The sequence below is a fragment of the Dermacentor albipictus genome, chromosome 4, assembly GCF_038994185.2.
Source record: "Dermacentor albipictus isolate Rhodes 1998 colony chromosome 4, USDA_Dalb.pri_finalv2, whole genome shotgun sequence".
Lineage (NCBI taxonomy): Eukaryota > Metazoa > Arthropoda > Arachnida > Ixodida > Ixodidae > Dermacentor > Dermacentor albipictus.
In genome coordinates this window covers 99,054,441-99,117,634 of record NC_091824.1, presented here as the reverse complement: position 1 = coordinate 99,117,634, position 63,194 = coordinate 99,054,441, and the positions used below count along the sequence as shown (strand labels likewise).

The 63,194-nt window shown below is 44.7% G+C and overlaps 1 protein-coding gene and 1 long non-coding RNA gene across 3 annotated transcripts; one reads left to right on the top strand and one right to left on the bottom strand.

Annotated features, from left to right (window-relative positions):
- Positions 1–10,820: 10,820 nt before the first annotated feature.
- On the top strand, positions 10,821–55,534 carry LOC135904608 (uncharacterized). The gene is made up of 5 exons (XM_065435461.2): positions 10,821–11,165; positions 47,669–48,046; positions 48,623–48,949; positions 54,526–54,635; positions 55,125–55,534. The coding sequence occupies exons 1-4, from the start codon at positions 11,069–11,071 to the stop codon at positions 54,609–54,611; spliced, it is 888 nt and encodes a 295-aa protein (XP_065291533.1). The 5' UTR covers positions 10,821–11,068; the 3' UTR covers positions 54,612–54,635; positions 55,125–55,534.
- Positions 29,817–34,575, bottom strand: LOC135904592 (uncharacterized). 2 transcript variants are annotated; one of them, XR_011514294.1, is made up of 3 exons: positions 34,327–34,575; positions 32,246–32,373; positions 29,817–30,199 (listed from the first exon to the last, which is right to left on the bottom strand). It is a non-coding gene; the product is annotated as an uncharacterized lncRNA (long non-coding RNA). The 2 variants fall into 2 exon arrangements; XR_010565160.2 differs by lacking the exon at positions 34,327–34,575 and adding an exon at positions 33,345–33,767.
- Positions 55,535–63,194: the final 7,660 nt, after the last annotated feature.

The following is a 63,194-nucleotide window of genomic DNA, read 5'->3' as shown; positions in this document are numbered from 1 at the left end:
GAGCTGCCAGAACGGTGGGTAATTCAGAAGCAGTGGCAAGGTTGGGGGCCGAATCAAGCCACGTGATTCTGGCGGCCCAAGCATACTTACAATAAGCAGCAGAGTGCCGCAAATCGTGTTACTTTGCTCCCCTTCGTTGTGGTTCACCTAAACCTGACGCATCATCTGTTTTGACTGATATTCGTTCGTCTTCTTTGATGCGGCGGCACAAAGAACGCCTGCCTTAGGTCGTGAACTGAAGCTGCAACAGATGTCGGCAGCGCGACAAGCTCATTCGAAATCGCTGACAAAGATGTGCGCTGCCGAAAAATTCCCCTTGCCATCAGCGGCATGACGCATTCTTTTTTTTCTTTTCTTTATGTTTTTTACTGAATTCATTTTTTTGCAGCAAACGTTTCCGCGCCGAAACAGGAAACGTTTTGCTGCATCGTTCCCGCTGGAGAAATAGCACGGGAGAGTCCGCCCTCATCTTTCGTATGGTCTTTCCGTCTCCGATATGCTTCACTATGCAGAGTAACATGTAGGTGATTACATATATGGAAGAATGCTCTGCATACCATTACAGAGTTTTCTCCCTTTACCTCTCTCTTTCACTGAACAGACTTCTAAACATTTGGGACTAAAGCTAAACCAAATTCTGGGATTTTACGCGCCAAATTGTTCTAGAGAAACTAGCCACCCTGTATACGCAATGCCTCATGACTTCGAGCGTACCGGAATCTTGGAAGAATGCTAACATAATCCTAATCCATAAGAAAGGGGATGCCAAAGACTTGAAAAATTATAGACCGATCAGCTTACTGTCCGTTGCGTACAAACTATTTACTAAGGTAATCGCAAATAGAATCAGGAGCACCTTAGACTTCTGTCAAGCAAAGGACCAGGCAGGATTCCGTAAAGGCTACTCAACAATAGATTATATTCACACTATCAATCAGGTGATAGAGAAATGTGCGGAATATAACCAACCCTTATATATAGCTTTCATTGATTACGAGAAAGCGTTTGATTCTGTCGAAACCTCAGCAGTCATGGAGGCATTACGGAATCAGGGTGTAGACGAGCCGTATGTAAAAATACTGAAAGATATCTATAGCGGCTCCACAGCCACCGTAGTCCTCGATAAAGCAAGCAACAAAATCCCAATAAAGAAAGGCGTCAGGCAGGGAGATATGATATCTCCAATGCTATTCACAGCGTGTTTACAGGAGGTATTCAGAGACCTGGATTGGGAAGAATTGGGGATAAAAGTTAATGGAGAATACCTTAGTAACTTGCGATTCGCTGATGATATTGCCTTGCTTAGTAACTCAGGGGACCAATTGCAATGCATTGCAGGCAGGGCATGGCCACAATTAGTACGTGACCGGGGTTGTTGGAGAAGTATGGGAGAGGCCTTTGCCCTGCAGTGGGCGTAACCAGGCTGCTGCTGCTGCTGCTGCTGCTGCTGCTGCTGCTGCTGCTGCTGCTGCTGCTGCTGCTGCTGCTGCTGCTGCTGCTGCTGCTGCTGCTGCTGCTGATGATGATGATGATGATGATGACGCGCCAAAACCACGATATGATTATGAGGTACACCGTGGTGGGGAACTCCGGAAATTTCCACCACCTGGAGATCACCTGGCGATCAATGCACGGGACAAGGGCATTTTCGCATTTATCGCCCACCTAAATGCGGTCGCCGCTGCCGGGATTCAATCCCGCGACCTCGTGCTGAGCGGCGCCACAGCATAGCCGCTAAGCCACCGCGGCAGGTCTAAATATTTAGAGAACTAAAAGGTTACAATAGTGGCTCTTAGCCCGACAGCCTTGAATGCTTACCAGTAATTTGCGCCTTGTAAGAAAAACGGGTATACGCGAAGATTGTTTCGCAATGCTTGTGCAGGACAATCAACTGGAACAGCATGAACTATGTCGTTAACGAATACGATATAACGAGTCTGAGTGGTCCACTTGATAGATGTCCCTGAAGAATTTGATCGCATCAATTTCAAAGAAGCATAGAGCGCTGCTTTCCTGTGCGCCTGCGCACGCGTTAATAAATTAAAGCTGTGAGCAGGTTGTGAGGAACAATCAAGGAAAGCGACAATCCAGAACGGCAGTACCTGTCTTGGTTACAACGACGCCCTTTATGGCACCGTAAGGAAGGGAAACGTCAGCACGATATCGAGCATGCGAATGCGCTTCAAAAAGACGAATCAAAATGAGGTGCTTAGTGGTAGACAACATAGATATCATGCCTGTGTTTCTACACAGCTTGTTGCTCAATAAACGGTGAATAGCGTGAAAAAATGATAGTCTAAGGACCAGGCATCCAAATCTTCAAAAATAACCTCAAGCCAATAAGGAATGCATGAAGTGATAAAATTAAATGAGAATAAAGAGAAGGAAGATAAGGAAGGAAAAATAGCGGAAAATATAGCATCACCTAAGTGCAACCTTCCATGTTAAATAATATTGAAGGTGCGCTGTATGAGCTATATGCGAGTGACCAGTCACAATTGAGCGTTACAAGGCAGTGCCCATCTGTACAGTCACATTATACTACGTGTTTCAGCAAACACTTAAAAAAAAAACTTTAAGATTGCCTGTGGCCGATAACACTATTCTAGTTCATGAGCTGATCTAATTGAAGAGGCAGACATTACTTGCAAATAACATTAAAGGGCATTTTCGACTAATTGCGAAAAAAAATTCTAATTAGACTTTTAAGTAAAAACTTAATGGTGCATATTGCAATTTGCAAATTCTAGCCGGGGAGTTCCCAAGCCGGTTACACTTGGAACGTATTCTCGGGATGACACCAATTTCGAAATAATTATTCCCCAACTTCGCGGAGAAATGCACTGGCGTCCCAGTTACTGTTGTGCTTCAATGCATAAAACGAAGTTTTGTTGAGAAAATAAGTGGAACAACAGTGCATTTTTACCGCAAGTATGACGGCACATGTCTCGTAACAGGTGTCATCCACATAATTATTTTGAAGTACATATGCCTCGTAGTCTCACCTGATAGAATTTGTAAATTGAAATATGTGCCTTCAGGTATAAGTTAAAAGCTTAATTAGATAATTATTGTTAATTTTGTATATTATGCATTTTAACTTATCGTGCTAGAAATGTTCCCCTCTTCGAGTAGACCAGTTCGTGGACGAAGATTTTGCTTCCTGCCACAGGCAACCTTTTTAAATTTTTTGAAGGTGCTCGCCGAAACACTATATATAGCAAAAAAATGAAGGATAAAGCCACATACAAACTGCATAAGTTCAAATAAACGCGTCCAATGTAAGATAGCGAGCCCGTTCACAGTTTATTGACTTTCAAGGAGATTGCTTAAAATCACTATCTGTCAAAAAATCACGAATAGCTGTGACAGCACGTCTTAGTTTTTCTGAGCAAGACCAGGGTCGAAGGACTTTCTTCACATAAAATACGACGCCTGTCTTGACGATTCAAGTGACTGCGCAGGGACTCTCGCTGTCGTTCGTATTGCGGTCACTCGATGAGCAGGTGTTTCAAAGGCGAGTCAGTGTGGTTGTAGTGAGGGCAAGCAGTGAAGATCCTCTTCTTCATCGCGTGTAAGAAGTAATTTGTGTGGGCCAACTCCAGACGCAGTCGATGTGAGTCCGCCAAATGTGCGATCGATGCGCTGGTATGTTGCGAAGCGCCAAACCGGGTCAATCCTATGTACGGGAGAAGACTTAGACTACTGTCCCTGTATATGCTCCCGCAGGGTGCACAGTTGTGCATAGATCTGCCGTTGTGTTCCAGCTCTGCAGTGAAGCAACTCCTCGCGTGCGCAGGAGAGAAATGCCGCGCGGTGTTCCATTTGGTTTTTTGTCTGCCGGTTGCGACCTACATGCGGCAATGGTTCGCAAGCGCTGAGCAAGGTGAAACTGCTTAATGCAGGCTGCGCTGGAACGTTTGCTGTTGCCCGAGGGGGTTGTATGTACATGTATGTAGTTTGTATGTACGTATATACACGCACATATACAAACACACGCACGAACGTTCATATAAGGAGTAGGACACCCCTCGATTCGTCGAAATAAAATTCTGACTACACCCGTGGCTAAAACAGCTCAAAAGTGCACGTGGAAACGCGCATTATTTTGCAAGAAAAAGTGGTGCAATGTTTTTCAGCATGCATACGAAGTTTTCTCACAGAGGCCGGAAGGAAAGAAATGTTTTAAAGGGTGTTTAAAGAAACCTTCGCACAAGTGTGGTGTACAATTATGTGAGCACAATGTGAGCACAAATTCGAAGAATAATAATCGTCGCAAGGAGAATTATCATGCCTGAAGTTATGTCAGTGATCGTTAACCCTGACCGTCGTTCACAGCTGCTGCACGTTTTCGACATATGCGGTACAGTCACGTAGATTTAAACGCACTTCAAATGTTCAAATGCGCAAATTTTATGCAAAGCTTACTTTTACGATTCATACCACAAACTTCACAGCTGCTTCGTAGCAAGAAATCTGCAAGTGGAATAAGATTCAAGGTGCACGAGCTTCTAGATCAAATTTATTTCCTACAAGGGAATGGATGAGCAATGGCTGGTGGCAGCAGGGGACGAGCGCAGGTTCTTGGAGCCTTGGGGGCAGAACTCAAAGCCACTGAAAATGCAACAAGTTATTAAGAGTAACATGTTATCTTTATGGCACTAATTATATAAGATGGCAAACTTGCAAATTATTTATTCACACATTACAGACCGTAATGTGACAACATATTTTTCTCCATCTCTTCATACATCTCAGGTTACTTTACTACAACACAGCGTTTATTAAAGTACAAAAAGAATTTTACATTCCTAACATCGACTAAGGCTGATCGAACAAGCAACATATTGCGGGTGGTAAATGCTGAAGCTAGCACAGTTGCCTCATCAGCGGGAGCGCACGATGTTTTCGCTTACTGCAAAACATTGAACAGCCGTACATCAATCGACCTTACATAAGAAATCAGAACGCCGACAAGAAATAAAAAAAGATAAACAGAGTAGAGAAAAGCCAGGGTGCAGCGGGCAAATGGTATCTTCTAGTATTCAATCTGTTTCGAACACACTGTTCTAGAGCCGCATAGTCAGAATAATTGTACAAGCGACACTGCGCATTGGGCGAGTTAGTAAGTGTACATTCTTGGCTTATATGTGCAGCGCGATATAGACGTCTCGTCCATTCTTTGTCCCGCGACTGTGTCGCGCTGCACATCTACACCAAAAATGGCACAAGTGAACAACCTCTCATGCCAGGCGTACGCATTTCAGTGTCTACAGGAGTGTTACTCTAGGTAAATTCTGCTTTAGTGTAAACAAACCGAACGCACCACTGTAAATAAGGTGAACGCACCTCGCATATCGTGGTCCCTCTCGGAGCTGGCCGTTCTCGTCCGTCCGCACAGCACCACGTAAAAAACTTTGCCACCTTCCGTGCGATTTTGTGCAGTATGGTGCGCTGCGCCCAGTCATACTGGAATGCAAGTGTCAAAATAATGAGTTTCTTACCACTTCACCAGAGTTATTAACTTAACATCGTCAAATACCATACCTGGAACCTGGAGCCGATCTGTGGTGCAACGCACGCTCGAAGGTCCACTCACTGCGAATTCGATGGCACTGACAGAAACGAGTCGGCGGCGCGCCCGCAAAGTGGGCTTCGCAGCAGCGCAGTTGAGCATTTGACGTCATTTTGCACCACGTGATAGCGCTCAGCGAATAGCGGTGCGAGTGGGGCCGGAAAAGTTACGCGCCACTCTGCTTCCCGCAGGAGCATATACAGAAACACTAACTTAGACTCCGCGTCAAACCAGGTGGTTTGACTACGTTTTTGTCTTAATCTAGATATTGACATTAAAATTCACTAGGGATAAAAGTGTCAAAAATTATTCACCGCTTTCACTAATCAGTCTGCCTCCTCAATTTCTTGATTACTAACATAGCCCGTAGTCTAGAGAAAAAGACTTGACGGCCCGAAGAAAGTGCAATCTCTGGGGATCTTGAGATTTTGCAGGGTAATAAACACACGTATATTTAAAAAAATTATTGAATCAATGTCTTCACCTTCATTTCTTCTGTAGTGTTACGTTTGGCCTACGACGCGCGGATGCAGCAACAGACGCCGGGGCTTCGTTCAAAGCGGCGGACATTTTGGCCCGTTCGGAGCGGCCGCGACGCATCCCCGCCGAGCGCGTCCCGGCATGTTCAGTGCCACGTGTCTTTGTGTGTGCGTGTGTGTGTGTGTGCCCACGCTTGTCAAAGCGCGGCAGCCGGGGAGAGGAGCTCCCCCAGTGTGAAGCGAGGAGGTCTGACCGGCGCCGGCCCGGCTGATGCGTCACCTCCTTGTCCCAACGTGTCTCTCAGTCCGTCCGTCGCCGCTGTCACGTGGTGTCGTCCCATGACCTTCCTTCTTGCCCGCGACGCCAAGAGTATAAGAGCAGCTGCCCCCGGACGCCAGGAGAGAGGCTCCGATTTCTTCTGTTGAGTAACGTGCTCTCCCGTCTCTCTACTTCGGTCGACCTGACCGCCCGCTCTTTGCGATGCTAGAATAAACAAGTTGTTCTGTTAGCAGTCGCCTCATGCTTTGCTGGGACCTTCGGATGCTTCCAGTGTGCCCCAGGCCGCCAGGCCAACGCTACCCTTGGGGCTTGCGACCCATTTGCAACAACGGGCGCCAACGGTCCGGTTGCAACAACGGGCGTCAGCACTGAGGTTCCAACAGCTGGTGGCAGCGCTGAGGTTCCAAACAGCCGGTGCGATCGGTGCGGATCAAATAGCTGGTGGCAGCGGTGGGATCGCGACAACGGAGGCCAGCAGCGAAGATATGCGGTTGACTGTATGCTGAGCAGCACAACGACCATCCGGGAGCAGTGCAACGAGCCCTGTGTGATGACTGGTTGCCTGCAGCGGAACGACTGCGCTGAATTCTTGGCTGCGAGGTTTGGTGAGTGCGGGACTTTCTTCTTCTGAGTTTTGCCAGGCTTTTGTTAGTGTCAGAAACAGAGCTGGTAATTGTGGTTGTCGTTGCTGCCGGGTTAGTTTGTGGCAAGACAATAGTAGGCAGTAGAGAAAGCAGCATTCAGAGCAGCCATGGATTTGAAGTCGTTGCGCAAACCGAAATTGTTGGAGCTTGCAAGAGAGTTGGGTCTGGATGTCTCAGACAAACTCAGAAAACCAGAACTGCTAAGGGCTATTCTTGAGTTAGAAGCTGAGGATGACGAGCTGTCGGAATGCCTTGAGACCATTGAGGAGAGGGAGACTGCAAAAAGACAGGAGCGCGAACTTAAAGAGCAAAAAGATGAGCGTGAACGTAAAGAACAGATAGAACGAGAGCAACAAGAGAAAAAAGAAGAGCGTGACCGTCAACACGCTTTGGAAATGAAGCGTCTCGAAGTAGAGATGGAACGCGCTCGTAATGGAAGTCAGGCACAGGGTGCAGGAGAACGAGTATTGTTCAAAATGACTGACCTGATGCGGTCGTTTAAGCTTGGAGAGGACATTGGTTTGTTCCTGGTTAACTTTGAGCGAACGTGCGAGAAGCAGGGGTTCTCTCGGGAAACGTGGCCACAGCACTTGCTCACTTTGTTACCCGGCGAGGCGGCCGACGTAGTCGCTCGCTTGAATAGAGAGGAGGCAGAGGATTTCGACCAAGTGAAATCGAGTCTGCTAAAAAAGTACAGGCTGTCCGCGGAGGCGTTCCGTCGGAAGTTTCGAGAAAATGAGAAAGGCAAAAGTGAGTCATATACAGAGTTTGCCTACAGGCTAATGTCAAACATGCAGGAGTGGCTCAAAGAAGAGAAAGCGTTTGGTGACCACGAGAAAGTTCTGCAGTGTTTCGGGCTAGAACAGTTTTATAGTCGGTTACCTGAGAACGTGCGGTACTGGGTCTTGGATAGGCCAGACGTTAGTACGGTGGCTAGAGCCGCTGAGCTAGCCGAAGAGTTTGTGACGCGTCGGGCTCGCGGAGCTAAGGACGGTCAAAAGGGTGAATTTGGCTCCAAGTTTGAGAGGCCGAAGTTCGCGCCCATGAGAGCAAAGGGGGACACACGTAGTGCGGATGCGAGTGAAAGCAGTCCGACCGAACGTAAGGAGACGGCGGCAACCGAAGCCGAACGCAGAAAGCGGTTCGAGACGAGGCAAGCGCGCGTTTGTTATACGTGTCAGAAGCCGGGTCACTTTTCGGCGCAGTGTCCAGAAACAAAAACAAAAGTCGTGTTTTTGTCATTATGCAGCACTGACGAGAACATGAAGCTTCTCGAGCCTTACATGCGCGACCTCCTCGGGAACGGGAAAGAGTGCCGAGTGCTTCGCGATTCCGCAGCTACGATGGATGTAGTTCACCCCTCTTACGTAGAACCCGATATGTTCACGGGCGAGTGCGCATGGATCAAACAAGCCGTGGAAGGACATAGCGTGTGTCTGCCCGTAGCAAAAGTGCTTATTGAAGGACCTTTCGGAGCACTTGAGACGGAGGCGGCAGTGTCATCTATGCTGCCCCCCCAGTACCCGCACCTATTTTCGAACAGGTCCGATCACCTCCTGCGCGAGAAGGGGCTTTTGTTTGGTGAGGCTAGCGTTCAGGCTTTAACCAGATCGAAGGTTCGGGAGCTCGCTGCAAAGGCGGTAGTTGCGGGGCCGACGTTCTCGAACGATGAGAAAGGGTCAGAGGCGCAGCAAGCTCATATTCAGAGCACGCCCGAACTGAATAAAATTGAGCCTTGTTACGTTTCGCCTATGACGCGCGCTGTAGCCGGCGCGGATTCAACGGACGCCGGGGCTTCGTTCCAAGCGGCGGACATTTTGGCCCGTTCGGAGCGGCCGCGACGCACCCCCGCCGAGCGCGTCCCGGCATGTTTCAGTGCCACGTGTCTTCGTGTGTGCGTGTGTGTGTGTGTGCCCACGCTTGTCAAAGCGCGGCAGCTGGGGAGAGGAGCTCCCCCAGTGTGAAGCGAGGAGGTCTGAACGGCGCCGGCCCGGCTGATACGTCACCTCCTTGTCTCTACATGTCTTTCAGTCCGTCCGTGCCTCGCTGTCACGTGGTGTCATCTCGTGACCTTCCTTCTTGCCCGCGACGCCAAGAGTATAAGAGCAGCTGCCCCCGGACGCCAGGAGAGAGGCTCCGATTTCTTCTGTTGAGTAACGTGCTCTCCTGTCTCTCTACTTCGGTCGACCTGACCGCCCGCTCTTTGCGATGCTAGAATAAACAAGTTGTTCTGTTAGCAGTCGCCTCATGCTTTGCTGGGACCTTCGGATGCTTCCAGTGTGCCCCAGGCCGCCAGGCCAACGCTACCCTTAGGGCTTGCGACCCATTTGCAACAACGGGCGCCAACGGTCCGGTTGCAACAACGGGTGTCAGCACTGAGGTTCCAACAGCTGGTGGCAGCGCTGAGGTTCCAACAGCCGGTGCCATCGGTGCGGATCAAATAGTAGTAAGACACATTTCCACTGAACATGGCTGTTTATTATGCGTGACTGTAAGCTCTTCAGCCACAACGTTGCTCATCAGGCTAATGATGGTCGCATTTTTCTGTATAAGTTAACCTATTGAGCATACTCTAAGCTCCTCAGCTTAGGGTTTCGAGCTGTGCCCAGAGCGCATCGAATATATTTAGCAGAATAAATGCGGGCGAAATTTGTAGTTCTTTTTATAATAATTTTAGATAAGTAGAATGTTGCCCCTCGTCCGCAAGATAAAACTTCCATCTGCTTTGAATTTAGCGCTGGCTTGGAACATAAATGCGTCCTTTTTCAGGAGTCGTGACGTCATGAACCAGCGCACGAAAGAATGTGTGTACTGCTGCAGACAGAGTAATGTATCTTGTTACCACCGTTTCTGACGCTACTAGCCGAAGAGAGAATGAAAATATCTTATTGGAAATGTTTTCCCCGTATAACTTGCCAAAAACTGTAATAAAAGATGTAATAGCCATTTTCGAATCGCAGATAACGTATGTAGCTTTGGTTTCTGTGAGAGCCAGTGCTATGGCTGCTTCTTCTGCCACTTCGGCATGTGCCGTGTTCATGGTGATGCTTGTGAACTGGGTGCCTCAGTGGCTAGTAACTGCCGCTACGAAACACTTCCTTTCTCGATAAGGCACAGGAAGTTAGTAGCAGTAGTAGCTCCGTTGGTGAAGTTCTCCTCGTCGTTGGAGTGACTTTGGTTCATGTGTTGTGCCATGGCTTTACATCTCCTCGTGTGGTATTGGGGGTGCACTCTGCGAGGCAATGGGGGTACGTATAGTTGCTCTCGTATGGTTCTTGGAATTTCGACTTTGATGCCGTGCCGCATGTGGTATGTGATGTCGAGCTTTTTGAGCACATGTCTGCCCGGGCGGGTCCTGGATACGCGCACCCTTCCGTCCCTTCCACCCCCTGCCTCCGCTCGTGCTTGAAGACCGCACTGCTCAGCTCGAACCTGCCAGCACAACTCTGGGCCGACCAGCGAGCCCAGGAAGCCGCTTCGAGACAAGGTCTCGGAACCGTGTCCGCGGCGGGTGCCCAGACTCACTCAAAAGACGCCGGACTCGAATCATTGATTTGAAAATGAAGTTTACGTTCTGCTTTTACTTCTACTAAGTTGGCTTTTCCCCATACGAATGCACAATGAGGCGAAGCCAATTGCGCCTGCCCGCCACCCGCAGGGCACCACGCGCACGCGAAATACTCGTACTGCTAGGGCGTCGCACTCGATGGCGACTTCTTCGTCGGCCACGGCTCCCCCTCGAGTGGGTCGATGGGCGCGTCTCGCCTAGCGGGGACTTCGGGAACCGAGCGCGGTCCAAACCCACCGCTGCTACGTTCCCTGGTTTTTGTTCGGCAGTCAACGGCGGCGGTCGCGACTGCTCCTCGCGGCCCCGCGTTCAGACGCGCGCGCGTGCCTAATATGCGGCTCCTAGGGATTGCCTGCGCCTCGCCGGCTCATTCCGGCCACGCTTACCTTCGTTGACTTCGGCATACGCGATCACCATTGACGGTGGCGAATGACGGTGACGACAACGGGTAGGGTGCCTTGAGTGCCCATAACATTGCACTGCATTCCGGTTCGGCCCCTCTCTCTCGCTGCCTACAAGTCTATGTTGTTCAGAATTGGAGCCATGCGACTGGAATACGCTGGCATCGTGCAGTCTTCTTCCGCCGTCACCGCTATTTTGATGCTCTTGTGCTTTGTCGGTGAGTGTCAACGTCGAGAATACTTTGCACGACTGTTGCATAAAAAGAGTTCTGCGTGTCATTTTTACACTAATGCCGGTGTCAAGACAATATATACAACTGGCGCGCAATGCAAATGCCTGCTCCTTACTTAAGAACCTGCACTTTGAAAGCTATTGAAGACACATTAACCCTTAGAAGACACGCTAACCCATCGCAGGTTTTCTATTCAAACGTGCGCTGCGCTCAAGTTCTTGTGTACTTAAGAAAAGGGGCAACTGGACGTGAGGTTCTTGATTCAATGCCCAGTCGTGTCGGCCATATTTCGTTAGTAGCGGAGTGAAACATGCGCATGGTGAAATTCAGGTCGCGTAATTCGGTTGCGCAGGAGAAAACTACAGGTGATTGTAATTCATCTATACGCATCCACGAAGGTTCATGGCCAAATTTCGATTTTGCAAATTACACAAGGACAAAGAATTAGTAAGTCGGTAATAGAACATGATATCGTTTGTTTAACATGTTGCAGTAGTTATACCTGCAATGTGAACGAGAAAACATATCACAGTTTCGCCGAAAGGACTAAGTAAGGAATGTGACAGCAACATGTTTGAATATTACACGAAGAATGAGACTCGTAGCTGCAGTAGGAATAATAATTGAAGTAAACATAAGCTGACTAGCAGAATCGAGTTGTGCTGAAGGGTTCTCTGAATGCTGTCATCGGATAATTTCATTTGAATTTTATAATTAAAGCCAACGTCCTTGCTAGCGACTTTCCTAAAATTTTTCCGTATCGGGTATATTTTAAACCTGTTGCTCGGCTGATCCCGGAGGTCATGCACAGCCGTACCATTAAAGTTATGTCATTTTCAGGTTTTTAGCTGTTATTGTTTTGTGCTTTTAATAATGAATTCAGAGGAGATTTAGGATAACAGGCATGCGATGTCGGTGTTTTGTTTCATGACATCCGTTTGTGGGCTGCTATTTTCATAATTCTGAGGAATGATGTTGTCAGGAATGTAAGACCTGGCGTGAGCAACTTTAGTGATAGAATCGTGTAGCAATGTAAATCGCATATACCACATCTCATATAGCACGGCATTGTATATAGTATACACATAATAAGTATACACTCAATCTCGCAGACTAGAGCGCACTAGCTCAGGTCGACCTCTCTCTCTTTCCTATCAATAAATTCTATTCAATTCAATTCACTCAATCTCATTGTGATGCAGATGGAAACGATGACGGCAAGAATACGCTTGGAGTGACCATATAAGTGCGTAATGAAGATAATATTTCGCCAAACTTACATGGGCATGGTGAAATGCGCTAAAATCTGGTTCATGCTGTAGTCAGCTAAGGCGCTCGTAAAATTATTATTCTCTCAGTGGCTCGAGAAGTACAACACCTGAGAAACGCTTCAGCGTAAGTTATTTCAATTATGTTGAAAGAAAACAGGCACTCAGATTAGTGTTACGAAGTAGAACGCGGTAGGCTCTTTCAGTGGAGCTTTTACGGGCGGCTGAATTACTTGTTACCAAGTACTTCGGCTGAAGTACTTATTAAGAGAAATCCAGAAGCCCCGGCGTTTTCTTTAAGCACACATAAAATTGAGCGTAGCACAGGGCTGAATAAAAAACCCGCGAAGGGTTAGCCTCAGTTGCATCAGTGTGTCTTCGATCAGCAATTATTATTCCCTTGCGTTTAGTATACCCTCAATCTGTTGCCAATAAACCTTTCTGGGTTGACAACAGACAATTCGGTGCAGACGAGCTTCAATGCTCATTGTTTCGAAAGATGCTCCACCTATCATTTCCCTTTATTCTTCTATATACGACTTACAAGACTTCAAATGTGTCACTCACTTTCATTAACTCATGCACACTAGATATCTTGAACAATATTCCCCCAAAGAAGAAGAGCTCTATGAAATGCTGTTTGGAATGCCCAAATTAAACGTAAACAGCTAGGACAAAAATTTACCGTAGTAACTCATAAGAATTTATAAAGGAAAACATCCTCTTTTCTAGAACAGGACATTATAGACTGAATAAGCATGGCAGGATCGAGTACTTCATTCCGTAGTATAGTCTCTGAAAGGGCAAAGGCAGGTATTTTGAGAGTGTTAAAAATATACAATCATGAACGTCTCTTGAAAGATAACATTCCTAATGAGTGCTGCGAATTTCCCGTTACCGTTTTATTTCTCTATACAATGTGTTTAAGTCTTAATGACCCGCTTTGGTGGCGTACTGGTTTTGGTGTAGCGCTGCTAAGCCGGAGGGAACGGGATCAAATTCCGGCCGCGGTGGCCGCATTTTGGTCCACGGCTAAATGCCAATACGCAGGCGTGCCGTGTGTTGCATGCACGTTAAGGAACCCAAGGCAGTCAAAATTATTCAGTAGTTCCCCAGGACGACGCGCTTCATAATTTTGTCATGGTTTTGGCGCATGTAAATCCATATAACTGCATGATAAGTCTTAAAGCAAAAAGAACCAGTGATGCTTATGAAACTTCATTAATTATTTACTGTGCCATTCTGTAATAATGCCAGCTAGGGTCCCCACTCTCGCTTAAAATTGTTGGCTTCAAGTTTTTAGATCCCAAGTCAATTTACTCCGCGTGACTGCGTTGAACGAGAACTGGTGCAGTTTTGCACTCTGCCCTATCTTCAAAGTTCCGAGTTCGAAAAAAGTTGCGGCAGTAAATTTACTGGGTCGGCAGTCGAAGATATATTTACCTCAGGCACTTTTGTTCTTGAATCTATTCTTTACTCGGCATCCAAGGAACGGCGCAGGTCCACGTGATAGGCAAAGCGGACATAAGCAAGAAAGCGTAAAAAAAGAGAGACGTGGTTTTTCATGGCCTTATAGTAGACGGTAGAGAAACATAAATTACAGTGCTTTATCAAAAATTCTCGACGCTGGGTGGGGCGTCCAGAAGGAGCTATAAAAGTGCAGAGCCGAGGCAAGGGACGGCAGTTATTCTTTAGCCTATTTTTGGCGTGGCGTATATATATATATACTCAAAAGCATGGCGGAGACCTAAGTCCACCACTTTAGCTCGAGATTTATTTCTAGCGCACAGTAAGTAGCCGTTGGAAGCTGGCGGAAATAATTGAACCCGGGCCCGCTTAGAACTCCTTTCTTTTTTCCTGTCTGTTGATAGGAGCTATATGAAGCACCCTTAAACAAGTTCTTAACTAAGCATAGCGCCCTGTATGAGATGAAGGCTTCCACCACTCCTTCTCGGTTATTCACGATTGCGCAAGGAGCTTTGGCTTCCGTCTATTTAGATGCAGGTATTTTTCACTGCATTTAATTTCGTTCGAGTCGTAAGTGTTGCAAAGCGGCCTATAGCGTCTTACACGCGTGCTGCTGATTTCTCAGCTCGACATTTTCCATGGAGCTGCTTGCTAACTGTGTTACGAGCGGTCTGTATACGCGAAAATACCTTTACGCTAGAGTTGTTCGTAACATCAAATTGCTAGCAGTTTTCATAATACACACAACATTAAAAATTGCAGCCACACGATGGTAAAGAGCACGTACGAGAGAAGAGCTGTGAATTGGACCCCACGTTGTTAGCACATTTCTGAAATTGAGCTTATGTCAACAAGTGAGTTTTGTTAAACGTAACTGCTGATTACTAGCGCACAGATAAAAATTATACCTACTAGCGCGTATTTACGAAGGGCCCTCTTCGCAAAGTCTGAACGCTGGCTTAGTGCAGAAGGTATCGCCGGGATTTCCGACAATAATACATTCGTTTGTACCGTAAAAACCTACAAGAAATTGAACTGGTTGAAGCAAACCACTCAACTATTTCGTAAAAATAGGTCCCATGAAAGGAAAATGAAAGAATAGGAAGCTTTAGAAATAGGAAGTCCCGCGGCACCGCTTGTGTACTTTAGTACTCATTTCCACTCTCTCGTGTACCTTTCTCGCCTTCCTTTGTGCACACGGTGCTTTGCGTCTCGTACCTTTGGGTGCTCAAAAACTATGCCTCTATAATATTATAAATTTATAAAACGAAAGAATTGTTGGACACCCACCGAAAGAACCAACACGGAATAGAGACGAAAAATGAAAGGTTTTCTTGTTGCTCAAATTTCTTGGTACTGTCGAGGGAACGTTTGTCGCTTTTATATTGCGGTAGAAGTTGTTTCAGTTCTGCTTCAGTTTCATCTTGCAGCTAAATGTATTACGCGTTTTACACAAAATATGCTTCTTCAAGCACATTTCAGGTATGTGTTGTAAGTTTTTTTAATATTTCCAGTTATAGGAAAAGTTTTAAACAAAGAATCAGATAATTCGCTGAGAAATGTTATAATCCACTTTGTGAATGATCCATGATATGAAATCGTTATTGCAATCGTGACGATGAAAACAGAGCACCAAGACTAGATCCCCACCCCAAAAAAAGTTCCCTGCTTAAACAGCAATAGCTTCTCTTTGAGAATGCCGCCTCCGGCGCAGATTGAAAAGCCCTGAATACCGAAAAGAGCTCGTTAAGGTTCTTCACATTCTGGAATCGCATTAGCTGGAGCAGCGACCCGAAATTGAATCCTGGGGAGATCGTTTGTTTCTCCGTCTCCGGCACGGTGTTCGTTCCGGCGCACCGGCGCAAGCAAACGCGGCCATATATGCAATGCCTTTCTCTAATATTACGCAGTACACAGCAGTAAATCTCATTAAGGTAACGCTGATATGTCCTTGCTTTATGGGTTGCCTCAAAACTTGTATCACCATGCTACTAGTGATTTTTTCCCTAGAAAGAACACTACATTTTATTTTGTTTTACGTGTTCAATATCTCACTTGATAAGAAAGAAAAAAATATATATAAGAAAAAGAGGTTCAGACGCTCCACGATAAAATCGATTCGCTTTTTCGGGGAGTTGGTTAGGAAAGAGGTCCTTTTTAGTACCGGCAAATATATTTGAGCCGCTCGATACAAGCACGATATCTCCAATAATGAAATGTCTGCACGGGCTGACTTATCGACGATCGGATCAGGAGCGTTCGGCCTTAGCCTGACAAAACTTTCTGAGACACTTTCACCGCATAGTCGACGTTGCGCTGAAAAATACATTATATTAGATACGCGCTAGCGCAGAGCTCCAGCTTGACTTTGACGACGTGGGACTCCTTCACAAGCAAACAAAACATGGCATACGAGTTTCTTTTTCTTTGTTGTTGTTGGTGTTGTTTATTTATTGTGGCAACAACTTAGGCGGTTGCTTGAGATGTATTTACGCCGTCGCCGTGCTGTCAGAGTGTCCACGGTGCACGTGCACACCACGCGTGGAGGCTCAGGACGTGTCGAAATACATGACTATACGGGCAGCGCGTTTGGCTACACACACAAAAAAAAACGGCACAGTGGAAGCACCGTAATGCTCCACTTCATCGTTACTGCGGCGAAGCGAAGGTGTAGCATCATGCCTTCTGCTGCGTTGTGCCTGCACACGCTAACGTTTCAGGTGAGGTGGGTCGTGCATACAGCACCATGCGTGGTGCATACGCTGATATGAGCGGACCGGACAGTATGCGTCAAGGTCCAATTTTCTCATATTTCACGTCGGCTCTGACAAATACCGACGGTTTCCCCCTTAGCTCGCAATCATGGCGCGACGCCTGTAACGCCGCAGTCAGCGTTCCTTATCAAGTCAGCGTTGTGGGACGCCTGATATTCTGCAACGGCACAGTTCCTGCAGCGCATTAGTGACTCTATCATGTGCGACCTCGCGATATCACGTAGCTTTCGTATATTGTTACCGTCTGAGAAGCTTGAGCGTGAGGCTGATTTCAATGTATCGTGTGCATTAGTTCTAATTCTAGCACAGCTTCAGCACTGCCGCCTTAATAGCTACTTCTCTATGCCTTGTAGAACGTAAGCATGCTTAACCATCAACAAATATGCTTGAGCTGGGAAATATATGATACCTTACAGCTTTCTGACATAGATCGCTGGTAACGTAATAAGTATAGCAGTTGGGTGACTGAACATCAACGAATAACAACATTAACAAACGCCAGAAGCTTTCTACTCACGCAAATGTGAATTAACCTTATTTCTATTTATCTGAATGGCGCAGCGAACTCGCTTATCAAAAAGGTTTGGAAAAGATAAACGATTTTCCAAGTATCCGGTGTCAAACGAGAACATTAAACTTGAAAGATAAGAAACTTACGCTATTTGTCTCTTTCACCAAGGCTGCTGTTCCGTTGAACTAAAGTAAAATAAAAGACAGCTAATTTCTTTCTAAATGCAGAGAAGAAATATTATTCGGGACTTCCAACAGCCTACAGAAATATTGAAAACAAGCCGCTCAAGTTTCACAGTGAACGACGCATGTCCTCTAATGAATAGGACAACTCTAGCAGGTTCTTTCACGCTGGAGTCGCACAACTTCATTACAAAAAAGCTACACCGACCATAGAAATAGCCCTCCTATCCTAGAGAAACAAAGCTAGCATGAGATAATAAGGCGGTGAAACTACGTAGACTTTCCTGCTGCCAACAAAATGAGTGTGAAGGAAGAAAAAGCTCATAAAGTGCAGCGTTGAGTATATAAGAAAAATGGCTGGTATTAGTCGGCTGATAAAACGAAGAAGAATCACTAACGATAATTTCTTCTTACACGTCAAATATGTTCTTCAAATACAACAGTGTTTTCATTATTTGTCGTTTGATTTCAAATGGGTTTAATCGATAAACAGCAGCTATGGCAAGCTCCGAAGAACAACCGCGTGTACCATTTGCGGTGATGTTCATTTGTTTCCTTGTGACGTGGGCTCCAGAATCCGTTACGCCTGGGTGATAATGCGCTGATAAATATAAATATCCTTTCTCTGCTCCGGCGAGATTAATGACAGCAAAGGGCCTAACGACCCTATACGAGCTGAAGAGCGTTAATAGTCTTTCTTTATTGCAAGCATTTTGACAAGACATGTGTTCACTTTGTTTGCTGTGTAGTTGACACGTAGCCGTTTCGACGTGAATAACATGGCAGCTTTCATGAGCAGTAAACAGTAGTGGATATACCACAAAGAGAACATGTGAGAATAACACGTTTTGTTTTCTTTTCCCCCGCTTAATAGTCTATCCACCGCGCAACACCTCTTATTTTATTCATTGTTTGCCATCGCTTGAAAGCTGACTTTACTCGTAATTCAGTGAACGGTGCCTTGTAACTAAACCGCGTTAAACCACGTGAACAGCTATGACAAATTGGATTTCTTTTGTAAGAGTTGGCATTGCTAAGGTAGCCCGGCGTCATGTAACGTAAAAATATTGCAATATGTTTTTTTATGTAAATCTTCTGACATAAAATTTACTCAATCGTTGACGCAAGCCTCGAGCAGTCACCCGCAGCGTTGTACGAACCGCCCACTCACACGGTCCTCTCGTTAATAGCAGGTCAGTTAGGTTTGCTTTCACAGCGACTAGCATTGCCTACCTTGAATGGTCGTTCTTATTTAATTGTCTGGAAAGAGAAAGGGAGCACCCAGAATGAGAGAGGATTTTGGTTTGGCTGGAGCTAGCCCAGTGAAAGTAGATAACTGGATGAGAAAAGTGGTGCTGGTGTCTGCGACTGACCCGCTTCGCTTTACTTAGCTTGTGGTGGCTCGACGAAAATTGCGGTGCGGTGCAAGCCAGAAAGTTAAAAATGCCGCTAGAATTAATTATTTGCGAAAAAGAGTCATGGATCCATGGTGTATACGTGCCTAAAGGTCTCAAAAATGTTATACTTCCCCACAAAAAAAAAATTAAAAAACTACCTGTAAATAAATCTATTCTCCCTTGCAGCTCCTGTAGCCAGTGTCAGCGTGATCGATGAGCCCGCATCTTTTATCCTTCTGGAACGGGGGAATGTCCAACTATATTTTTTAAATCTGTTTTGTTGAGCTTAATAACGCACTTTTAATGCGTACACGTCACTATCACATGGTGAGTTTTCGCGGTTTTGCGACTTCGCATAAGAGACAGGCGCTTTGGTTTCTCTGGCGTAATTACTTTGGTGACCACTCACGAGATCAACGAGATGCGCAAATTTAAGCGGCTAATTTGTTAAGGGCTGGTGCGAAGAAAGGGGTGCTCGTCGGCTCCAGAAGCTCATTGGCTGAAGCAATCACCCCGTTGTCTCCGCAGCAGCACTGCAGATACGGCTGTTCCGAACGGCTTCTTCGAGCTATTAGGACCCCAATGATCCTTTGTGAGAGAGTGACTTTCTTTCCACGCTTGCACGGAATGCGTCGGTGGCGCTGTCCGTTTCGCCACACGCCGTCGTTTTCGCCTCATCACTCGTATCCATGTGGAGACCAAGACGGATCAGAAAGCCAATTTCTGGGAATAGTACAGCTTTGCAAGCTGGAATGTCTAGCTGGCGGAACAAGTAGTGCAGTTTCAGAGCTAGCGATAACTGTCTTATCGGAGTGATTCACAAGATAAAGCGAATGATTTGGAAGCTCATTATCATCTTCAGAACTTAGTGGACACATGCTAATTTAGCTTCGCTCCAATTGTGTTTCTTAATGACTAGTTGCGCAAACGCTTGCCGTCATTCTGTTCTTTATCCTTCTTTTCCTTTTTTGATCCATTCTCGGTCTGCAAACTCCTTTCATTCCCGCCAGCCCTGCGCGAATCATTTTCGCTCGATCACCGCCGAACCGGTGCTTCGTTCGCTCCTCAGGGTTTGCGTTCTGCTCGCCGTTTTTCGCTTCTCGTCCGGCCTAAAGCAGCCTTCATCGCCTATTATACAGCTTTCCTACAATTTTACCGCTTTCTAGCTTTTCTTCCTTTCAAATTTAGGGCTCTTGTGCGACGTGGCCAAAATACCGTGGGTTCACTTCGAGAGACGAGGCTTGCCCCACCCCTGCCATCTTCGAGTGTGCTTCGATTTCTGTGTGCGTTCTCCGTCGATTTCCAATACAGAAGGGGCGTTGTTGAACTTACCGCCGCGCTTCACTGGCTTCCCCATACTGCCATTTCCTTGTTGTTTTTTTCCCCGCTTGCCCAAGCTGTCCCTTCCGCGTACCCCGCGTACTTCCGATTTGCTTTTTTTTTAAAATTCAGTCATTTTTCGGGCGATCGAAGTCTCAAAGTGCAACGCCCAGCTGCCCTCGTGAGGCTGGTGCAGGGAGGACTTGACGTCCGTGTTTCAGCTCGTCGATAACCACGAGCGTGGGGCGGAAACAGTTGGAGCAAAATAAGGTGGCTCAATAGTAACATGGTTCCTAATTTTCCTCTCATTACATTTTTCTCTGTCTTTGTACGAAGGCTGCAAGAGCTTTGGCGTAGCTGTAGGTAGTTGTAACGAAATGCGGCAGCTGTTTTTGTATACGACTGCATGCTTACTTTTTCTTTCATGTTCTGAACGAAGTGAACGAAGAATTCACCATCCGCAAGAGAAAGTGGAGACAGCGTCACCGAACCATTTCAGAAGATATACCTAATTGTCTAACCTCCTCTTCCTTTTCTGAACGCTTACTTTAATGAGTCCAAAGCAGATATCAAGACAATACTTATTGAGAGCACGGAAATTACTATTCGCGCATGTTGTTTAGTTGAATATTAGGACTCGCTGAAAATGTATATTTACAGCTTCGCTTTTCAAATCACAAGAACCTGAATTTAGAAGCAGGTCATTGCCGTTCCGCTGTAACGTATCTTGTTTTGTAGGTACTCTTAACGGCTATGCAATGCTACGATGTATAAAAAACAATTAGCGCTGCTGTCTCTAAAAATTGCGAGGGAACCGTGACAGCATCAACGCAGTGTCAGTCTCTCTAGGCTGCAGTCGGTGCACGAGTGTCTAGTGTCCAAGTTGTACAAGATGTCACACATGAGCCGTAGTGAGCGCAATGAGCTCCTTCATTTTTCTCCAGAATTAGCATTTTATATAATGTATTGTTCAAAGCAGTATGCGCAAACTAAACAGTTTGATGCTATTATCTATTAGGAAGTAGTAAACGGCAATTGTCCTGAAGCATCAGTTCGGTCCACGTTGCGCACATCAATGCAGAAAACACGCACAGTACACTCCGTCCGAGTTTCTACAGGTATGTCATAAATAAAATCCGAATAAGCGCTTCACGCCGCAATAAAATAACACCGCTTTTGTACCTCATGGACCGGCAGTTTGGAAACCTGAAGAATAGAATTCATGATGCATTCTCATCTTGTCAAGTTGACGGTATATTTTGCGGTACATCTAGTGAAAAAAAGAAACAAAAAAATAAAGAGGGGAAAGTACGAGCTACGAGTCTCTTTACAGCACTTGCTACGACGCCACAAGGTGTCGTAGCAAGGGTTTACCGATCTTCTGTGGCGTCCAAAGTCAATATGTTCGGCAGCGCACTATCTAGTGAAAACGACATGATTCTCCACTATCGGGCTCCAGCAAGCGTATTGGACGAGATGACTTTGCAATCCCCACGTTTATGTCGACGAATATGAAATCTTATATTTACCAATTTTTTGTGTTCAAAGTTTGCTTCTTGAGGTAGTTTCAATGCACGAAAGCGTACACATGCCCCGTAGTGCATTCACTGTTGCGATTAGTCTCAACAGCGCCTTCCTCGTGAAGATCTCACACGTAAGTGAGCTCGGAGTAGTTCCCAACATTTATATGGAGGTATTTCAGTGGTATGCATTAGGATATTTACCTAATCATTGATGATATTGTCATGTACGAGTTTGTGCCGCTGTGGACAAAAGGACGTTGGGAGGTGAAGAGGAGGTTGAAGTGTCTCGACGATCGGTAGATAGTGTTATCCTGGCTATTGATCTACAACCTCGTAACTTTACATATTGTAAATATATATTTTTGTCCCGATAACATTTTGCCAGTAACTGCTGCCACGATACGTCAGGTCCTCGCGTGTTCTTCGCCAAGGCACCAGTCTCACATATGAGATATCAACTGTGACTTCGACGTCTTCTACCCCACCAAGAACTGATATCGTGCACGTTTCGCGACCAAAGCCCTATAACTCACACACGAATTCGACACCCTAGGAAGCATTGAGACGAGGCTTCTGCCACCGGGGGTTAATGTCACGTACGAGTTTATGCCGCTGTGGACAAAAGGACTTTGGGAGGTGAAGACGAGGTTGAAGTGTCTCGACGATGGGTAGATAGTGTTACCCTGGCTACTGACCTACAACCTTGTAACTGTATATATTTTAAATACATATACTTTCTCCCTGTAACAGTATTGAATATGAGTAGCTGTTTCTGCGATGACAAATGTTGGCGCGTTCTCTGTGTAATTTTTATTTCCCGTAAATATTTCTTTGCATTAGAGAAAATTCGATTATGCCCCATTTTAAGTACAGTGTCAAACACGATTCCACTGTTCACTGCGTGCGATTGTGTTTGTTTCCATTGAACGTGGCGTTCACCATCATGCAATGTTTATATTTATCTCCCACTAAAATCAAAGATTTATTGTAATACAAGTTTTATATTTATGCATTGTACCACTCACAATCTATGTAGGCACATTCAGCCTGACATAGTTTAAGGCGTCTCGATAGAGATATCTTCAGGTTGATGGTGTATGATATTTTCGAGGACAAAATGGTCGTGACATCTGCAAGCTCCTCCAACGTAGAGTGCTCAGCGATTAAAACGCGATACCCGGACAACATGGTGGCCGGTATTTCTTGCGCCACCGGAGGGCGCTCGTGACACTGAGGTGATGATTTTTTTCTCACGTGAAAGCGAGAATATCTTTGATGCATCGTAACTGCACTCTGCCTCCTCAGCGATCAGCCAGCGATCACCGGTGGCGCAGAAAGCAACGGCCGCCATGCTGTCTAAGTATGGCGTTTCAACTGCTGAACACTGTACATACTTGTACATAGCCTGACACTTCAGCTATTCTAGTTAAACAAAAAAGTGTCAAGAACGAATCCAAGATATTCCGAGATATGAAAATTGACTAGGGCAACGGGGATTTGAAGACCTGTTGCAACTGCTCTTACCATGTTAACCATCCTCACATCTTGAAAACTACTCCACGCGCACGTGCAAACAAAATATCTATTATGACACCTCCACTTCAATTAAAAATTTCTTTTGTTGCAGTAATGGGAATACAGATGCTCTTACCTCTCATTTCAATATCTTTGACAACTGCCAAATATCTTTTTTTTCTAGGCCTTCGAGGTTCACCTTTATTGGCACTCTTTGGCCAAAGTTCTCCCATTAAACTGTACGATGTTTTATTTCTATATTTTAGGAGTTTTTTTATCATGGCGATGCTTTCTCCATTCGTCTACCCCCTGGTACTTCCGCGGGAATGCGCAAATATTCAGCTCGTTCTATCTTCGCCCTAACTGCACGGCAAAGGGTCAGCAGAAGATTTTGTTTAGCCCTGCACTCGTGCACGGGCCACAAACGGGTGTGAGGAATACAATCACAGCGGAGTAGACCACCATAGTTATTTCGTCGAAAAGAAGAGATAACTGCGTATTCCGTTAAATTTTTTTACAGAAGCATTATACGATTGCTGACAATATCATTTCAAGCAATATAAATTAAGCACGAAAACCATATTGTTGGCGTTCATTTAAATTATCTCGGTGAGTGTTTTCATTCCAATTGGCCTCTGCTGTTTTTTCTTTCACCTAAGAATACTTGTTCTTGCATGCCTTATGCGCTCACGAAAAATGTTTCCCAGCTGGGTCTGTGCATCGAGTAATTTGATTGTTATTTTATTTCACTTTATTATATTTATTTTCCCAGCTTAAACCATGTTGTCTTTCTTTATTGCAGCCACATAAACATTGTTCCGAACCCGTCCTCTTTCAATTCTATAGAAACAGGCAAGTCACGACCAGTTTTCATTTTGTCTGCAGGCGGGCGCTCTAGTTTCATGGGATTTTGAATGTCCATCCATGTTTTTCAATTCACAAAGGTCCACAGTGTGCTCCGATCGGTATTCTATTTTCATTTAATGCGTTCTTTGGAATTCCGAAATCCTTATACAAACACTGCGAACAGCACCTCTACGTAATTTTATTTATTCCTGAAGTGCAGGCCTGTTTTCTCATTTTCTTCACTGCAATGCACAATCGGCTTTTCTGGTTTCCAAAAAGCGGCCGCTTTGGCACTCTTGATATATTTATGCATTGGTGGATGGCCAGCGAAGCTGTAGCATATCGCACACGGTTACACAAGGGTACATATATTTATTTTCATCATTTGGTGATGGTAATGATAGCTCTGTGCTCACTGTGAAATGCACTGATTAGTTTGGTAACAACCTAAGACAGAATATTGACCAAAGTTAAATCTATGCATGACCGCTGTTGAGTAGTTGAGTGAATTTTCTCGGTGTTGCACTTCAAGCCAATATCTTCTAGCACAAACTGAGTGAACCATTCCTTGTCTGGTCTCGAAATGTGCACATTGATGGCTCCAACGATGATTACTGTGGTAGTGTCATCACGCCTAACCCATGCAAGGCGCGTCGTCATGAACTCCTCGGTATCACACAAGAGCTTGCCTAGAGATATACACACAATGGATTGCAATTGAAGTGGGACAGATGTGAAATGGTTGCTGCATGTCCAGGTCTTCTGGTTAACTGGTAGAACGTGGTAACAGAGATTCTCAGATGCACTTAACCAGCAAGCCAGCTATGTTTAGCATCTTCCGGTGCCTTGGAGTTTTCGAACAACCAGGATCAAGATTACCCTGCCGTCCGTTGCGATAGGAAGCGACGTCTTGCCTGGCAGGAGGCAGCAGCGCGGTTGCACTTAATCGAGAACCAGAAGTACAGAGTTTGAAGAAGAAAGGACAGTGTGATTATTGAGCACTATGTTGTACAATAATTGAATCATGATGCGCCGAGAAAAAATTGTATTGGTTGAGGCGGGGTTCTGGCTTGCTGGCGATACTTCGAGTTCAAAATTTTTGCACGCATTGTAGAAACCTTCCGGGCTATCAAGGTTTGGTCGCGATTTCTCCAAAGACCACAGCTTTAGAGGAGCGGGTGATAATTATAGTTAATAATCAATAGTTAACCTGACGCACTTGCGTTAGGGTCTTGAATTGAGTAACGGCATGAGAAAGCACAAACAGTTGTGGCTAGTTTCAAACCCTGAATACAAATGGATTGGCCTGGCTTGCACCCGATAAAACAAACTATTTGCAGCGACGTTTCATGAACTATTGAAAGCACCATTTCGGCCACTCATTCATTCTACTTTTGCTAGTTCCTTGAGAGTTTGTGAATAGAGTATCGAACATTAGTGTTTCGTGCTATTCTAGAAAAAAGAAAAGCATCGTATTTTCATGGGGGGCATTTTGTTCATTTTATTTAGAGAATCGCATGTGGTGGCTATCCGATGCATGTCCAAATTTTAATTTACAGACATGATCATTTATTTTCTAGTAGAGCCATCGGAAACGTTTATATGCTGTGAACTACACACTAAACATTTTAACACCCTTAAGGGTGTAAATCAGTTTGTCGCCAGACGAACACCCTAAGGGTGCTGTTGTCTACACCCTACAGTTGGGGTGCCACTATAGCACCCTAAAGGAAGGGTGTCCAGCAAAATAAATTCAGGGTGTAAGGCTGCTCATCCAAATTAACACCCATCTGTGTGGGTGTTGGAAGGGTGTAGACCCTTTTATTTCTAGCGTGTATGGAAGGCAGATTCGGCAGTACACGCCTTCAATTACTACTATGTACAGCGATCCACGTGCAACTACTGCGTGTGCCAGAAGGTTCAAGTTCGGCTACAAAACGCACTGTCGAACAGCCGGCCTTGAAGCTTCGATGGGCATACACAACACCTATACGTGTGGATCACATTACATACGAGGGCCGTTTTTTTTTCAACCTCCGATCGCTCCGTGCAGGCGCTACGCGGGCAGCAGAAAGTGGACATGCGCTGTAGGCAACTGCGCAGCTCTCGCGCTACACACTCCGCCATTGTTGACATTCAGGCGTCAGTCGGCATTGTGCTACAGCCACGTAAACATGGCTGCTATTATTGTTGCTCCCGCCAAGTGTGAATTCCGAAGTGTTATTCGTTTTCTACAGGCTGAAGGCTATGGTGCGGCAGAAATCCATCGGAGAATGCGTCCAGTGTATGGGGAAAACTTCATGAGTGATGGTGTTGTGCGTGAATGGTGTCGAAATTTTAAAGATGGACGTAATGATGGGCATGATGAAGGGGGCCAAGGACGCAAATCTGTCGTTTCAGATGACCTGGTTCAACGAGTTGACAGAATGGTTAAAGAAAACCGCAGATTCACCATTACTGCTTTATCTATGGAATTTCCAGAAGTTTCAAGGTCTGTTTTGTACTCTATTGTTACTGAACGGTTACGCTACAAAAATCTTTGTGCACGTTGAGTCCCAAAAATGTTGACGGACGGCCACAAAACTCGACGAATGGCGTCAGCTTTGGAGTTCCCTGAGCGTTATCAGGATGAAGGAGACAACCTTTTGAAATCAATCGTGACTGGGAATGAAACCTGGATTCAATACGACACACCGGAAACAAAACGACAATCACAACAATGGATGCATTCAAATTCACCAAACAAGCCAAAGAAATTCAAAAAAACCTTCAACAACACAAAGACCATGGCTACTGTGTTTTGGGATCAACAAGGTGTGTTGCTTGTGGAGTTTATGGAGCCGGGAACCACAATCACTGCAGCTGTTTATTGTGAAACTTTAAGAGTTCTGCGTAGAGCCATTCAGAACAAACGAAGAGGAAAGCTGACCGCTGGAGTTGTTCTGATCCATGACAATGCCCGTCCACACACTGCTGGAGCAACTCAACGGCTTCTCGAACAATTTGGATGGGACATTTTCGATCATCCGCCATACAGTCCAGACTTAGCACCCTGTGACTTTCATCTTTTTCCTGGACTGAAGAAGTGGCTTGGTGGGAAGCGCTTTCAAACCAATGGCGACCTTCAAACCAACGTCAAGGACTACTTGAATTCAGTGGCGGCAACGTTTTTTGAAGAGGGTATTGCAAAGCTTATCCACAGATATGACAAATGCCTCAACTTTTCGGCAACTATGTCGAAAAGTAACCGTAACTGTACTAATCTTTTGGTAATAAAACTATTGTTTTAGATGAACTTGTCTTTTGTTTATAGCCTGTCGGAGGTTGAAAAAAAAACGGCCCTCGTATTAGTAATTCATGGTGTATTCATTCATTGGAAAACCTGTCTTCGCTGCACAAATACAACCTAGCAAATTTGGACACTTTTGAGCATGTATATCAACACCAAGGTTATCACGATTTCCATATCCAAATAACATGCAACACAGACTGGTAAGATATATGCTGCATTTTCAAGAAAATGCAAATATATTTATTGCATGCTGCAATACAGAGTACAACATATACATAAATCACATGAAATATAATCATGCACAATCACCAAACACATCGGTAAGTACAAGAACATGTACATTCCCCACAAAGGTACCTAAAATATATGTATTGATCAAATCTGTTATTAGAGAAGAAACTATGTATAGCGGCACTGAAAGAGCCTGGGTTGATTCGCAGTGTTTTGGGCCACATAAAGGAATAAATTTTTAGTATTAGGCTCCAGTGAACGAAAATTCAAGTTTTGATGCCTTAAAAAAAGGCATATTGCAAAGGTGAATTAGGGAAGCAATTGAAATGCAGAGCAAACGCACAAGAAAGACACCTGTTATTTTGTACACTAATGTAATCGCAAAGCATTAGGAAAAGTTTGGAAAGTCGATGTAACGCAGAACTGGCCAACATTTTTCAGACTGAAACAATACTTTCCAAGCATAGACATGCTTTAAGTGAGGTTTATGCCAGGAGCCTTATTGCTAATTTTCTATTTCCAATAAGATTACTTGAGCACAAAAAATACGTAGAATTTTTTAGCGCCTACATAGTTTGTCCTCTTTTGTGAAATGAGAGTTCTCTGGGCTAAAGGTGCTGTGTAGCGGTTTTTCTAACTACAATACCAGTTTCTATAAATTTTTGTTTTGTAACTCTAAGGCACTGGTACATATACAATATGTAGTTTGAAAATAGGTTCTTTGCTTACTATAAATCAAGAGTGCATATTCCACATCTACTAGTGCCTGGGTGCAAAGTGCAGCAGGAGGCCTGACAAAAACAAACCACTGTTGATTAAACGATTTTGCTGAGCACAAAATGTGGACAGTGTTTTAAAATACATAGTAAATTTCTAAATTATTTGCACTTAGATGCAGTAATTCAAGATTAAGGCATGCTATAGCATGTGAGCATGCAAATTAGCAAATATGGTTTAATAAATTAGCCATACTCTGGTTACTAAAAGAACACAGGCATAGGCAGTCATGCAAAAGTTCAAGTTAAATATCACACTGTTAACATTTGCCAGCAAATGGTCATATCAAACATTATAATTATACTGAACAAGGGTAGTTCCTTGGGATAGTTTGCAATTAATGAGATAAAATTACGTACAGCTTGAATGACAAGAACTGCGAGAGATGACAGACTGCGCTGACTTCAAACAATATTTAATTACGTTGCCACATCGAGTATATTTGCACAAAAGCGGGCATGCGCAGAATATGAGTCACAAGGGGTGTCTAACAGCAAGTGACTGTACTAAGAACATCGTCCTTTGAAAAAAATAAACATTAGAATTTCTATCTGTTGAGATACAAGACTTCACTAGGGGTCAGCACGATAGAGGGGTCACTAACGCACACACTAACCAGTTTTCTAGTGAAATCTGCTTCTATAGTTTCCTGGATGACCTGTCTCACTAAAGCTTCCGTACCTTCAAAGAGGGGCATGCAGCCGCAGTCCCAGCAATGGATGCCGAAGTGGCCTTGAACAGTGTTATGGACGTTGTTATCGTGCTCTCCTAAATGATTGTTTAGGCGCCTGCCTGTCTGTCCAACAAAGTCAAATGAGATATTGTGAAGCTTTGCCTCCTTAACAGCCTCAATAAATCTTGCTCACAAGAGATGCAACATAGCGTTGCTGCACAGGCTGATTGCCTTTCTTGGGTTGGCTACCCTTTGGCCTTAATTTCAGCCATAGCGGAACAGCTTCTGAAGTGCACAAAACATGATGAGCACGCTCGGTCAAGGAACCAGCCGGTTGAAAGACACAGGTTTGCAGTGCTACCGTATGTTCATGATGTCTCCCATAGGCTAAAAAAGATTAGGGGACCTGCAGAAATCACAGTCCTTTTCTCAGCCCCGGAAAAGCTGGCAAGGCTCTGTAAGTGTGTAAACGTGCCTAAATCACGTCAGAGTTGTTGCTCTGCCGAGCACAGAAAACGTTTTGCGATGTGTGCAATGAATGTGGTTTCCCAAATTCCCATTTTGAGGCAGTAAATATATTGGACAGATAGGCATGCGCCTAAATGATCGTTTAAGAGAGCACTATAACAACGTCCATAACACTGTTCAAGGCCACTTGGGCATTCATTGCCGGGACTGCGGCTGCATGCCCCTCTTTAAGATACCGAAGTTTTAGCGAGACACAGCTCACCCGGTAAATTATTGAAGCTGATTTCACCAGAAAACTGCGTAGTGTGTGCGTTGGTGCCCCCTCTATCACGCTGACCCCTAGTGAAATTTTGTATCTAAACAGATAGAAATTGTGATGTTTTTTTTTTTCAAGTGACCATGTTCTTTTTACAATGACTTGCTGTTAGAACACCCCTTGTGTCTGGCTTTCATTTTCTGCGCATGACCCCTCTGTGTATACACATACGATGTGGCAACGCAATAAAATATTGTTGAAAGTCAGTGGAGTGTGTCTCTCGCAGTCCTTGTCCTTCACGCTGTACGTCATTTTTTATACTGAATAGCCAATATTGATTCAAAATTAGAAAAATATAGTACACATCTGAGCTGCAAAAATGCAAGTGATGCAGCAAATGGCCTTTAGCTTTCCAAAAGAAAAAGAAATGTTCACGGTTAACCACGAGGTGCAGGGACTCCATTCTCTGAGCATCTTGACCAATAAATGCAGCGCATGGCATTGCTGGAATCTTGCAGCCTGCATTAGCAAAATAAGAAGAGAATCATGAGAATTCAGTCCGTGCAATTACACATGTACTTTGCGGAAAATTTGATAAAGCCACAAGCTCCTCAAAGTAACAAACTTAATGTGACTGGGCAGAATGCACCGCTCAGGCAACTGGGCAAGACAAGTGAAAGGTAGGAGAAGTTTCTATTTTGCAAATTAAGGAATTGCATGTTACTGTGAATGCTAAACCACTGAGTCATTGTGAACACAAGGCACATACAGCAGCAAAAACATAAATTTACAGTAGCCTTTTCACCATAGAGAATATGAGTGAATAAAGTTTAAAGACTACCAATGACATCTCTCAACAACAGACATTTGTCCAAGAGTGTGTATGTTACCTTAATACAAAATTGACATTATGAAATCTGCAATATATCTGCATTACACTTTATAAGTACTGCAGGTGAGAAGCTTACGGGATATTGCACATTAAGAGTGAAATGCACAAGGCATTAAAAAATGACTGTTTTTACACATTATTACACTAGGAGACAAAGAGAACTGTTTTACAGAGAGTGCACACAAAATGAAAATGAGGGAATCCCCACTGGCATTCTCATTTGCCCTGTAATACATGCATCCAGCCCAACAATATCCAACTCTCCAATGCGGTTTATTAGACACTTTCTGAATCCTAAAATTTATCGTGTATTTCTTATTTACTAATTTAGTAAGAATGGGCATTTTGGCATACTTTCCTCGAAAACTTAGCATGTGTTGTCAACTATTTTTCTTAGAGCACGCCCCCTTCTTTCAATGGGTTAGCTTGGCAATGCACTGACAAGTAGTATTCCCTTATTTAAGCTTATGATCCTTCCTCATGCTCCCACTTCATGCTCTAAACTGTGATGCCACTCCGATGCAGCTTATGTTAATCTGTGACTATTTACATGGTCCTTCTTTCTGTAGCCTCTCAACTAGAGCCTGAAATTTCTTGTCTCCTAGAACAATCGTCTTTCTTGCCCAAAACATATTGCACGGTTACCCCTCATAGGGGGGAGGGTACTGTATATGAGTTTTCACATATTCAATGAACCTCAGAGACAACCATTTCTCATCCTGTGTTGCTACTATCCGCATGAGTCACAATGGTTGTAAATTGGCTACCTGCCCTCTCTCGCTTAAAAGTACATTTTGCATGTGAAAAATAACCACAAGCATCACATTTCATTGAATGAGTGCTCCTGTGCATGTTTTTTTTTCCGTCTTTAATGGCTAAGTTCAACATGGTCAAGTTGTTTGAAAACTGTCTAGCCTCAACCAATACTTTGTGTAGTTTCAAAATTATGATACATTCATTTTTCAAAACTTGTCCCAAATTAAGCATGAGACATTTTCATGATGCAAATGAGGTAAGGTTGTGCTCAGAGACTATGATAGGCCTGCTATATCCTGCAAAACTATGTGAAATGAAATATGCTTGCAATTTTCGTGAGCAGCTAGCTCAGTATAATTAGGCACATTACCTGCGGAAACGTTTTTTTAACGCTCCCGAGAGGTCCTGGTTTCTTGTAATTTCTTCAAATCCCGTGCAGTCTAGATTGCAATCCGGTGCATTTTGATTTTGATATTGTATTCAAAATAAAAACAGCTGAAATTTTAAGGTTTTGATAATTGTATGGGAATAAATTAAAGGTAGAAGAGTGTAATGCAATGAGCAAATAACAAGCTCATTGCAGAGAGTAAACAAATATTCCTTTCCTGCAAATAAATTGGTAGCAGGAAGGTCATACGAAATTAGCAGTTAATGCACAATAAAGAATATGATGCTACAATGCCCCGGCATTCTGTGAATATTCTTGCACAAAGAAAATCCTCATTATGAAAGACCATCAAGAAAATGCAAATGTATACTTTGGATCAGCAGTCATACCTGCAGTATGCACTGTACCATCGGCAATATTTACAACCACCGACAACTGCACATCATATCAAGCTTAGGCGGCCAAGGAGCCCGAGTTTTAAATTATAACTTGACTTATTATATTACACTACACAACTATATCTACTTACAATGTTGTCTTCTCAACCGCTTTCAAGAAGACGTTAACCATCTGTCTGAAGGCGAAAGCAAGTGGCTTGCTCTTGATGGGGGGCGCCAAGGCTGGGCATTGTGAAATCGCTGCTACCATCTGCATGACCTGCGAGAAACAACGCTCTAAGTACGAGATAAACAAATGCTATTAGAGCAAAAGACAAGATCATTGGCAATGAGCCTCGTTTTGGTTTGCACGAGAAAAGCCAAAAATATGGACTTTGTGCTGCTTACTGAAGAAGCAAGCCTCCTTCCAGATGTTGCAGTCATGCATTAAGATTGTCACACAGCTGCATGCTTGTATGCTGCTGTCGCCAGTACGCCAGTATGCTTTGAAGTTTATTATTTCAAGTTAAATTGATTATTGTGTTTTCTTCCAATTCTTGGCAAACAGACCAGCAATGAAATAGCTCACACACATACTCCCTTTTGAGGAGAGAAGTCACACACACGCACGCATGCATGGGCGCACACACACACGCGCACACACACACACACGCACACATGCTTCTACCACATGAGCAGCTTCCTGTGCTTGACACACATACATTTTTTTTATCCTGTGTCACTCCTACTGCTAAGGCATAAAAAATCCTTTGTGTTACCAACCCGAAACTCCTCAACCTACACCTCCAGCTTAAACACTTTCTCGAGAGCCAGGGCAAGCCTTCTAGCTTCCCCAGTGCTCCAAACTGTAGTTACGAATTTCAATAGGGCTATAGGCGACAGCTCTTGAAGGGCATGCAAATTACCCGGAGACCTAAAGCTTATATATGATACCTCTAAAGCACAACACTTCAAATTTTCAATATTCATTAAAGCTCCTGAAGACAATTGCTATATACGTAGAACGTCTCGAATAACCTGCCGCTAACAATTTCAGCGGTTGTCTGCATCAAAAGAAATGTGGGCTAATGGGAAATCCACGTCTTTAAGATCGGAATTATTGTAATGGCGAAACACACTACCAGATTTCCTAATCATTTATTTATGCTCTGGATGTAACGTTCCTTTCACAATAAAAAACAAGGATATCGATTCATTAGGGCATGGGAGGAAAAAGGACGAAGCGTATACTTGGCGCCTTCCCACTGGTCCTCCCGAGAAACGGCGCCTCATACAGCAGTTGTCCAGGGTGGCTTGAAACCAAACTCGGCTTTCAGGCGGGAACACTCGCTGCACCAAATCGGAAGAGTTTTATTGCGAGTAAAACTCTACCGGCCTCATGCAATACATACGCACGCACACAAAACGCATCCACACGCACACACAAGTATACGCACTCTCAAAGCGCAGACACAAAAGCGCGCACGCGCACATTGATGAACACAAACAAGCACACATACATGCATGCAGGCAGACACGCTAACACGTGCACGCACACACATCGACCCACAGACAACACACTCACAAAACACGTACGCACTAGACACGCGCAAACACGCCGGCCCATACAAACCGGCATGTACTGAACGCACGCGCGCGCGCGCGCGCACACACACACACACACACACAAAGCGAGCTGAGCTGAGCGCACACACACACGCACGCACGCACACACAAAGCGAGCTGAGCTGAGCGCACACACAAATCAAGCCGAGCGCGAGCACGCGCACAGACAAAGCGAGCCGATAAAATGCTGAAGGCGTCCGGCAAGCAGCAACAGCAGCACGCGACCGCATCAGGGAGAACCAATACCGCGCCGGTTCCTTCGAAAGGTGGCTAAGCCAGTCCTTTTCTACGCGACGCAAAAGTGGTCGACCACATTTAACTGAAGCGCGAACGACCGCATTACAAGCAGCCGCGCTGAACGCACAAGAGAAACACATCAATGAACATTCAAGCGCTGAGAAACAAAGCGTAACTATGCAGGCGCACCACGCCCGATGTAAATTTGACAAACATTAGTCACACGGGACGGGATCGAGGTAGTTAACTTGCCCTAGTAGGAGTGCAGCTGCTCTTGCTCTTACATTAGCGAATTATGAATTATGCTACGAGATCACAGTGAGATAATTCTAAAGCGAACAAAACAAATACCAAATAAACCGGCACTTGCCTGAAAGTTTCCATCATGCCAGTACTATCGACCGGCACGTTGCAACTTCTCGTTTCAGCCTTCGTGGATCCATCTTCCAGTGCGTACGAACGCTTTGCTTTGAAGTGCGGCACGAGTTTTACACAAAGCATGGGCCACATCTTTTTCTACCCCGCGCGCAAAACTAATCACACGTTTAAAATTACTTCGCACAGCGCGCGACGCGAACGCACGCGAAAACGAGCATGATGGCGCAGCTTCCGCCTTCCCGTCCTGCTGCGCGCCGAAGTGATGGTACAGCGTCGGCCGTCACTTCCGGTCGCTTTTCATTGGGCATGGGGCGGCCGCGCAAATTGAACGTTTATTCTGACAGGTTTGCTTGCTCGCATGGCCGCCTGTTTGCTGCTGCTTCGTTGTGGTCTCTAACTAGAGCGGTGAGGCGGGTAGTTGCTACTACGTTTTGTGCCGGGCATTTTATTTTGGGGTGGGGGGCGCAGTCTGTGCTGCATCACTGAGGGTACAGTACACAAATCGGGACCGTGAGCGAGACGATCGGCGCTCTTCTGCTGGTGCAATTAGATTATTCGCTGCGTCCGAACGAAGCAACTTTGCGAGGTCACAGCGTAGTTTCAGCGATATCATGGCTCGATAAAGACGCTCACATCTTGGTCGTGTGACAGCGACGCGTAAACATTCATGAGGAGACTGAAGACTGCGTTTGCAAGTGCGTATGCTCTGGATAAGAAATTACAGCGTTGACGACACCAGCCCTTAATATATAGGCTCAGCCTTACAAGCTGTATTTGAGGGTGCACTTAGAAAGCAGATCAGTAGCTTAGTAAACCTCTGAATGAATTAGGCAAGGTACGTGGAAATTCGGGTTTGAGAACTTCCAACGTGATCTCGCCTCTATAAGTCTTCTTTATGGATTCACCATGCAAATTGTACGTTGATGCCATTGTACAGCAGAGGCTCGTCCAACAGCACGTCCCTGTTTGTTCAGCAATGTATCCAAACAGCTTCTTCCATTTCACCACTTTTTGTTGGGCTATTAAGGGCACCGAAATATTAGTGCAGAATTGCGCAAGTTGCTCTCGTGTTTTCGCTCTGCTACTGCAGTTTTTCTAGAAGTGTTTAATTGCATGTTAATATTCCTGTGAGCACGAAAAATAATGATAATGGAATTGTAAGTGAAAGGGCGTTGTTTTTCTGGATGATACATTTTTGGAGTGGCCGTCATGCCAGTAACATCACAATCCTTGAAGAAATATCGACAGTCACTTAGGAATGGGAAAACTTAATCGCTTCACGCATCTACACTTGCAATTGTCACGTGACCATGATACGTTAGTTCATACATTGTCACGTGTTCTTCACAATTCTACCTTAATCTCCCGTAATCCACCGTGCTATAGTTTGTACGAACCTTAATGCAATTTATTGCACCCTTATTCACATTATTTCACATTATTTACCCATAATTGCTCATACTTAACGTTGTTGTATTTACTACCTTCTGTATCACTACTGACGTCATAAAAGACGGTGATGACTTCACATTTTATTTATTTATTATATACATTCAAGGCCTAGTAGGCACAACAGAAAGAAGTGGTGAAAATATGCAATAATTGCAATGCAGCGCAAAAATAGAAAATCAAACCATACGATAATTTGAACGGCGACCTTGAATTAGTGGTGTCACAAATTGAGACTGTGGAGGCGGGAAGGCGGTTGCGTTCAGTGGCTGTTCTTGGCAAAAAGGAAGAATGGCACATCAATTTTGTGTTGATGGTCGATGCGAGACGAGAACTTGGTGTGGTGAAAAGATTTTCTTTACGAGAAGGGTTAAATTAGCATATTCTATGAAAAAGACAGAGACGAAAGTATTTGCGACGTAACCAAAGATCAGGTTCACCTAGTGTTCTTTTCATGGACGTGACGCTTGAATGAAGTGAATAATTTGAGAGAATAAAGCGGGCGGCGCGGTTCTGAATGCTTTCAAGGGAAATGACAAGATTGGCATGAGCAGGGTCCCGTATGGATTGTTGTTGCGGAGAACGCCACCTTTCCTACCTGAAAGGCCATGAAACGCTTTCGCATTAAAAATGCAATACATACACACATTGCTTAATGCGTGGACGTGTACACGTTACTCAGATTTATGCATCAATACGTTCAACACCCTTCAGGCGTCGATTTAACACCCTTCTTTGAGCAAAGTCACACCTTATGTGTGGTATCCACCCTTGTGATAGGGTGCTTTGGCCGAAAAGGGTGCTAGAAGGGTGTGGGCATGGGTGTAAATGCCGAAAGCACCCCTATTCACACCCATAAGGGCGTAAAAATGTTTAGTGTGTATACAATGCTTATTCGAACAATGCGCTTTGCCTGCCCTTCGATTACGTACAAGGGATCCATACAGACGACAATATGTCATTTCTTCTTTTGCTTTGGTCAATAAAAACAATTTTATTTCTTCTAAACTTCAAAATCGTACCGCCGTATTGTTTCCAGCCCCATTCGGTATACATTCCCAGAGCTTGTGTTCAAAGGAATGGGAAACTTGAACGTTAAACATCTTTTCCGAGTACTGCGACCTAATTATTCATATGACATTTCATATATACATGCCTGCGCTCGAATGGTTTTTCTTCGCTAACCTCAATAAAGGAAAAGAAGTGCTGAAGAGAGTTTTCTTGTTTTAAACAATTACTCTGCGTCTTTGACAGCGAGGAATCAAAGCAATACAGACACAAAAGAAAAGAAAGCACACAAAATGCAATGAAAAAGCTGTTTTCGTGAGAGCACAACAACGTAATAACAGCTCGCAAGAGGTTTCTTTTGTGTCGGAGAAACGATGAAAGCTGCAGGCGGTCCGTGTAGCAAAGAGAGAGGACCGGAAATTCCATCACGGTTTCCTTGCACGCTGTACATGTAGACTGCATTAGGAGGTCACCGATACTCCACCTAATACTGACTTTGTTTTTTTGTGATTCTATACGGGTAGATGCGCAAACAATATCAACAAACGGTGCCAGCTCAATAGAGGTAATTAATCAAAGTATGTAATGCTTTCTTGCTTTCATTGCGCAATCCCAGCCCGGGTAGATCACTCGCTTTTCAACTACCCACTTTGAGACTCGTTAAGTACTGTGGAGACGAAGGGCCAGCCTTATGGCCTTTTGCAATGCGGTTGAATAGCGGGACACACAGAGCCATTTTCTTAAATGTGAAGCAAAATTACAGTATTTCGGCTACGCGCAGCGTCGCTTGAAGAAAAACCGTTCCAATAAACACCTTACGTGCTTATATGGCGCAACATTGTTCTTCTTACGAGAAAGAGAGAACTTGAAACCGTTTTTTTTCTTAATAAGGAAGTAAAAGGGTGACGACCATACGCATGTGTCTTTCTCTTTAAGAATAGCAGCATCGAAAATGTCTTCAAATGGAATGATTTTGTATTCCAGTGACTGTGTTGTTGCAATAAGTATCGTTGTGAGAAATAAAAGAAATGCACTACACCAAACAACTTCAAGTGTCGTCCTTATAACGAGACAGTGACGCGATGGCTGACGCAGTAACATACGAAATAGCTCTTGCACTATTTCGCCCTGTATCGGTTGCCGTAAACAAACAATCGCAGGTGCGTACAAGCAATCCCCTTTCGCGAAGAAGAAAACTTCATTGTTAGCGGAGCTATAACATTTTGCGGTCTTGAAGAGACGGAAAAAGTATGCTTCTTCCTCCGTTTTGTTATCTTTCTTTCAGATTTTTGTCGCTTGCTTTGTTTCAACCTTTTCACCTCGATGTTGCTTTACAGCTAAGATACAAACGCGATTGGCTACGACTGGCGGCAGCCAATCAAAGCAGCTATCTGCGTAAGCCTGCTCCCTAGCTGCAGTATTCGTCAGTGCGCTACAATCGGTGCAGTCGTTAAGTGTTTAGTGTTGCCTTTGATTTGACTGAACATCTTGCCTCAACAGGGATGAGTGGTAACTTTGCGGGATGCTTCGTACGTGTCTGCGTCTCCGTGCAAAGAGAACATACTCAACAATTCGTTTATATCTTTCTTTCCTTCAATGGTAGTTTCTGCTCTGTAATGCACAATAAAAGAAAAGAAAATAGTGACTGAAAGGTCACACTTCCGGCGGCCGCTCCTTGAGAACTCAATTGGAATACACTCAAGGTACCTTGGATTTGCCTTTTATTTCCTTATAAAGCTTTCGCAAATAATTTCAAGATTTTCGTCAGAAACATCGACATACCTCAAGATGATAAGGGTAGTCAGCCTATAGCCACTATCACTATATTATGAACGGCTACCAATGAGCAAACTTCACTAAACTTGCGCCTTTATTTCGGAATAACAGGAAACGATAATTATCGGTGGTTGCGTAAATTGGATTAAATATTCCATCCCCGTATGATTGCAGACAATGCAAGTAAAAATCTATTCCGCAGTTCCGTGCACAATACGGCTGCAGAGTAGCATCGGAGATTGCAATCTCTGGGCGCATTATGAAAGGCAGAGAATCTAAAACTTTGGAGATCTCAGGAACTGCGGAAATCGATATTATACGAAGCATTTCCAGGATACCTGGCTATCAAGCATGGTTTGTGTTTCCGCAAAATGATACCCGCTGAACCAGCATGTTCCTGCCAATTGGGAAGTTGTGTGTGTGAGTCGCGATCCTACGTTTGTGTAACAATAGCAGGACGACGACGACTGCATTGAAAATGATCGCATGGCGGCAACGACAGGACTTCTACGGTGACCATTCGACTCCATATTACGACATGCCAATTTTTTCTTCCTCTATTGGTACTGGAGGAGCGTAGACGAGAAAAACACAGGGTGTGATGTCATTAGCTTTTACGTCGTACGTAATCTTACGCATCTATGGCTATTTTATGCAGTGCATGTAAAACCTCGATTGCATTTGTACTCCAGTGACTAAATCTTGTGGCGTGGTTATGGAGTGGTGGAGCGGCAGCACGGAGCAGCAGTAGAACACTGGGCCTTTAATCTGAAGGTCACAAGTTCGAATCCTCGTCCACTCCACTATATTTTCAGGCTTGGAGTGGCACCTGACAACGGCGAAATAAATTGTCGAGAGTCAGTGGGACTATATTATTCCAGTGCAACCAAATCAGGAAAGCCCACTAATACTCAACAAAGGCACTCCCTGACCAGAATATGAATTGGCGTCCCTGGCGCAGTATTCAGTCACTACCATCCTGACGACTTTTGCAATTAACCAATGGCCCTCAGTCCCCAGCGGCTGCAGATCACTTGATTAAGGTGGTAGTCAGACCTGCGATGTAGAAGAGGGTGCCAAAAATCTGCGGATGCGAATAGGCCGGCACTAGAAACTGAACCTGGCAACGTCTGACAAGCGAACTGTCTCGAGTGAGGCAAGCTTAGCAGGCGTTTTCGAGGATTTATCAGGCATTGCCTGGAATATTATTCTCCTTATTCAGGTTAGAAGAACTGCTGAGGCGTATACAGTGCCGACTAACGATCACGTTCTGTGATACCGAAGTCTTCCGAATAAGAGAGAATACTGGGTAGTACCTCAAGTCCATAAGGGAATAGCGGGCAACATTAATGAACTCTACAGCAATATTAGAGGGCCGAAGTTGTCGTAATGAAGCTGAATGTGAGGTGTAGAATAAATGTAGTACAAGCCTACGCTTAACCTCCAGTAATGATGAAGAACTTGAATAGTTCTTGAAAATGTCGAATTAGCAATAGGAAAGGTGTAAACTCAGTATACTATAGTCATGAGCGACTTTAGTACAAAGTGGGTAAAAAGTGAGGACAATTTTCAGCTTTAGAACAGAAAGATGAAGATAACGTTGAGTTACTTCATGAAACTGTACCTAGGCCGATTTCAGAAGCAGCAATTGAAGTGGCAGGTAACGCACCAAAGCAAACCGTATGTAAGCTCTCCGAAGTAACAAGGGACGTAATAAACATACGACAAAGGATGTAATTATCTAACACAAGATATTAGATAGAATTCGGTGAACTATCAAAAAAGTTCAACAAGAAGAAAGTAAAAGATAATCGAAATTATAACTTCGGATGGATTGAGCAAGCAGTAAAGGTCGCCGCAGTATAAAATCAGTTAGAAGAAAACTTTGCATGTGAAACGACAAGATGCACTGAAAGGTAAGCAAGGTAATGTCATCAGCAATTTCGATGCTATAGTAAATGCAGCAGAAGGTTTCTATATTGACCTGAAAAGTACCCAGAGCCGTCACGCTACTTTTATTCGAAGTAGGGAAGTACAGAATACAAAGGCTCCTTCTACACATGGTGATCTGGCTAGAAGGGCCTTGCAAGACGACCCGGGGGAACGCAGCAGGAGAAAATGGAATAACAGTCAATTTATTCAGAGCTGAAGAAATATCATGCTTAAGTAACTTGGGGCCCTGTATACGCAATGCCTCAGGACTTCAAGTGTTGCACAGAACTGGAAGAATACTAAGGTTTTACTGATCCATAAGAAGGAAACGTTAAAGGATAGAATTATAGGCCCCTTAGCTGGCTTTCAGTATTGTATAAGATATTAACGCAGATAATTTTCAATAGAACCCGGGCAACACTTGAGTTCTATCGACCAAGAGAACAGGCTGCCTTTAGAAAGCGATATTCTACAGTGGATCACATCCATGTCATTACTGAAGGAATTGAGGATTCCGCATAGTAAATTCAAATTGCCTATGTGGCTTTCAAAGGTTATGAAAATGCATTTAATTCACTAGAGATACCAGCAGTCACAGGTGCATTGCGTAATCAAGGAGTACAGGAGGAATACATGAATATCTTCGGAAACATTTAAAAGCATTCCACAGATACCTTGGCTCACCACAAACAGAAAATTGCCTATCAAGAAAGGGGTCACAAGGCAAGGAGAAAGGCAAGGAGAGAATTTCTGCAACTGTATTCACTGCATGCCTAGAAGAAATATCCAAACTGTTAGGCTGGGAAGGCTCAGGAGTGAGGATCAACGGCGAATATCTCAGCAGCCTTTGGTGCGTAGATCACAATGCCTCGTCCAGCAATGCTGGGGACGAATCATAAAACTTATTGAGGAGCTTAACCAAGAAAGAGTGTCACAGAGTTGCATGCCCACGCCCCTCTCGAGTGGGCCGACATTGCCACCACAGCCGCAACGCTGCTTGCACGGCGATGAGGGAGAGCGCTCCCCATTGTCCCCGAACCCGCTCGAAGGGTTGATCACGTGGGTCGCCGGGGCGCGACGGAGGGACGAGGTGGCTCGGCAAGCCGGCAGAGCAGCTTGGAGGACGAAGGAGTGGGGTCGTGCACCGGGAGACAGCTGAAGATGTGGTCGGCAGGCTGAGATCTCCAGGCCGAAGTCTTCGCCGGTCGAGCGACAGACGGTGCAAGTTCGTCAGGATCTTCGGCAGCGAGGTTGCAGCAGCCCGACGCTCTTCAGATCGGGACCTCGGCAAGCACGCCCGAGATAAGCCTCGTGTTCCAGCCTGCTCTCAGAACTTTCCGCCGGACTCTCTTTTCTAATCGCGTTCAATCTTTCATTTGTTTAGCCATCGAGTGTTAATTATTGTATGTCCTGTTAGTTTAGTGTTTGCCCTATTTATTGTCGCGTGTATTTTCCTTTGTGTCGCGTATTTTATTTGTATTTCGCGAGTGTTAATGGTTCCCACGTGGTGGGCTTAGTGTCGCGCGAGCGGCGTCAGGGCGTGTGTTGTGTGACCCGCACGCCTTCCGCGAGCTAGGACCCACTACTGGAAGTTTGCATGTTTTTTTTCCATTTTGTCTCGGGCATGATTTTATTGTATTAAATTGAGTGTGTGTGTTGTACGACGTCGCCTCCCGTCTCATGCCTCTGTTTCACGGTCGATCAGGCGTGGACCTTATCGCCGGTCAGCAGTCGAACCCTCACTAAACGCACGCGGGGTGGGTTTGTTGTCGCCCCATCCCCTCCGGTTCGGAGAGTGCGAATTACCCCACCACCAATCCTTGACAAAGAGTAAGAGCGGAATTGAAAATTATTGTGCAGACGACAAAGGTAACATTCTATAGCCTGCCGAGGGAACGTGAATTCATTATCGCCAGTCAGTCTCTGGAGACTGCGCATGGTCTTTGTTTACATAGATCAATTACTCCCAGGAAACTCTGATCAAGATAAGAAAATTTAAGGAAGAATAAAAACGGCTTCGAGTGCATACGGCAGGTATCAATCAAAGCCTGACTTGAAGCTTATCACTTTCGTCGAAAAAGAAGTATACCAATAATTGCATTCTATCAGTTCTAACGTATACGTAAGAAACGTCGAGGTTAATCGAGCAGCTCTACAACAAGTTAAGGACCGCTTAGAAAGCGATAGAACAAAAATTTAAGGCGTAACGTTAATACACAGGACGAGAGTGGTGTGAATCAGAGAGCAAATGAGAATAGCCGATATTCTAGTTGATATTAGGGGGAATATATCGAGCTAGGCAGGCAGTGTAATGCGTAGGGTAAATAGCTGGTGTACCATGCGAGTTATAGAATGGGCGCCAGGCGAAGAGAGGTGCAGTGGAGGACGGCCGAAATATATAGGTGGAGTGATGAAATCAAGAAATTTCCAGGCACAAGCTGGAATCAGCCACCGCAAGACAGGAGTAATTGGAGACCGCAGAAGGAGACCTTAGTACAGCTGTGAACATAAAGATAGCCTGCTGATGATGATGAATGTATGTTGAAGCATGATACACTAGGGGGTCTTGAAATTGGTACAACGTCGCAAATTTGTCGCGTGCTGCGATAAAAGTACTGATGACAGTGAGCCGATCTCGGAGAGAGTGAAATCTAACATGGCTCCTCATAGCGCGAGCTGTGACAAGCAAATACGATGAGGAAAGGGCACGGGGTGCATGCGCTTATCGTTTCAAAAAACTGGGTGGCTTTGGAACCCCAAAAGAACGCATGCTATCCTGGCCTAATAGCTGACTTGCTAGCTAGGTAGGAGGCCCAGGTACACACGAAAGAATTAAAAAAAAACAAGACTCACCATGTAGTGGCTGACTGCATTTGCTCTGTTTTTCTGTTGTAACAAGTCCATGCTTCTGATGTTTGTAGGAAACACGTAATAAAAGAACCGTGGCCTAACAGTTAGAGCATCTGACTGCTGTGCTCAACGGCAGAGGTCGGATTCCCCCATCGGTGCCACATTATTTTAATGTACTTTAAAGCACGTTAAAGTGCTTTAAAGTGCTTAAACGTTAAGTGCACGTTAAAGAACAACAGGCGGTCCAAATTTTCGGAGACCCCCACTACGACGCGCGTCATATTCAGAACGTGGTTTCGGCATATAAAACCCCAAAATATAATTTATTTATTAAAGCGAGCGAAGCCAGGAACCTAGCTACCTAGCTACCCATCTTCCGCGAAGTGCCAAGAATGAGTCAATGAATGCTTCGCATAAGATACTTTGCGGATAATAGAATTTTCTATGACAGATAAGAGTTTAGATGATTCAGAAGTTATGCTTGTGTACGCTTTTTTAAATGGCGACAAAAATGTTAGGAGCGAGTGGAGGCCGAAATCTATCGAGGGAAACAGCGCTAACGACATGGACGAGAAAGGCTGAAGACAGAACCAATTCTGATTGCCAACAATTTATTTTACTGCGTGCCCACAAATACATTACCTTGAAACGCAACGGGGGCAGGAAGGAAGCGAAAGAGGGGCAGAATGAAACTTTCAGTTGCGCATGGGTCTGAAGATCAAAACAAACGAATACATCATGATTAGTAGTGTGGTTTTCTGGGCCAGTTAATGCATAGTGAACGTATGGGGGGTTCCAGCAAGTACGGACGTGAGCACAATTAAAAGGAACGGACAGGACCACGCTGGATTTACAACTGAAGTTTAGTTCAGTTGTAAACTTAATCTTCATATGTTAGTCCAGCGTTTTGCCTGTCCGTTCCTTTTACTTTCGCTCGTGTCCGTACATGCTGGATCCCCCTATACGTTCGCATCACGATTAGTCCCAGAGAAATTCGTAATTCGGCAAGTGAGGAGGTGCTCACACTTGACGGGAACATCATCGTAAATGTTTTGAAGGTTTCACTGCCGCAATTGTCGCCATACCTGCGCGGAACTTCTACGTCTTCAAGTAATGGGGCGCACACGCAATTTGCGCAGTGAATAGCCAGATTGCCGCCATTCTTTACATTGTAGGCGTGCTCCCGGAAAATTAAGCTCGTTCAAATTTGTGAGCTGGGCGACGGCAGTAATCTAAGAGCCGATAATTCGTTTACTACAGTTCTGCGACTGCTACACAATACGACGCACGGTAGAAAGATGACTACGCAATCTGTACGAGAGCGGCGTTCATTCATTGATTTTCGCTTATGCACTCGCAAGATTCTCTTTCTTCTTCTTTTTCTTTCTTTTTTTTCTTTTTTCTCTGATCCCTAGGTTTACGTTCATTAGGCATTTGGTAGCAATCGAGTGGGCAGCGCTTCCAGCTTGAATGAGGGTACGCGCTCATGCTCTACGTTTCTGCGAATTAGAAATCGAACTAATCGAAGGTTTCGCGCTGCGAGAGCGATTTGAAAAGTGTACATCGATAAATATTTTTCGTTCTCCCAGTGCTGACACTTTAGGCTTTCTTTTTCTTTTTGTCTTTATACTTTCTTTTTGTAAAAACTGTGCGAGCTGTTATTCAAATTACAAGACTTAAGGCTTTTTTTTCAAATTCTTTCTTTTTTTTCTGCTCCGGCCAATGAGCTTTGCCGGGGCTATTTTTTGTACGACCTTTCTATTGATCTGTCTAGCTCCACTTAGTATATATGCAAGGAAGCACGTTGCCCTGGGCTTCGTAATCATTGAAGTGGTTTCTTCCCTTCCCGAAGCCAAGTACCATAGCTAAATTGTTGCCCACTTGTGGTGATTACTTTCGGCGCTCAAATGAGCGGTCTTAATTAACTCTGATGTATGTCAGTATCGAGTGCACCTAATTGATCAGTGCGCGAAAGGGGAAGCGTATGCCAGCTTTTTTATTTAACTAATGTGTATGTCACTGTTTCAACAGTGTTTCCGCGTGGACAGCTCTGAGCATTGGGATCTCTCGTGCTTGGACGTGTCCTGGGTGCTTAACTTTGCTTGCCTGTAGTTCTTTCACATAAATGGGAGTACGCCTGAGTTTTTCTCTTTTGCTTTTATGTTCCACAACCGTTGGCTGGGAACATTAACTGGAAGAGCCTGCGAGAACAAAAAAATAAAAGCAGTCTGCCTTTTATTTCCATAAGTGGACATTTGCTTTGTGCCTTGAACTGTAAGCAACAATGATGTCCGAGGTGTATGTGCATAAAACCTAGCAATAATGTAGTACTGCGCAATTCTTCCAATGACGTAAAAGGTTTAAGTAGTTAAATATCAAAAGATCCGATAACTCAGTAAGAGACAGCTCTCAATAATTATACGCTCTTGGTAGCCTCAAGTGAAGCTGCGAGTAGAACATCTGACATGCTTATTTGCCTCTACACATATTATTATTTCAAGCTCAACATCTATAAAACATTGCTTATTGACAACGATGCTTGCAACTTTCATTCCCAATGACAATCTATCGTGTCCAAGTCTAAAGTGACGCAGAATATCTGTATACTGGATGGTGCTACCTGTGATTTTTAATGTATGTTAGGTGGATTGAACATGAAACGTGTCAATGAGCGTGCTCTAATTGCTCGTGTTTCTCCTTTTGTTCTTTCTTCGATGTAATAACAAAATTTTAACTATCTGAAAAGCATTCTCCGGAAAGAAAATAGAGACTTAGGCGGGCTTTGAATGAGCATTCGAGAAAGCAGTATAAGGTGAAGCGCCTACGCACGATTAGAAAAGATGTTTATCTTGTAACGGCCATTATCTTTCGAATCTATATATAGCGTACCCGTCGTGGTTGCTTATTGGCTTAGGTGTTGTGCTACTGCCTCGGGATCAAATACAGGCCACGGGGGCCGCCTTTCAGTGGAGGAAAAATGCGAAAACACCCGTGTACTTAGATTTAGGTGCACGTTAAAAGGGCCCTGAACCACCCCTCAGGCTTGGTGAAATAACTTAGTCCGCGGGTAGCATACGCTGTTGTGAACATCTCAGCCAAGTTCTGCTGTCGTACGCGATCCGTGGAGCTCGCAAGCGGAGCGCGAAGTCGCGTTTTTCTCAATCGCTCTCGTTTCAAAAACCCCCATGCTCCTCGGTTTTTTCTGTGTGCACTATTTCGTCATAAAGCACACTCCAATACGCGGCTGCTATTGGTCGCTGCGCTCGGCTACACCGCGGCCGCCGCGAGGTGCCGCCACGAGTACAGTGGCTAAGCACACTGCGGCCTTCTGAGGGCAGCCGCGTTTGGCTTACGTTTTGCGCGGCATAGGCAGCAAATAGGAAATTTGAACTGCGCGCCACGGGGACGTCTCCGCCATAGCCTTCGCAGTGCAAGGCATTGGAGGAGGAAGGGGGGCACAGCTGAGGCCGTGTTTGATTGCCGATAACTCCGCTTCTGCTGTACGCATCGAAGTACTTTTTGCGGTGAAGTGGTTCAAATGTCTTTCTACACTTCGATAAGAAGTGGTTCAGGACCCCCTTAAAGAACACCAGGTGGTCGAATTTATTCCGGAGTCCCCCACTATGTCATGCCTCAAAACTGATTGTGGTTTCCCTGAATTCGATTTTTAAATAGTGCTCAAGCTACATGCTAATTTGAACGTCATTTGTCCTGCTGTGCAGCTAACCTCTGCTCTTTCTTTCAAATAGCGCTTGATCAAGTAACTGCCATTATGGAGGATAATTCGTGAAACTACCGATACAGCAAAATATAACATTTCAAGTAACTAAAGTATTGTAACTAGGCAGTATATGCAATGCGCAAATCGAATTTCACGTAGCGAAGATGTCCACAAACCGTACCCGCAAGGGATGCTGCAAGAATTCGTGTATCACCGCTCACCTGTGCCTCCTTTCATGAGTCCAGGCGCGAATGTCGGAAACGTGAAAACTAACCATACATTTAAGCCTGTTCCCTCCATCATGTGTGTGCCAGCCGCTAAAGAAAGATACACGAAGGAAGGCCATGGGCTTGGTTTACATAAAAATCATTTTTGGGTACTGCCATACAAAATCTTTCGATAAGACTTTGGGCCATAAGGTTTCTTTCTTTCTTTCGATTTCATTGGTGCGACCATTTGGCGTAAAGTGACGGTGATACTATAGTGTTGTTCTTGCGCAACGTACTATCACAAAGATTGTCTTACACGACAATATTTAAAGAAAAAAAAAACTAGTTTGGTGAGCGTAATCGAGATGGCCTAAACTTTCTGTTTGCAGCAATCCAGTCGGCGAGTGGTGTGCAGATCGTGCGGTTATCTGTGCCCACGTGGGTCGAGAATGGCACCGAGGACTCAGTGTTGTTGGACTGCGAGTACGCTTACACTGAGCGCGACGACTCACAGCTGGTGGTCAAGTGGTTCCTGAACGACGACCCAAAGCCCATCTACCAGTGGATACCCGAGCTGGAGACACGCCACGTCTCTCAGAGGCTGAAGGGGCGCCTCAACACCGACTTCACCGTCACCGCGAACCACTTCACAAAGTTCCGTGCTCTCAACCTGTTGCGACCGACCACCGAGCTGAGTGGCAGGTACTCGTGTCACGTGACCTCGCACAATAGCCAGGACCAAAAGTCGCAACTAATGACTGTCTATGGTGAGCCCTGCGCGTGGTTCTTAAGCTAGATTACTTCCCGTTTTGCACTGTCGCATGTAAGAAATTTGTGTGCATATGTTTATCAAATCTGACGAAGACGAAGTAAGCGATGAAGACAAAAGAACCATATTAGATTTAGTACAATACAAACCACACCAACCTGTTCACTATGAGGTAGAAGATGTGAGTTGTAGCTAGTTGTCTGACTCACTCAATTTTGTTTTTCTCGCAAGCGGTTGGTGCTCGCTAAAATAGGAAGAAATGCCCTTTTTAGAGTTTCTGTTTCGTTATTAAGCACACAGCAAACCGAATAGGAAATTGTTGAGAGGATTTATTTCATTAGTGTCGAGAAGGTTGTTAAACACCGATTCTACAAAATAGCTGAGCCACCGTACAGTTCTAGCTTGGGGCCCGTAAAACAGTACATGACTGTTTGGCCACATGCACGAGTACAGGCCGATAATTTCAAATGTCGGCTGCTTTCCTTGGCTAAAGAAGCAGCGTCTTCAGTAGATTTCTAACGCAGACTGTGCGAATATAGTCCCTATTTTCTTTGTTTTGTACATTCTGCTGCAGCACGTCCAAAGCACTTCGTGTTCAACTTCTCACGAACCGCCGAAGAATCGGCGACCACCTTCGTCTGCGAGGCAACCGGCGCCTTTCCTTTACCCACGCTGTCGCTGTTCCAGTTAGACGAAGGATCTTCTGCTTCCCCACCACGGCGCCACGCCCTCGCCCCAACGCAGCGGGTGACACCCCGGCAGGACGGATCCTACGTCACTCGCGTCTCCAGCCAAGTGCCGGACGAACAGTTCTCGCGCTCGGGTCGGCACTTGTTCGTGTGCCTACTCTCCATACCGGGCACAGACTTCAAGAAGCAGCGACTCATCGAGTTCTATCCAGGTGAGCCATAGTCGTTGTTCTCATGTGTGGTCTAAGTACACATTTTATTCATGTTTACCATTAAACGATGGTTCATACCCCAGTCGCAAGGGGTTCGGATTATGCGGGACAGCCCGGATTTCGGCTTAGCCGCATAAGACAACACAGTTGTTCGGAACTGATGCCTGGCGCAACTCAAATTTGTACAGCTGTTCAATCATGGCAGCTGCGAAACTCCTCGTAGGGACCCATATTTCATAATACGGGACACATGGCCGGGGAAAAGTGTGAAATATGTTTATTGTCGAACCACCTATTGACAACATAACCAACTATAGAAGCGTCACATTGACGCGAAATGAGGTAGGCGCGGAGGATGCTTGCAGTTTGTAGGAAAGTATTTGCATCGGTATAATTGAAGAACCTTGTCATAACTGCAGAACTTTTTCATCAGCAAACCGGCTGTGGACACAAATGCGACTGGAGCAAGATAAGAAAAATGGTACAGAATGTAAATGGAAAATGAAAAAGAAGGTAAATGTCTCCAGATTACAGAACTAGTCTTATTTATGCAGTTAGCAACTGTTTTCCACTACAGTGGGTGTACTCTATATCTTGTGAAGAACGTGTGTGAGCGAGAAGGGACGCCCTGTGCAGCTTCTTACACTATACAGCTCCAGGCAATTCCTGTCATAGTTTGCCTCCCTTAAAAGGTAAGCTCTAAAAATGAGTTTGTGTTAGAAGGACAGTTTATGATTTTTTTCAAACACGTCTCACCAGCTTCAGTATAACTGAGTGAGAGTGCTCAACTGCCCTAATATGTTATGAACCTTATATATAATTTGGGAATTCGAAAAGAGTTGTGCGTAGTACGAACAAGTATGACGATCTGTGTGCTGTAAAATACCACGCACCCACCATTTAAAAGGTTTCTTGGGCTATGGATGATTTACCAAAACTAAAGTAGCAAACTACTTACCACCTGCTGCTTGCTATTGGCACTGGCTCAATACTATTAGTTTACTCTTATGCTTGCGTAAAGCTAGAGCGAGGGACTCATAACGATGGAACCTGATTTGCGGAGAAAATTTCTTCGTATTGGCTAGTTTCATGTACTAACAGGCGCGATAATGCAACCATTTTTAATATCTGTTCTTTACGTACGCACGCCTAAGGTGGGGAGTGGGGAGAGGTGACCGCATTGATTTTGGCCGCGCGGGTATCTCTAACATGTACCCATTGTATGGCAGACGGTGGTCTTAGCATTTCGGCGTGCCTCATAATCAGATCATAATTCTGCCACGTAAAACTGCCATAGTTTATTGTGTGCCCCTTAATATCTCTGAAAATATAAAAAAAAACATGGTCAATAATTTTATCAGAGTCGCTTTTACAACGACTAGAACCTACAATAACAAGCTCAGCCATTTTAGTGCTACATCATCCTTGGTCGCGCATCAGGAGCGCATAAACGATAGAAAAATATTGCGTGCCCCAAGAAGAACATGCAAATGCACCGACAGTCGTATGGCTCCTGCACTTGCACGTCATAATAAATAGAACAAGCACTTGCAGAATTGTGCTTCTGCACAATGAGCTTGGAAATACTTCTCCGATGGGCAGGCACGCAATGTGAAACAACACCTCAAGGGCGTGCGTAGAAGAGTGCCACGCCACGTACCGCTCCTCTCTTTCACCAGGTTTGCTCGCTTGATTGCCGGAGACAAGAGCGCTTGAAAGGAATAGGAGGTGTGGGGTCGGGCATTGCAAACGGCCGAGAGTTGAGCGGAGTGATTTGGTGCGCTGAAGAGCAGGGGTGTTTTGCGATATAACTCCTTTGAACCGGCTCAATCAGTTACAACCCGCACGCTTAACGCACTCTCGCAGCGCCGTACACACTTCGCCACGCTCAGGTCTTGGCGTTACCACGTTCAAGAGCACCTAAGTTCCAGATGGGGCCTTCGCGACGTGGAAGCTGAACTGCGTAGGGCCTCTGTTTGCGTGTAAAGGGACGCACAGACAAAGGGCCGGAGGCGTATAATTATGCGCCGCCTCGTACGCCATGTGCACACAGACACGGGGGAGGCGTACCATACCTTCCTCTCGGCCGTCCTAGCGGCTTTCGAGAGGAACGTAGGAGTGGCGGCGGCAAACGCCATTAACACGAAGATTCATGCGCGCTGTCACGCGCGGTGCAATCCGTGTCTGCACATTCCTTGAGGCCCAGAAAGAAAGGGAAGCACCAACAGCATATGAAGCTTGGGGAGAGCTCAGCAGTGTTTCCAGAACATGGCACTGCATGAAAAGAAAATAAAAACAAAGGGAAGACCTACAAATGAAGCGAATGAGCAGGAAACAGAGCTGAACTAGGTTGACGAGGGGTTTGGAAAGAAGCGGAAGTGTTCTGTTTCTTCTCTAATTTTGGAAGGGTTTGAGACTCGAAAAGACCATTACTAGCACCGAAGAGGAACGGATTGAGGAGAAAAAAGAGGAAGCTAAACTGAGAGTGAGACGAAAATGACACAAAGTTCGCTTCAAGCGAAACCGTTGCACCCACAAAGAGAGGAGTCCGGGCCGCACAATGTGATTTGCGATTTAAGCCCTCGCGGCGGAGACGTCCTGTTCTCAGCGCCACTAATTGCTAAGAGACTCAGCAATTGGGCCCTCAGGGAGCCGTAGGCGGCTACGCGCATGCGTCGAAAATGGCGGGCTCTCTAGGCCCTCTCAGCTCAAGCCACAATCATCCTGCTAGACTGCAGAAAAAGGCACAAACCAAGAACAAGACTTGTGAAGAGAGCTAGAAAAACAACCTTGCGCTAACAAACGATGGGAACACGTTGCCACGCGCCGCTATTGTGAACATTAATCGGCGTCGTTACGACCCCTTGTATTCTGGCATGCCTTGCTAATAGAACGCAGCCCATCGTTTCGCTGGAATGAAAGTCTGCTCGTTATTCAGAAGCGGGCGGTCTTACAATGTACTGCTCGTGAGGATTCGTGGTACCGATGACGCAATGGCGAGGCTTTGTTTCTGACTGTGTGCAACCGGTTTAAGTGGTTTTGTGGTATTCGCTTAGAGTGGAACGCCCCTGCAAACATGCATCTCTGTTTTCTGCAAAATGGGGCATTTTAGTTTTATGAATAAGTCATTGCCCAGAGGTATGCAAATTGCAACCGTAAGCAGATAATGTCTGTTTACAAGTGCGGTACAGGAAACTTTGGTGGCGAGAGCGCCCCGAAAAGTTTCGTTCATTCACGACTGAACGATTCCAAGCTTTAAGGTTTCTTATAACAGTCAAGGATTCAATATTATTATTTAGGGTAAAATGGTACTTTATTTTAGAGTGCAATTTTTTTCAAAATTTCTAACCAGAAATCCTTTTCAACACCACCAACAAGAACAACCACGATTACGATGTGTGTGCGCCTTGTTCTATTTCAATATAATAGATGGAATAAAGTTGCTTATCTAGTATTTTTCCGTGCTTACAGTAAAGAAAAGGTGAGCAAATCGTTCAGAAATGTGGATTGTTAAAGCAAGTTATATTTCATTCTGCTTCGTGATTCTTTCATCCACGACTTCATTTCCTCATTTATAAACTGACAGCTTATTTTGCAGCCCTTCAGTTCAGTAATTATTCGTTGATTGTTTTCCCCCAGAGCTAAAACTTCGCGTTCTTGATGTATTCCACCTGACACGAAATGCATGGGGGGGGGGGGGGGGGGCATTACGTATGTCCTGATATCTAATGAGGATGGCAATCTCACCAGTAAGGTTCTGATGCAAGGCATTGAAATAACCTTACCAAATCTACATCCTTGTTCCAGACAAAATGGGTTACCTAAATGCGAGATATGCAATATTTTAACGCCCTTTGCAAATGCTTGAGTAAACCGCAGACGCTCCAGTAAATCGAAAGGTTCCTGTCGCGCTATTTATTTTTTCCTAACCAGCGATGTTTAATGCGCATTTGTATGCAGATGAGCAACAGCTCAAGGTGATCTATTGGGAAGAGAGCGCCACTTTTATATGTTGTATCAGTTCCGTAGCGGCCTTCTGAAATATGTACCGCTTTCGAGGCAAATTTATAGGTCATAGCGTAGCGTGCTCAGTGGAGTTTGTGGAAATTCGGTTCCCATTAAATACGAACCACGCTATACTGGCATCACACAGAACATCGAGGCTGAAGAGGCCATACGGCTTCAGGGTTCTGGCGGAATGGCTTTTCAGCGCATCACGAATAATGACGGAGGCGAAGAGAGTGTGAGCCGTAAGCGGCACCCCTGGGCCCTACGACAAACGATCGCCGGTGTATAGCTGTTCTCGTTTACGTGGGTACCCGTCGGTTCGGACCCCGTATTTTTAGTGCCTGACCGTAGAAGAAAGCGCGAATGTAGGAAGTAATTTCTGCTCGTGAATTATGGATGAAAAGACGCCAGCACGAAACAAAGGACACACAACCGAGTGGCTGTCAGCGGTGCCACTGAAGCCAGCATTTTCTTTTTCTCCGTTATCATTTCTTTTCACCTTCTACCGAACTCTCCACGATTCCGTTTGCTTGAGTGTGTCTGCTCCAATTCAGCAATTCTCCCGAGTGATTGGTGATCTCCTAATTGTTGCGACAGCCGGATTAGCTTTTGATGCAAGTTTGTATCGATTTTGGGCTGCGTCGACCTACTGTTGCCTTGTATTTAGTTTTTTTTGCTTTGTTATTTTTCATTAGGCTGGCTATGCCCATCATCAACATGGAGAAGGACTGTTTAAGCAAAAGTGTTAGTCAGGTTCATAGAAGCGCAATGCTTATCAAGCGATATCCCTTCTCATTTGTTGAGAACGCTGGCACTCAGCAATAATTTTTGTCGCAATTTGTAACAATAGTTCTTCCTTCAACCTTTCGGTCTTTCCTTGCTTTACTCTTTCGTTCCGTTTCGTTCCTCATTTAAGATGCATGGATGTAGTTTTACTACGCCTGAGCAAGTGAAAGAAACCGCCACCTGATCAATCTCTTCCGAACAGTATCACTTCTTTGGCATCCACACAAACTGATCCTAATACAAACTGAAGGCCAAATTCACAAGGGTTATTATTTGCCCAAATATATTTTTCGTCAGCCAACTGCCTATTTTAGCTGTTTAGATAGCATGCAAAACTTCATCCGGCTATTTGTCACGAAAACGTTCTCACTATCGGAAGTGTTCCTGTATTTGTTGTGATCTGTACCAGCGTAAGACTAGTCTTGCGCAGGAATTTCTATATTCTATTGGCAAAAGCAAAAATTTGTATTTCTTTCTCTCAGAACTCCAAGCCATATTAGTACAATGCCATTTCGCCTCAAGGAGGTGGTCACCAGTAAACCCAACACGACACTCTCTCTTTGCTAGTTCCTATGAGAAATGCAAACAAATGCATTTTTGTTACATTTTTGGAATAAATTTTCTCTATCATGCTTAGGGCTAGTGGGCACTTCTCGAAAGGCTGTTTATAGAAGGCGCTAATGTACTTCTTGTGGAGTAGAGTGTTTCTATAACAGGAACATCGACAAGTCTCTGAACTTTCAGAGTGTTGCTGGACGCATCTTATTTCTTTCATTCCGCAGAATACTACATGGACAGTGCAACCTGCCGGGAGATGAGTTGGTGTCTCGCACTCGCTATGTTTGCACTGATCTGGGCCTCACGATAAAGTCAACAAGGGTCCGCCTACGAGGTAAGCAAGTCATAGTGGGTAACCTGTGGTAAGCACTCTTATATACTGGTGAATACGGATAGTGGAAAAGGAATAACGATGTTCCTACGAGCGGATAAGCTTGATTCTGGACACTTCACATACTTGCAAACCTACGCTAACCACCGATAAATATCATATGCGAGTGCGGAGTTGTCCTCTTCTTGTGGTGTATATGTGCGATGCGATTGAATATCGGGATTCAAGAAGGTAATACACAGCCACATAATACACAGCCACATTGATAATACACAGCCACATTCACTAAGTGTCAGGATCACCGAGTGGTATAAGGCGCAAGACTCACAGCCACATTCAGTTGTACTAGCGATTACGGTTCATAGGAAGCATTCTTCCGTCCGAACGTGATTTCATTTACCGTGCGAGCTTTCTAACGTGCCAGTTTTCTGTATTTCTGCCTAAACAAATTTATAAAACATACAATATGTGATTTTTATTCACATTTTGCAGCTTCTGGTGATCTGCATTCGAGACCAAGTCAACTTCGTTCGGGAAAACTCCAAGCCTGGATTAAAATAATAGAGACGTCGTACACTCCTACTGCACCAAAACCAAGCGGTAGTAAAACGTTCTCTGGAAGCCTATACAAGTTCAGCGCCAGCACCATCAACTGCTAAGTGAGACGACAGCCAATAACGTTGCAGGAAGATGGCTGAAGAAAGAAGTGGTTCCATTGAATGAACGTACAGAAAGAATTCCCTGTTATTTCTGCTTGATTTTTCCTGTTTTACTTCTACGAAATGTTTCGGAGGATATAAACTCAGAGTATAACCATGCCAGCTGTGTAAATAAGATAGCGCCTTGTTGAAATGAGAAAGAAAGGTATGCACAGGTGAAAATAAAAATATAATATTTATGAATGAGTTGCTTTCTATTTGGATTATTTTCGTCCTAAATGATGGCGAAAGACGTTCGGTGGAGTCAAACATGTCTTTTTTTTAATGAAACAAACAAGTGGCGTGTTAGTGTAAAAGAAAGAACAGTGGAGGACAACACAAATAAGGGAGTCCTATTAACATGTCTGAATTATAGCCGTTAGAGTTGTTTTCTTTAGCAAAGATAGCTGGTGGAAGCTATTATTTCACTATCACCACTGTAAGTCTGAAACATCGAAAGAGGCACGAAACTTGAGGAGGTCGACGCTGCGTTGGCGACCTGCAGGCGTTCTTTGTGACGGGAGCCAGATGGCATTACGTATATACGCAGCTCTATGCCACCTGGGACGTACGTTACGCATGTGGCGGGCTGCTCAAGTACCAAAGGTAATCGAGGCGCTTGATTCCCAGTCTGAAACCTCGGAAATTTCCGTTAGAGTTATGATCATGTCGCCCGACTGCGCGTTTCAGCGACGATGGCAAAGTAATTGAAAAAAAAAACGGAAGACACTTTGTCGAGACTAAAGTGTGAAACAGCGGAAACCTGACACCATAGCCAATAGCGATTTGTTGCGTAGGAATCACCACGGAGACACACAACTCGTACACTTTTATGTGAATATTTGTTTGTTTATTAAATGCCTGCAACGTCGTTCTGGACGAAGTGCCTGTTCAAGTTGTTTGCGGCCGCCTGGAACTGTTGCAACGCCCTTTGTGGAACAGGAGGAGAGGCGTCTTCCGTGGCGGTGTCGGGTTGTAGTTGGCCATTTTCATCATCCACTTCGCTCGATTAACTTGTACTTGCTCGGCTTGCTGCGGGAAGATGGCGGTCACGACGCTTCCGACCTTCATTTCTGTTGTTACCCGGAGATAGAGCGAGTCACTTCAAACGGATTGCCTCGCTTGCGTTGGCCCATCGCGTCCCTAGACTCTGTGGTGTCGGACGCGCCTCGCCGCTCTGATGCATGCGACGTACACGCTCAGCCTCTCTTGAGCGCCACTTGCGTTCAGCGGCTGCCGCACGTCGCGTGTTGGGAGACACTGGTTTGGCGAGACGAGGCATCCTTCCCACACGATACCGCAAACTACCGCCGCCGCCACACCACACTCAAGCCTACGTTCGACACGTGCACCTCGCGACAGTGACGTCAGGCCACACAGCGCCCAATCGGGAGGCCACATCAAGCGCCTGACCACAGTGACGTCACGGCGCACCGTCGAGCATGCGGCCGCCAAGCGTACCGATGTGATGAATCATTCCGCGTGGCGCCGAACCACCCCGACACCCGCACTTGACGACAGCCACTTTACGCATGCAAGCCAATCAGGAGGCGCACACCTGTGCTTAGCGACAGTGACGTCACGACACAGAGGAGACCAATTAGGAGGCCGGAAAGCTGTGACAGTTTCTGCTAACGGCAGACGACCTGTACAACGAGCCATCAAGGGCTTCCGCCTTAATAAAAATTCTTGCTCGACTGGAATGGTACCTCAAGTGCTTCTGCGTCTATCCGGATGCTATGGTGGGCTTCCGTCGAGCTCTTTCATTGGTCCGCTACGCTATTAATCACTTTACCTGGGCTCACGAAAAAAAATCCTCGAGTGACTATCACTGACGCTCTTTCTCGGTGTCAAAGGAGCATACGACAAAGTCGACCATGATGCTATACTAGACTCACTTGAGACTGTGGGAGTGTGTTATCAGCTGTATAAATAGATTCGAGACTTTTTGATTGAAAGCAATTTTTTTTTTCTTACCGACCGAAGACAGCCCGACTACGGAAAATTCGGAATATATCTGTGTGAGTATTATGCCTCTTTTTCTCAATTGCGCTAGTTCCAAGACCATCAAGTTGTTCCTTGGCACATGAAGCAGTTCATCATCATCATCATCATCATCATCATCATTATTATTATTATTATTATTATTATTATTATTATTATTATTATTATTATTATTATTATTATTATTATTATTATTATTAAAGTAAGAGTTTTTAGCACCCCTCCTTCACACAGAGACCAACAGAACGCAGGCTAGCAATTCTCTGCTGATTCGGTAACCATGCCCACACGCTCGGGGATAAAGAGGGAAAAAGGGAACAACGCATCACATCACACACTAAGTATAAGCAATACAGATGATAGCCTTGTTCCATAGTTGAAAGGGATTCTGTTACGAATTTGTCACCATCGTATCGAGTTAAAGCGCGTCCTTTCGGCAAAAATGAAACGAAAATTAGACAAAAACACCAACACGAATGAATAGAGTTATAATATGGCCAAGGTGTTGCGCGCTACGTTGTTTCGGTAGAGACAGACAGCAGCAATCATGCAAGTTACGAGCAGTGTGACGTTCCTGCAAAGAACACTACTGAAGGCGACCGGAAGCAGATGAATGAGAGAAAAAGATAGGTCAATGCGAACGAATATAGGTAAGTGAATGTACTTTAGCTCGTAATGTCCGTTTGGTGCCACCGACTATGCGTGGCGGAGCAACATTCGTGAGAAGACGGGATGGACAGGCGACGGTGAAGTTGACGTTTCATCTTACGAGGTTGATGGCGAAGACATAGTGGACTTTAAGCAACTATGTACGGTTCCCAGTATTTTGCAGAATACCTAACATCCATTTATCCAACTCCAAACAAGTGACGCTGGACAGTGGCATGGTAATCAATAATAATAATAATATATGGGGTTTTACGTGCCAAAACCAATTTCTGATTATGAGGCACGCCGTAGTGGGGGACTCCGGAAATTTTGACCACCTGGGGTTCTTTAACGTGCACCTAAATCTAAGTACACGAGTGTTTTCGCATTTCGCCCCCATCGAAATGCGGCCGCCATGGCCGGGATTCGATCCCGCGACCTCGTGCTCAGCAGCCTAACACCATAGCCACTGAGCAACCACGGCGGGTATGGTAATCAAAGCAAAATGTGTTTGCCTAGTATTTCGCGGGGTCCTTGTGTTCAGCATTTATATCTTGGAATTAGCCTTAAAAAATAATAATAGTGAGAGAAAAATAGAGAAAAACGAAAAGGAAGGAAAGGCAGCGATGTTAAGCAAGGCCATGTCAATTTTGCTACCCTACACTTGTGGAAGGGTAAAGGAGGATAGATAGATGACAAGAATGGCAGAAAAGTAAGGAGGCAGCAAGTAGGAATACACCAGCAGAGGAATGTTCACTGACAGTCACCTTCAAGGAGCACAATGGGTTTCTTGTACCTACGGTAAATAGGCACACGTCTTTTATAGTCTTGTCGTTTGTGTTCTTCTTCCTGAGTCCTGGTCTTCTGCGCCTTGCCTTTACCTACTTCAAGCATGAACCAACTAGCCCAAGCAAGAGTTTTACTTTTATAGTAAGCTGCGCAATTAGCACAAGCATGACAAGGTGCACAGTTAGTGATCACGCATGATAAACCGTACCTTGTTGCACGCGATAAGAAATATATCAGTCATAACGTATCGTGCTGGATTTCGTCACATTATATGGCTTTTCGTATTCATAAATTTATTCATGAACATGAACAATTTCTATGTGTTCTCCATGTTCTGAATGAAAACTTTTAAAGGTGGCGTGGTGAATTTGAAGTTAGTCTCAGGCTTGCTGCCTCTGAGTCAACTACCTTATTAGTGATATGAAATGTAAAACTGTAGCTCCAAATTTGTCAATGCACCTGAAAGTCAAGAAAAGAAATTAATTACTAATGTGTCCTAAGAACGCCTGCTTTTCCGATAACCTGCGCTGGTTCTCATTCTTAATTATCCGCGTTCAGGAATTTGTGGCCGCCTGTGCCGGCTGCATTATTTTCCTTGTCGACAGTAGCGCACAAAACGATGTTATTACTTAAAGTGATAGTATTTGCATAAACCTGTGAGCTACATGAAAACAATATCCGTATTATCACTTTGCAGTGACGCTAAGGACACAGATAAAGAGTAAGGTACGTTACTCTTTATTTGGTTAATGTCACGGAGTAAGTCATTTAGGAGGTGAAACTCCCGTCAGCGCGAGTGAGCGCGGGCGACCAGATAAATTCACAATTGTTGTATGCGCCGACGGGGCCATATACAGTGGCGGCGCCTTGCTGCGCATCGTAGAAGCCGCAGCGAAAAAAAAAATGCAGCACCCGGGCAGGCGGCTTCGGCCAACTCCGGCGCGCTCTCAACGGCGGTAATTTCTTTCCAGGCCGCCAGGCGCCGCCAGCACGATAACAGCTCCGCGGGCTTGTGACCTTTTCTGCTCGCCGCAAACAGCGGAGTTTCCACTCTTAAATATTTCTTGCTCCGTGGCTAATGTTAACGACATTATTAACATAAACCAGACAATTCATTATGTCATATGTGCGTATGACAACTTTCTTGTTTTTCACAGGTGTGGGCGTAAATGACCTTATTTCAGTAGCAAACGCAGCACTAGGTGACTTGTACGCATGGTCGACCGTACACTCCCTACAAGTCAACTGCTTAAAAATCAAAGCCGTTTTGTTGCGATCGAAGGGAACAACGTACACAGCTGCTTCAAAGCAATACCTGAACTATTCCGCGATAGGGTTTTCTTCGACAGCTCAAGCATTGGGAATAATTTTTCACGAGCATATATTATGGAATTCCCACAGTGAAATGCTAAGAAAAAAGCTAAGTATGGCACTAGGCATGCTTAGTAGATGTCAATCATTTCTACCGACCACTCAGTGGTTAACTGTCTATAATGCGCTTTTTTGTTCACAGCTATGATATATGGTCTTTTGGTAAGGCGCACTGGCACCGTGCAATCTAAGCAAACATTGCTCGCGCTTCAAAAAATGCATTATGTTGTATAGCAAATGCCGAATATAATGCACATACCTCGTCTTTATTCAATAATTCAAGGCGTTAAGATCTGATAACATGTATGAATATTGTTTATTAGTGTCTTCGAAAACTGAATTTAACAAAGGAAATAATAATCTTACCTCCATAGCATGCTTAGAGTGCGGCACCTAGTCTAGACATACTAGACAGAGCGATTATTGGAAGCTTCCTCGATGCCGAACAAAGTATGGTCTCCAAATTCTGAAACATTCACTCCGCTGCATAATAAACAAATGGAATTTTTCATTAGAGCGATTGCGCCTTCTTTCGCGACAGGATCTTTTTTTGCTGACATGATGTATTTCTTATTGTGTTTTCTTGGTGCAAAAATGCGGCATAAAATGCAGCATTTCTTTTTACTATTTTAAATTTTTTTTTTCTTCTCGAGGAGTGAAAATCTTTCTGCGTTTTCCTTTTTGTATAATTATACTCCTTATTATGCCAATTTCTCTATCTATTTATGTGCCTATTTACTAGATTTCATGACTATGAATGCTGTCACTTTTCTGCCTTTATTGCTGGGATGTGGGGCCAGTCAAGCTGCGTTTATATCACAGCTTTTTTCCCGCATTCCAAACCACGCATTTAATCTTTGCCTCATGTATGAATATGTAAACATTAAAATACTGCGGTGAAATAAACTCCAAACTTCCACCCGGAAAAGAAGGTAACACGCGGGCACCATAACAGGGGCGAGTAAAGTTGGTGATCGTCGAAAATGTGATCTGCGGGTCAAGTGCATCGGCTTTTCTACATACCTCGTGGAATCTTCTAGCATAATCGCTAAACCCGCGTGCATTCCAGAAAAGGAGAATGATACGCAATTCACGTCGCGAACATAATCAGCTTACACGATGTTAGGTCACAACAGGTACAAAACACAACAGATACACAAAAGATCGAATCAATGATAACTTTCGATTAAGTTGCAAATAATACAGGCGCCTCTTGCGCTGAGCGATAACATTAAGTTGTTAGCGGGTGAAATACAGTCCTCGGGAAAAGAATAAGTACACGTGTTAGTATCGTATCATCAAGACAAGGTATCCCCCCCGCTTAGTTACTTTCATTATGAAGAGTGCACCTGACAGTTAAGTTCCCGCTTTGGCTAAATACCCATGTAACACAGGATGTGCATCACATGGAATCGTAAGTAAATCCTGTACACATTGTCACTTCTCTTTATTGCGCTTTGTCGCAACGCTCGGACTTCTCTCTCATGCATGGTTGTTTCGTTTCAGAGGCACGGACACGAACCTTCCGTGACAAAGGGTCATTTTTTCTCTTCCATGACATCTGGTGTCTGTAATACAGTGTAAGCAGTTCTGTTCTATTTCCCATACCCATTTGAGGAGGATGAAGGAACAAAAATAGAAAGAACAGGAGAAGGGACACTCAATGAATTCACACTTATGCAAGATGCCTCTACAGTCTTCCTCTTGCGAATCTGTTTCCGCAGAATACATTGTAATCTATGCATTACACACGTTTGTCACTTCGGGAGAGCGGGAAAGTAGCACGCATGACCACTCGCATACAATTTTTTTTCTGAGATGAAAATATACCGTTCAACCAAATAATAAAAACATGTTTACCGTACACTTTTCTTGTACGTCGTCATCATCTTCTTTAGAAGGTGAGGAAATATTCTTGAAAACGCGTTCACGCTGAGCCAAGAAAACAATTTTGAAGGCATGATGAAATGAGTTCAGCAAAATGTGGAGCTCCTCAGCAACAATCTAACTTGAAGGTTTATGAGAAAAAGACCTAATAATATTGTGGTTATGCTGAAATAATCAGGGGACACTACCCCTCCCCTTCCGCCTACAGCAAAATTGAATTGCGTCTTAACGGTTTCTAAAGGATTCGTTCCACCCGCCATGGTTGCTCAGTGGCTATGGTGCTAGGCTGCTGAGCACGAGGTCGTGGGATCGAATCCAGGTCACGGTGGCCGCATTTCGATGGGGGCGAAATGCGAAAACACCCATGTACTTAGATTTAGGTGCACATTAAAGAACTCCAGGTGGTCAAAATTTCCGGAGTCCTCCACTACGGCGTGCCTCATAATCAGAAAGTGGTTTTGGCACGTAAAACCCCATAATTTGATTTAAAGGATTTGTTCCGCACGTCAAAGTGCATTTACGACACTGCCTCTGAATTTTCTCCTTAAATCGAGATAGCAACTTTTTTTAAGGCAATCTAGAAATCAGCTGCTGATAATGAAATTTTGAGAAAAATGAAGCACCAGACGATGATGTAAAATAAGCATGCTAGAAGTTAGGTCACATTTTATTGCATCGAGTATATTCTACATTTCACCAAGAGAGAGAGACATAGAGAGACACAAAGCTGAGTCATTAGGGAAAGATAGAGAGCTTAACCAGGCTGGGTCCGGTAGGCTGCCCTGTACTGGGGAAGTGGGAAAGGGTAACGAGAGAGAGATAGAGAAGGAAAGAAGGAAAGGCAAGGACGTTAGCGAGATTGAGTCCAATTTGCTACCGTACACGTGGGGAGGGGAATGGGAAGTGAAAGAGAGAGAGAAATAAAGCATGAGTCTATACCGCACTTTCACATGCACTAAGTTAGGTGTAGGATGCGTATAATCTAGCACTCAAGTCTGTTGCCTTCAGGTAGTGAAGAAGCGATCGAACTGCTTTCTGGGCTAATGAACTGTTGGGCCCGCCTCCCAAGATCTTTGCTTCTGTAAATGGCCTGTCAGCCAGTCCATTCAAGGCACACTGGAGAGTCTTACGTTGGTTATCAAAGCAAGAACAGTGGCACAGAAGA

Excerpts from the sequence above, each read along its gene's own strand:
- LOC135904608 (XM_065435461.2), top strand. The coding sequence starts at position 11,069 with ATGTTGTTCAGAATTGGAGCCATGCGACTGGAATACGCTGGCATCGTG. Across the intron at positions 48,047-48,622 it reads GCAACTAATGACTGTCTATG|CACGTCCAAAGCACTTCGTG; the intron begins GTGAGCCCTGCG and ends ATTCTGCTGCAG. Across the intron at positions 48,950-54,525 it reads ACTCATCGAGTTCTATCCAG|AATACTACATGGACAGTGCA; the intron begins GTGAGCCATAGT and ends TTCATTCCGCAG.